Raw genomic sequence first — 72,089 nt, forward strand, 5'->3', positions numbered from 1 at the left:
CCTTATTTATCATACTAATAAGAGTTATGGTTTAGTTACTTAAACTTCAAGGGATACATATTTAGTTTATCTTTTGCTTGAGTAACTAATGGTTTTTACAAGATGATTCATTTATTGCATTCAGGGTGAATTTTGGGCTAAATGTTTAGTTTTCAAATTAAAATATTTTAGGCTTGCCTCTCAATAGATACATTTTCTTTTAGTTTCATATATGCTCTTTTTACACCACTAACAATTAAATTTTCACCAGTGTATTTTTGAATAAATTTGCATGGCATTATAGTTGACATCATCCAAGCTAGCTAGCTCAGTTTTCCATGCCATTTGTTCAACTAAAGTGAGATAGGGTTTGTTTTATAATATTATTAAGAAATTGATTTAATTTCTTGGTTTTCAAAGAATACATAGTCAGTGATATGAATTCAATGGTTTATCTTCATGCCAACTCACTAATGATATTTGTGATTAAATTTATTTATTTCATTCAAGGTGAAATTTGGGATAAGTGATTAGTTTCTAGGCCATTTACATTTGTATTATTTAGTCATTATTCAAGTCTATGTTATGTCACTAAATAACTTGTTAGAATCTAGGTGGGTAATTGTAAATGTGGAGTACACTAACAAATGAGGGGTCTATATTTTTTGGAAGGTAAACTTCAATGGTCATTTTTTTCTTGCCATGATTTTCATTTATCTATCATGAGGGATATTGAGGTAACTCTTTTCAAATAAATAATAGTAGCACTATCTCTCATTGTAACCAATTCAAATTCATAAACTTTGTTACACACTAGCACAAAGGAATTGAAATTTTGAATACTAACTTATAGGATCGAAAACTTTCGACCCAAACTTCCTTGCCTTAATTTCCAATTTTCTAAAAATAAACAGCTAATAGAAAAGTGAATACAAATATATTGCAATACTAAACATGAAGAATCTCTATAAATTGCTACTCTATTCACCCAAAATTTAATAGTGTGTCAATGAAGGGATTTCAAGCAAAAGAGTTGTAAGAAAATATTTTCTTTACAAGTTTCAAGAATTAATCCTTGATTCAAATTCACTTACACTTCTACTCATTTATAATTATAAATATTCAAGGTCTATAATCTTACTACAATCATTAATAAGGGGATCCAAGTCAGTGTTAGTTGGCTAAGGTCCAGATGTTTTAACTCACATCTACAATAAGTCAATGTTTATCACTAATTAGGATTAGAGTGTGTACCATTGAGACAAGGCACATTTCATATCACTAGATGCATTTCCATTTCTTGTATTTTTGCATAAGAAATAAATAATAACATTCATGTTATTATAATAAAGTGACATTAAGCTTCATTATAGCGTGTATAGACCAAATCTTTTATAATTAGAGGAAGCATTTCTCCAACTATTGTGACACCCCTTTCATTACCCCAATTTTTGTAATGTAATTAAGAACATATAATGTTAGGGTGTCAACATTGATGCTATGATGTCAAACTCTATTATATGACGTAATGTTTATTTTTACTAATAAAAATGCTAAAGTGGAAGAAAGGGCACAACCAACATATTTTGATGCCTTTGGGAGGGGGGGAACTTGACTTAAGATGAAAAATAGAACTTGGGTGAATATTTCCCTTTGATGTGATTGTTAGTCTTCCCAAGAAGCTGAAAGGTTGGGAAGATGAAGGGTCGATGTGTGATTATAAAAATTAGAGGGAGGACCATTCAAGGGTTCTTCTTCTTGGTTATTAAGCTTCTAGTTTCTGTCTTTTCTATTACTCTCTCATACATCTCTCTCTCACTTAGAAAATTTGAAGTGGAAAAAATATTAGTGACAGAACCCATAGAGGTTTAGACCTTATAACTGGTTAAGAGTTGTGAGTGATAACTTATGTGATAGGAAATGAATGTGTTGCAATGCTTTTTCTATGGATTAGATGGCTTTGAGGACTGGGAATGGTCTTGGTTGTGCATGGCACACAAAGCACTAAAGAGGGGAAGGCTAAAGGACTGCAGAGATTAGAGAAGGGATTCCTTGTGTTGTACAGACCTGCATGGTATTTTTTGCATGTGAATTTGGTGAAAGATGGAAATTTTGATCATCACATTTTCCTATGTGTGTGTGAAGGAGAATGGCCTTCACTTTTGGAGTTAAAATCTGGTCTAAATCCGAGTGTGTGAAATACCCTTGAGTTAAGCTCTCCTCAAGGCATCAAGGTCCGGCACAAGGGTGGCCAGCTGTGAGAAATTTTTTTAGCACAATTGAGTCTATGGTGGAGTAGAACACGACTCACCATACTTCAGTTTCCAATATTTTTTTGCCTGCAATAAATAAATATTTATTTTTTTGTTAATGATATTTCTAGCATAAATGGTTTAGTGGCATGCATGATTATTTAATTTCTCTTTTCAACAATTTAATATGTACATGCATTTACCCTTCAACAAATTTATCATGGTTGTAGCTATTATACTATTTGTCTGTAGCTTTTTGTCGGGTCAGGTATTGGAAACTCAACAAATAGTTTCTTTTCCATTAAGAAAAATCATTAATATATATAAGGAGAGAGAGACCCTTGGAATTCCTATTCCAATGTCTCTTCATCTTCTTATTTTCTTATTTACAATATTTTCTCAATCCTTAAGGATTAGGGTTCAACGTTCACCCCCTTAATCTGAAGGGATGTTAGTGAGTCCAAACATCATTTTAAATCTTTCAAACTTTTCTCTTCCAAGCGCTTTGGTGAAGATGTTTGCAATTTGTTCATTTGTGGAACAATGGCATAGGTGAATAGTCTTGGACTCAACATGATGTCGAATCAAATGATACTTTGTATTGATATGTTTAGTTCAATCATGGAACTTTTGATTCTTGGCCAATTTTATTGCAAAAGTATTGTCAATTAGAAGTGGAGTAAAATGCACTTGTTTCTCCTGCAAATCTTCAATAATTTTCCCAAGCCACAAAATTTCCTTTTTTGCTTCTGTAATTGCCACATATTATGCCTCTGTTGTGGAATATGTTGGAACTAATTGTTTGCATGACCTCCGGGATACTGCTCCTAATCCAAGACTCATAACATAACCTGAAGTAGATACTCCATTTTCTTCATCTCCATCAAAATATGAACCAAAGTATCCATTCAAGATGAAGTCATCCACATGTGAATACTTGAGTCCAAAGTCTTGAGTTCCCTTCAAGTACCTTAGAACTCTTTTTGCAGCAGACCAATGATCCTCACAAGGTTTTTGCATAAACCTGGAGAGGATTTCAACAACAATTGAAATGTTTGGTCTAGTAGTAATCAAGTAATTAAGACTTCCTATGAGTTTTTTGTACTTAGTTGCATCCTCAAATTCATTTCCTTCTTTCCATGTAAGATTTAAATTTTGTTCCATTGGAGTGGCTAGAGGATTGCATTAAACCATGCCAAATTTGTTCACCAAATCTCCAATGTACTTCTTTTGAGAGAGGAATATAAACTTCTGATGTTGGGTTACTTCAATACCCAGATAGTAGTGAACATATCCCAAATATGTCATCTCAAAACATTTCCTCAATTCTTTCTTTATGGATGCAATATAATTTTCATTATTCCTTGTCATCAGTAGATCATATACATACACCACAAGGTATACAACAATTTTTCCAACTTTCTTAACAAATAAAGTTGCATAATCAAGATCACAGTGTTTGAAACTTAGTTTCAAAATATACTCAATCAATTTTTCGTACCAGGCTCGTGGTGCTTGTTTGAGGCCATACAAGGATTTGATAAGCTTTCATATTTTATGCTTTTGTCCCTTCACAAAAAAATTCCTTTTGGTTGAGACATAAAAATAGTTTCTTTCATATCTCCATTCAAGAAAACAAATTTTACATCCATTTGATGGATTTTCCATCCATTCTGAGCTTCCAAGGCAAAAAGAGTCTGGAAGGTATCCCATTTTGTTGTGGGGGAAAAAGTGTCCTCATAATCAAACCCTTATTTTTGTTCATATCCTTTTTCCACAAGCCTAGATTTGTTCTTTTCAAGTGAGCCATTTTATTTATACTTATTCTTGAAGACCCACTTGCAGCTAATCGTTTTGGTTCCAAATCAAGGGTCCACCAACTTCCAAGTTCCATTCATTATCAGAGAATCATACTCTTTCTGCATTACTTCTTTCCATTCATCATGAGAAGCATCTTCTTTAAAGGAACTTGCTTTGAAATATGTAGACAAATTTAATTCATAATCATAAGAAATATCCATATCAACAGTTGAATCATAATCATCTACATCACCTCCATTCTGTCTAGTAGAACTTCTTGTTCCTGTCTTTCCAACCTTGTCGGGATGAACACTTTCAAGTGTCTTGGAGAGCCATTTTGGAGGACCTTTCTAAGATGGCCCAGGCTATTCATTTGACTGAGATGGGGTTGAATCAAGATTTATCCTTCCAATTATCTCAATCACATCACTCAAAATGTCATCTTAATCAATGGTTGGAGCTTCATGAAGGGGTGAGAGTGCTTCAGAAGGAGATTCCATAGATTGATCCAGGATAGGGATCTCCCCTTCAAGATTTGTAATCTCATTATCTGATTCCTGAAAATATTTTGCATGCCTGAATATGTCCAAGTGATCAAGTTGTCACTCACTAACATTGTCAGTCTTGGAAGATTCAAGAAAAAATACCTCTAGACAATATAAACTTCTTATTTACTTCATCATAGAGACGATATGCTTTGGAGGTATATGAGTACCCCAAGAAGATACACTTTGACTCCTTACGTCAAGTTTATTTCTTTGTTCCTTGGATATCAAGGCATAACATGTGAAACCAAAAAAACCTGAGATGCCTCACGAAAGAAATGTGGCCATACCACATTTCATAAGCAGTCTTGTTTTTTAGAGAATGAGATGGGAATATGTATTTAATATAAACTACACATAACTACATCAACCTAGAACATCAACTTAACATTTTTGGAAAACATCATTGAACGTACCATATTTAAGATTGTCTTGTTCATTCTTTCAGCTATACCATTCTGTTGAGGATTATAAGGTACAAATGTTTGATGTTGAATCCCATGTTGGCGAAGATAGTTTTCAAATTCATTTGAAGTGTATTCTTTTCCATTGTCAGTATGAATAAATCCAACACGAGACTATGTATTGTTTTCAATCCATGCATGAAAGTTTTTTAAAGTTTCAAAAGCTTCATATTTGTTTTTCAACAGATATACCCAACACATTTTGGTGTAGTCATCATAAAATTCATCATGCATGTATTTCCATTTTCAGAAGGAACATGTATAGGGCCACACAAGTCATAATGACTTAGTTCAAGTTTTCTCTGTGATTTGGAATGAGAATCATTAAATGATTGTTTGTTGTGTTTTCCTAAGATAAAAGCATCACATTTCTTAAGTTTCCTAGGAATGGTGGGCAAAATAGTAACACCATTTCTCTTCAATAAACGAAGATTTGTCATAGTTCGGATATAGCATGCCATAAGAGACTGAATGGTAGTGTACCTTCACCATATTAAGAATTGTATTCAAATTTTAGTGCACGAGCAGAGGTTCCTTGTAGCTTCAAGAGTATTTCTTCTTCTATCCTGGTCATGACAAGTGAGTTGTCTGATGCTTTTATCACCTCAACTTTTCCATCAAACATGTGAATGGAGTGCCCTTGCTGGCAGATGTGAACCAAGGACAACAAGTTTCTTTGCAACTCTAGGAGGTAGAGAACATCATGTAGAAGAAAGTCAGGGAGTCCAGGCAATTTGAGCTTGATGGTGCCAAGTCTGGATGGCTTGAGTTTTGATTTGTCTGCAAAGTAGACTACTCCATCTACATTTCCATTGAATTATTCAAAGAAGTCCTTCCAAACGGTCATGTAGCAGGTTGCTCCAGAATCAAGCAACCATGCATATTTCCACGAAACAAGGGAAGCATTAAACAAGTCTCTAGATACTCCAATATTGCAATGTGCCATAATATAATCAGCGGATTTGGGTATTTTACCCTTCCTTGGATTTAGTGATTTGCCTTTCTTTTCATTCCTTTCTTGTTTGATTGTGTCCCAAGAGAGCTTGAATGTGGAAGCATCATGTCCATTTTTGTTGTAGTGTATACAATGAAGATCAAGTCTTCCTCCTCGGTAATGTTTTCCCCCCTACCTCTATTATTCTTCTTTCCATGTCCTATTATGCCACCTATTCCTCTAGAAGAAGGTGGAAACCCATTAATCATGACCACGAAGTTTTTGGATTGAATACATGCCATGTTCCAAATGATGATTAACTGTGGCATACTTGATTTATTCAGTACCATGTTCCTAACACTTCCACTATGATTGGGTATATGTCAAGATGGAGGAGATCGCGTTGATCCTGCTGAGGAGGTCGGAAAAATGGTTATGCAACAACATGACCTTGCCTCCCGAATGCATACTGCTAGGGTTCCATTCTCTCGCGACTGCGGTTAGGTACTTTCCATCCACCCTTGGTGACAGCAGCTACCTGCTGGCCACCTTCCATTTTCTGGCACTTGGGGATACATCGATGCACTTTTCTCTGAAGTCTTGGCAACTATCGGCTAGCCCAAATATCTTGTGGATCTTCTATCGCTGTCTATCGGCTGAGATGGAGGTTGATTTGGTGGACTACTCCAAGGATCCCTACAACTCTGTTCCCATCTAGATGGTATATCCACCTCATCTTCCAGTCACTACCTCTTCGATCTCTCTGCAACTACCTACAACTCTGGCAGGTGACCCTAGGGTTTTCTCGACATCTGTTTTTTCTCACCCTTATGCTCTGGCTTAGAATTTTGTGCCACTGGTCGGACCTTCTTCTTCCTCCTTGCCAGTTTTTGGCTCACCTGACACATCATTCTTCTTGCCGAGCTCCGTCTATACTCCTCCCTCTCCGACGTCCCTTCAGTTTCTCGCCACCTGCTTGGACCCATCCATATCCACTTACCCGTTGGATCTCTTGGGTACCCCCTCCTCTGCAGTTCCTTACCCATCTAACCCTCTGGATCTGGGCCCTCTCTATGCTCACTCATTGTTACCATCTGCTCCCATCCCCCCACCTTAGGTTTCCATCCCTATCATATCTAGCTATTTCGAAGGTTCCTCCCTACCGCTTCCTGACTTGGGAGAAGGTTCTAGGGTTTTTAAAGAACATGGAACTGCCTTTGATGTCCCTGTCAATCCTCCCACTGGAAAAGTGCCCCGGTCTGTGAAGAAGTACAAGGGAATTAAGGTTGGGAACAAAAAGATTTTGTTAATCCTTGATGATAGCTTACAGATGGGAGATGTGCTCGACACCACAGACAAGGTTCTGGTTGGCCATGTTTGGGGACATTCCTATAGTGTTTTCCGTCTCAAGCAATGGATTTTGGAGATTTGGGGACAAGTGTTGGGAGATCTACCTTCGGTGGTCACCTTATCCCGCGGATGGTTTGCACTCCGCTTTCAACGCCCTAAATATGTATCTTGGGTATTATCTAAATTCTGGCACATAGAACTAGCTTCGACTTTACTTAAGAGATGGAGCCCTCTTTTTGACCCAGAACGTGAACATTTGGGGGCTGGCCCAATCTGGGTTCATCTGCCTGGTCTTCCGCTACACTTCTGGTCCGAGGACATATTCAAGTGCATCGGGAATGCACTGGGGACTTTTTTGGACTATGATAAATCCTATATTGTCACTGGAAACATGGCTATAGCACACATCTTGGTTCATCTGGATACTCATGAAGGTTTGGAGGAAAACCTAAATATATAGTGGAGGAACACTAGTCGCCTACAAATTCTTGATTATGAGGGGGTTCCCTATAGATGTCACCAATGCCATAAGATTGGACCCCTGTATAAGGATTGTCCATTGCTTGCCTCCAAATTTGCTTCTGATTCTCAACCTGATAACAATGCAGCGGATATACCATGAGGATCTCAGGATAAGAGGCCTACAAAGGCTGTTGGGCACCCCCCAAAGTCAAAAGTATAGATGCATGGCTCGAGCAAGGAACCTGTTCGCTCACCCTCTCCTCGCGTCACCAAATCACCTGTGGTCGTGACTGTCATCTCTTTGGGTAATCCTTCCTCTTCTCTCCCTCATTTTCCTCCCTCTATTTTTTATTCTCATCACACTGCATCTCAACACCTGCATTTGTTCACTCCCCCCTTATCTGCTCCCTTGTATCCTCTCCTCCCATATTCTCTGATACCCTCCCTGTCATCCCTGATGCCCCGATCACTGCACCCTCTTCTGAGACTTCAAATGATTCTCGACCGAGTCATCCATATCTCCTTCGATCCCTGGTTAAATCTTCATCAGATGATTGTTGCGGTCTTGGCATTGTTCCCCCTCCTAAAACCTCCAAACCTACCAGAGGCAAACATTCCCATATCTCAAAGGCTATTATCCAAGCTGGATTGGATGTAGCTCAAGGCAGACAACTTTCCATTGATAGGGTCCTTAGAGCTATGACCTCCCCTACCTCTGGTTCTCCATGAAGTGGTTATCCTTCAATTGTCGTGGGTTGGCTAGTCCTGCCAAAAAACTAGCCTTTAGGAGACTACTTGAACTCGAGAGGGTGGACATCATATTCCTTTAGGAAACCCTTGCTCTCATTGACCAGATCATCCCTACCCTTGAAGCCCTTGTATCTGGTTGGCACTTTCATGCTCTTGATGTCCGTGGCCGCTCTGGGGGCATTGCTTTTGGTTACAATCCTAGGGCAGTCAAGCTGCTTAATATTTGGGGGGGGGGGGGGGGGGGTGGTATTATTGGGGCAGACATCTTTTCTTCTGATCTTGGGAGGGATTTGAGACTGATCAATGTATATGGTCCCTGCATTAATCGGGTTGCTTATTGGGAAAATCTCCTCAATTCTACATATATGCAAGCAGATAACATCATCTTGGGGGGAGATCTTAATTTCTCCATTGGCCATGCAGAATCTTGGGGACACAATGCACAGGTTGATCCACTTTCTGATTCCATCAGTATCCGCTTAGAATATCATCACTTTATTGATATTCCTATGGCTTGGCCCCAACCTACCTGGCGTAATAGAAGGACTGGAGAGGTTATGCTTGCAAGAAGGCTAGACTGCTTCCTCATCAAATAAGCCCTTCTTAGATGATTATCCCTGTACAGGCAATGGGTGGGATCGGGAGGCTTATCTAACCACTCTCCAATATACCTTGAGTTTGAGAGTGTAGATTGCAAGCCAAAAGCTCCTTTTAAGTGTAGACTTGGTTCAAGGATGAGGAGTATACCAAAATGGTCACTGATTATTGGAAATCCCTCCCCCTTGTTCTCGGACAGTCACACACTGAATGTTTTGCTAAAAATATTCTCTGCCTTAAGCACAAAACAATTGATTGTGCCAAAGAAAAAAGAGTAAGGGACAATCGCCTTATTAATGATATTGAACTTGAACTTGCTAATCTGGTTGAAGTGGATGGTTGGGGATTTGAATTTGCTAAAGCAAAAGATCGCCTTATCAAACTTGAAGCAGAGAAGACCATAATTCTAAAGGACAAAGAAGAAACTTGGAGACTTAGGAGTCATGCCATTTGGTTACAATTTGGGGATGACAATACAAAGTTTTATCATAAATTTTCAAATGGTCGACGTGCCATCAATACGATCTGGAATTTGGAGGATGATACTAGACACCGAGTTCAATCATTCAATCATCTGGCCACTCTCAGTACCTATCATTTCATCTAGATCTATAAAGCTCCACAGGAAGCTACTCTCGCTGAGATTATCAAAGTGGTAGGGTTGTTTACTAGATTTGTTGATCAAGAAGCTGCAGAGGATCTCATCAAGCCAGTATCTATGGGAAAATTGGAAGGCACCCTTAAATGGTTCAAGAAATACAAGAGCCCAGGACCGGACGAATGACCGGTTGAATTTTATCTAGCTTTTTTTGAAGTGCTTGGCAATGATTTGCTTCAGGTTATTGAAGAATGTCGGGTAAGTGGCCGAATGTATGATGATTTTAACTCAACCTTCATTGCCCTTATTCCCAAATATGATTCCCCTTTGACCTTCAATGACTTTAGGCCCATCTCACTCTGCAACTGCATATATAATATCATAGCCAAAATAATTGCCAACCGCCTTAAACCTATTTTATCTGAACACATCTCTCTGGAACAATTTTCCTTCCTTAATCATCGTCAAATACATGAAGTTGTTGGCACCGCCCAGGAGGTCCTCTATTCCATCAAGATCAAGAGGCTAAAAGGTATGATCCTAAATATTGACTTAGAAAAGGCTTTTGATCATACTTGTTGGCTATACTTGAGAATGCTCTTGACTCATTTGGGCTTCCCCATAGCCTTCATCCAATGGATCATGTGTTGTATTTCCAATGTTTCTTATAGTGTTCTTATTAATGGTTCTGCCTCTTCCTTTTTTCATGCTGAACGAGGCCTTAGACAGGGTTGTCTTCTCTCCCCCCTACTTTTCTTACTGGTCATGGAAGGCTTGAGTTGGCTTATATCTGAGGATAAAAGACAGGGAAGACTACAGGGTATTAAAATCACCAACAATTGCATCCTTACCCATCTAATATTTGTTGATGATGTCCTAATCTTCCTCAATGGATCGATTGGTGACACAACTGCTTTTTCTTCTATTCTCAGAACTTTTTGCTTTGCTACTGGCATGGAATGCAATCAACATAAATCGACACTGACTGTTATTGGATGCTCCCACAATGAAACTCACACTGCTCATCAAATATTTCCCTTCACATTTCTCCCATTTGATGATGGTCTTAAATATCTTGGTTTTCGACTCAAGCCCATACAATACAAGATAGCTAACTAGATATGGCTTGTGGAAAAAATTGAAAGGCGACTGAATATCTGGCATCACAGATGGCTCTCTAGGGCTGGTCGACTCACTCTTATCAAATCTGTATTAGAAGCTACACCGGTGTACTGGATGTCCTTGGCTTGGATTCCAAGGGGAATTTTGAATAGAATACAACAACTATGTTGTAGATTCTTATGGAAAGGAAAACAAGAAGGTCATACTTATGCATGGGTTAGATGGGACCTCATTGCTCTACCAAAGAAATGGGGAGGATGGGGCATGAAAAATCTTGATGCCTTTGCAAAAGCATTAGCCGCAAAAATGGGATGGCAAGTTCTCACTACAAAGAATCTATGGACTGAGGTGGTCATTCAGAAGTATATTAGCCCTCTCCATCTCCTTGATTGGATCATGCGACCTTCATGGAACAGAACAAATATATCTATTATCTAGAGAGCGATTTTGAACTCTCTATCATATATCCGTGATGAATTAAGCTAGAGGATCAGATCTGGTAACCTGGTTCGTATTGGCATGGATCCTTGGTCTGGATGTGGGAATGCTTTCATCGCCCCCTGATCTCCCACACTTCTTGTCGAACACAGGTATCACTTGAATTTCTCAAATTGTTGATCCAGACAATTCTAATATTTTCTATCAAACTTAGAAATCTGTTGAACTATTGGGTATACCAAACATCTGGCACAACGATTAACAATCCTATGCCAGCGCACTCTCTGAATCACATCTTAGGATCACTGAGGGAGAGGATGAACTCATCTGGGCTCACTCACAGCATGGTTCCTATTCTCCTAAGGAGGGATATCCTCTCATCTACTCTACTCATAAACCCCTACTTCTGATTGGTGGTGGCACGCTCTTTGGAAGTTGAAGGCACCTCCCAGAGAAAAATTATTCATGTGGTGTATACTTCGCAATAAAGCCCCTACAAGGGACAATCTTCAGAAGCGATCATTTTTTGGACCAACCTGGTGTATCCTATGCAAACAGGCATCTAAATCCATTGAACACTTATTTCTTCTATGTCCTATTACCATCTCCTTATGGCATAATGTACTTGCAATTCTACACCTTCCCAATCGTTGGCATGGAGCTAATATTTTGGAAGCCTAGCAATCGTGGTGGTCCGCTGCACACCCAATCAAGATTAGGAACCTCCCTCTCCTGATATGTTGGTGCATTTGGCTACAAAGAAATAAACTTATATTTTTGAGCACCGCTTTGCTTTGGCCTCAAGCAACAACACATCTCATCTCTATATATAACAGTATTCCAAAGGATGATCGCCCTCACACTCCACACAATATCTTTGCTGAGATTATCGACAAGAACATCCCTTGGGCATACTTCGACGGTTCAGCACAGCAGCAAGGCTGTGGAGGGGGAGTATTCCTTCATATTGTTGAAAATCATTTTTATAAAATCCAGATGGGGTTGGGAGATGGAACTAATAACTTTGTTGAACTTATTACACTCAGACATTTTCTATATTTTGCACTTGAGAAGGGATGTCGTCGCATTCATATTTTTGGTGATTCCAAACTCATCATAAATTGGTTTAACCAACAATCTGCATGTCACGTGCACACACTCCGGAATATTTTGGATGAGACTTTGCTTCTGAAATCTCAATTTGACTATATCTCTTGTCATCACATATACAGGGAGCGCAACCAGGTTTCTAACAGATTATCCAAGGAGGCCACACACCAGCCTCGGGGGATCTGGATGATCTAGGAGTAGATAGATCATGAATTCTATAGATATTTCCATAGACCATATGATGATCAACAACATTTTGGGGCAGACATGCCCTGTTTTTTTGTTTTTTTTGTGTTTTTGTGTTTCGTTTGTTTGTTTGTTTTTTTGAGATATGATTGTGATTATAGTTTTCGCAGTTTATCCATTTATATATTTTTCATCAGACATATATCATATGTATTAACTTATTAGTCACCCAAACTAGGATAGATTTTTGACAGTATCACACAGTCAGTGGCAATAACCACCCTTACCGCATATGCTTCCAAGGAGGCTGTGCACCAGGTTTCTAATAGATTATCCAAGGAGGCCACGCACCGGCCTCGGGGGATCTGGATGATCTAGTAGTAGATAGATCAGTAATTCTATCGATATTTCTATAGACCATATGATGATCAACAACATTTTGGGGCAGACAGGCCCTTTTTTTTGTTTTTTTGTCTTTTTTTTTTTCCTTTTATTAGATATGGTTGTGATTATAATTTTCTCAGTTTATCCATGTATATATTTTTCATCAAACATATATCATATGTATTAACTTATTAGTCACCCAACCTAGGATAGATTTTTGACAGTATCACACCGTGAGTGGAAACAACCACCCTTACAACATATGCTTCCAAGCATCTACAACATGTAAAGTTTCAACATCTTAATGAAAATTGCGATTTTTCCTTGGAAAAAAAAAATAAGTACCATTTTCAGGAATTCCCTGTCGATAGAGTCATAGGCCTTAGTAAGGTCTACCTTCATCAGACAAACTCTCATTTTCCCGGACTTGATAAAATGCATTAGTTCTAAAGCAACACCAACAACGTCTTGAATATGCTTGCTCTCCAAAAACCCAAATTGTTCCTTCGAGATGAACCTCGACAAGATTGGTTTAATTCTACATGCAATCAGTTTAGAGATCAACTTATATATCGAATTACATAGTGAAATCAGTCTATAATCCATGATAGTTTTCAACTGCTCCTTTTTGGGGATCAAAACGATGAATGTCGCATTAACTGCCCCCGAAATATATCCCTAGATTCTAGATACTTCCACTGCCGCAAACAGTTCTGGCATTATCAATTCTTTGAAATGACAAAATACTTTGATCCCCCACCCATCCGGACCCAAACTTTTTACTTTTGCACATACCTATAATGTCTTTGATATCTCAGCACTTGTGTTCAGCTGACCCAAAAGATCATTGTTTGTTGCATTGAACATGTTTAGCACCAGATTGATGAATTCCATCTAAGTCGAGAAGTCATGCTCCTGTGCAGAATATTGACCTCTAAAGTGTGACACAGTTGCTTGTTCAATCAAAGATTGAGAATTATGGAGACCACCCGCTGAATCCCTAATCTTCCTTATCGTATTATGTTTCTTCTTGAGATTGAATTATGTATGGAAAAATCTAGAATTCCTGTCACCCACCTTGATCCAGATTGCTTGACTTTTCATTCTAATGTCTTCTTCCTGTGAATGCAAGATCTTATTCCTCTTTCCTTCTAATTCTATGATTAATTCCTTATACTGGACTAAAAATACATAGGATCCCCGGGGTCATTTAGAACCCCGAGTTTTTCCTTGATCTCTCTTATCTCTTTAATTTATGCCTCCTTCATCTCCTTAATCCATGTGCGTGCCTCTCTTTTCAACTTATTAAGTTTCTGACATAGAAGTGCCATCCCGTCTGGTGCATAGATATTCCCAGTCTCGTTCCAACAGATATGAACCAAATTCTAAAAAGTCTCCATCTGTAACCATTTCGGGTTGAACTTGAAAGGGTAGATCCTCCCCTTTTCCATTCCTTCCCATCGTAAAGCAATATGATGATGATCAAACATAAACGAATGAATTCAGATCTCACACCCACCAAATGGTTATGCAAAGAACATTTCATAAGAAATTGATCCAACCTCTTAGAAATGCCCTCTGCTCCTTCACGCTCATGTAGGGCCAATGGGAAATGGTACAATATGTATAAGGTCATGGGAAACCAACAAACCAAAGAAAAAATTAGTTAAGAAATCCACCCGAGATCTTTCCCCTGAAATCTCTCCTGAACCCAGAGAAAAATTGAGTTCTCCAACAATGATCAATAAGCTTAGTCCAAGAATCCTTGATCCTGAGATCCTTTCCCAGAATAATTTCTTGTCGAAATATGGTGCATAAGAATTAATTATGTGGATCCTCTAAATGGATCCCACTAGATGTCCACTGCAAATAATCCTTGCAACATATAGATAAGATTTCAGAGAAATCTTGTTGGGGTTTTGTTGTAGCGACTACAACCACCCTCCAAAATTGTGCTTTCACTTCATTTTGGAGCCTCCCTCCTTGAAATCTTAACAGCCATATTGTACTACTCAGGTACTTTTGTTTCATTTGATTTTATCTTTTTCTTAACAACTTTTTTTCACTTACTTGTTCTATCGACTAACCACAAGCTGACCCAACAACTTGGTTCACATCCGGTCTTTGTGACGTCTGGGAAAATTGCGCAATCTTAGAGGGAAGTTGCCTTACACTCAGGAATTGCGCAGAGCAGCCCGATAGCTACATTGCACTCAGAAAGTGCACAGAGCATGCAGCTGACCTTGCTCTGGAAAATTGCGCAGAGTAGGCCAACAACCTTGCTCCTAGAAATTACGCAGAGCAGGCATCCAAACCTTGCCCTGGAAAACAACGAAGACCATCCGGGTAGTGAGATGAGGCTAAAAAATTCACTGACCCAATAGGCATTCAACCTTTCTTTGGGAAATTGCACAGAACTTGAGAAGATAACCGGAGCCACTCAGCCCAGAAGCAGTGCAAAAGCTTGCCTTCAGTGGTTGTTCGTTACATGTGCCGGTAGGTTGCTCGGTTCCCTCCAGAACAACACAATTCTTCCTTGCATGCATGACAACCTTTCCTGAAAAATCAAAAAGCGAAAATAAAAAAAGCATCCCTAGATTTTATGGATATATTTTTAGCACTGGGAGTTACATGCAAATTTGATTTTAGAAACTTCCAGCCAAGTGTCACTTTTTCCTAGATTTGTGGCATGCGCGTCATAAACCCTCAATCCAACAAATCTATTTAATGGATGCCCCAGAGCCCATTCTTCACATTCTATCTCAGATCTTTGGAATTCCTGAGGCATCTAGGAACCTTCAGCACAGTCGGCATAACTTTTCCTAGTAAGTTTTTCTTTTCATGTCTTTTTGTCGCTTTTTCTGTCACTTTTGATTTCTTGGCTTGTGTGAGTGTTGTTTTCCTTTTTTTATTGAATGACCACTGGTGTTTCAATGTATTTTAACTTGTAGAAGTGTTGTTTCAAGTTTTGCATTGCATTTCCTTAGTGTCGCATGCATAACCCTGTTTATGCACTAACAGTTGTCGTTACGGCGACTCTCTTCATGAGCTTCATTGTTTTTCTATTTGACTAATTTTTGCACTTGATTGGATTGCATGTATGTCTATTCACTCAAATCTGCACCATCTTTGCAAAATCATTCAGTCCTTCTCGTTTTTAGGCTGCCCTTGGGTAGATCTGGGCTGCCTTGGCCCAAATATTGCTTCTCCCAGCATGCACTGCACATTCCCGGAAGTCAAAGCTATGCCTTGCCTCCAGGAATTACATATAGGCTTCCTGACACTGGCCCCCAGCTGTGCTCTGCGCAATTCTGGGAGACAGTGCCCAGTTCTACCCACTGGGACTGTGAAATGCGCAGTTCTAGCCAGCAACCTAACTAGACTGAACTGCACATTGTGCAGTTCTAGTCCATAGTCAGCCTCTCTGGACTACGCTCTATGTAGTTCCAATCAGTAGCAGGCCTCACTGGTAGCTGGGACTGCGCAACGTGATGTTCCAGCTGACAGTCTCCCAGCCTCTTAGAGTCAATGTTGCGCAATCTTGCCTAGCAGTCACCTAGTTTGCTGCATGATTGATTCCCGAGTTGCTTTATGTTTTTCGGCTGACATTGGCTTGCCGTGAGTGTCTTCTCTATCTCCAGGTACAACAAGTGTTGAGCAACTTCTCAGCAATACAAGTAACATGGCCTCCAAGAGAGTTGGATCAAAGGACATAGTTGAAAGAAGTACTGGAGATGTGGTTGAATAGGTGTCTATGAGCTTGCCCGTTTATGCAGACACACATCTGTTCATTGAGAAAGACATCAAGATCACATGGCAAGACATCAACACTATATTCACAAGCAATTTTGAGGAGAATCTGGAGGACCGTCATGTCTATGTCAACATTCATAAGTTAGGATTGTACAAGGTTGCATGCAGGTATCCCACATTCCCGTGCACAAACATGATCCACTGGATTGTCTCACGCACTGATCAAGAGACAATGACACTGAGCAGTGTCAGTGGAGTAGAGCTTGTTGCCTTTAGGGCGGAGGATTATTAGCAGATGTATCATTTGATGTAGCTAGTGAACAAGATGGATGCACTGTTCTACACTACCAACAACAACATGAACACAAGAGACATATTGAAGCATTGGGTAAGGGAGCCATCAAAGTTCAGGACGACACCCAACTAGATATATAAGAAAAAGACACTCAGGAAGGCTTACCAACTCTTGGTCATCTTCTCATGTCACCTGTATGGCCAAGAGAGTACAAAGACCTTCCCGCAGAGTTGGGTGGTTCTATTGGATCAGCTGGCAAGTGAAGGAAAGCCTTTCAATTGGTCCGACATGTTGGCTCTTCAGCTGAAAGTGCATGTATCGAATTCCCGAAGTCCGCCCAAGGATCAACAAGCAAGATTCTTCATGTCCGCCTACCTGCTTGATGCAATCTGTGCTCGTCAACAATTTCCTGGCATGGGTTGGGCATGGACACCTTCAGAGAATGCTGTGAACATATATTGCAAGTTTCTCTCAGAGTGTAGCTACCGAGGAGTCATGGCTAGACTATCTAACCACTTCATTTCCCCTCTGTACACGATGATCTTTGAACAAGATCCGCCTTGCATGTCCCAGGCAACAATGGAGGCATTACTGAACATTGTAGATTGGTACGCCTCACCTGATGACACCTTCATCAGGATGTGCATCGAGAAGAAGGCTCTGCATTTGTTGCTGAAGTTTGCCACGGACAAGTTGGTCATGTAGGAGGTTGCATACCACATCTCGATAGGGTTATTAGCTAGATTGCACAGGAAGAAGAAGGCATCATGGCTTATGCTTCCTTTGCGAATTGGGTTGTACGTGATCTAGAGTTTGAAAGAAGCGGATGTCGAGGTTGAGGAATTCAAGAAGTTTAAGTTCGACACCAAGAGTTTCAATCTGTACGATCCACATGGCTTATGCATGGATCATTGTACGAGAGTGTACTATCCTTAGATCCATAGGGTGTGTCATTGGCTAGAGGAAGACCCTTGGAGATATTGCTATAACTCCTCTAGGCTCAATGAACCGGTCAGCATTAGCAGCACTCAAGGCAACATCAACAACAATAGCAACAAGCAACAAACCTGTGTAAGACAAAGGCAAGAGGAATATTGCTGAAAGCGCAGAGGTAGAGCAAAGATACAAGTTTAAGGAAGATCCACTTGTTGAGAGAGTAGCTATGGAGATAGAATCAAAGAGGTGACAACGTGACAAGATAGGAGCGCAAAAAAGGAGAGATAAGCAAACAATGGAAGAGACGGAGAGGAAGTTGATTGAAGTAGAACAAAATCTCAAAGAAGAATAAGAACTATGTAGAAGAGAGAAGGAAGTGCAACAGGGATAGGAACAAGAACAATAACAAGAGGAAGTGCAAGGTGCTTAGACAACGCAAATTGTGTTGATACAGGCTAAAGACTCAGATCCACTAGCAATAGATGATGAACAAGGTGAGTAGTTGCAAGAACATGAACTTGCTCAGCAGGAAGAACCGATGGACACGAAGATGGTACAATTGGAACATGATCAGGACACTGACATCATGCCAAAAGCAGCCGAGGTCACCCCACGGGCTTCACCAGCTCCAACAATGGATCAAGTCCCAAGTGAACAAGGAGAGACCGTTCTCCTTGAGGATGATCTGGGAATAGATGTGTACAACATAGCCTTTGATGAGTCACAACACAGAGTTGTACAAGCATGTAGAGTGCACATCCCGGATGAGCATGCATCACCTGCGCACTTTGAAGAACAAGTGATTGTGTCAGATGTACAAAGACATCCAACTGCCTTGGCCGATGCTACGAAGGCTTATGCCGAAGCCATGAGCTCAAGTGTGAAGTTCTTGATAACAAAAAATGAGTGCATGGCTAAGGAATTGCAAGCAGTTAGGCAGAGAGAGGAACAATCAACAAGATCTGCTAGAGTAGAGATGAAGAAAGTGATACTTGTTGAAGTATTGACTCTTGAGATAGTCATGTGGAGATTGTATGACAGGTTCATCACCGTGCACAAGGAAGTTGTCCATATACATGGTCATCAACAACGTTGCATTAAGATAACACACATGCTCACATACATACATGCCACTATTGATCATGTACAGACATGGACAATGAGGTACAAGGGAGCCCCGCTTCACTTGCACAAGATGATGAAGCTGCATGTAGAGTTGGACAAAGCATGCATCCGAAGTCTGATTCGGAACTATGAGGAACTCTCGTCGCTCATCACCATTATTAAGGCTTCATACAGACAGTTGTTCAGGAGTTTGGATGTCATGGTGAGAAAGTACGACACCTCGTCAATTGGAACACTCACCGAAGCCAAAGAGAAGAACCAAGTCTGATTGGAGCTCGACACGTACTTTGATTAGTTGATGCACATGGCCACCAGCGAAAATTTGCAGATCAACGCAAATAACATGCAGAGATATGTCATTCATCTGGCCATGCTCAAGACTAAGCTACGCATGTTATAGGACGAGTTGGACAGAGGTTCCATATCAGTATACCCGGAAGTGACGGAGGCAAGAGTTCGTTTTCGGAAAGACATTGTCAAACAATACACTAACACCATTGTGCACTACCAAGCTTGGCATCAGTTCGTCACCAAAGATCACAGAGAGGATGTTGATGAATTGGTCTTTCCACAAACGTTTGATTCTTAGTGTTGTTTTATCTGGTTGGCTCAAGCCTATTTTTGTCCGACATGGGTATATGTGGAAAATGTATTACTATTGTAAACATGATGTAAAGTGAAATTCCAAGTGTCATTAGTGGAATGCAAACAGTCATATGTAATGTAAAGAGTTATATGTAATGAAGTTGAAGAGTCATGAGGGTAGTCCAAGAGTCAAAGAGGAATGTTAAGGGTCATTCCACCCTTTGCTATATATAGAACCTCATAACTCATAGAACAAGCTTTTGGGAGCCAAGATTTTGGCTAGGCATTGCTTAGAGAAGTCTTGGAGAGTATTGTGACGAGCCTTGGCTTCTCCACAGTGTAGAGTGAGTATATCTCTTTGGAGGAGTATACAATGTTGACTGTAACGTTTCACTATTGGGGCTAGTGGCTGTTAATGGTGTATGTATGGATGGAACTTTCACTTTATATAATATAACAATGTATATTTTTTAACTTACGCATTTGTGTATGAACTATTTTGTATACAATTGTATGGATCTGGTTGAAGTCGTGTTGTTGATTTAACCCTTCACTTTGGATTGTGGACTATTCTGCTTTCCAGCTTGTGATGTCATACAACGTGTGTGTTCCTTACAGGATGCGTACTATTACAAGCTTATAAGGGATACACTTCTTTTACCCCCTCCATGTGCTAGAACCCCCCATGCATATCACTTGACTCGCTACAAGGTCACACACTTGTTTCCGACAAAGATATCTTGCTTACCTCTGCGCACTATCGTAGTCAAGGCATAACTTTACTACCCACTGTTGGGACTGCTAATCTAAACGGTCTGAGGTCTAGTTGGGACTTCTTACTGAGGAGATCCCCTGACAAGTTGGCGGGTCCAACACTGTCAACATTTATGGCGCTAGAAGGAGGGCCAAATCAAGTTCAACGAGAGTCTATAGGGGCCTGATCAAGTTCAATGATAACCTGAAACTCAGATCGAGTTCTTAATAAACGTTAAAACATTTGCTTCTTTGCACCTCGACCTATCCACCACGTCCTACCATTCCATGCAGACACTGAGAGAATCAATAAAAAGCTTGCAAAAACCAACATTAGATGACAAATCATATCCTATGAGCGAGCTTTAGCCATATCCCACATTAGAAACTACAGGTTAAATTCTTTCGCGTGATATCATCACTAGAGAGGGATCGCAAAAAAAATCGTACTGGACCTTATTAGGCTTCATCACGCAGAAATATGTGTTTGTATTAGTTTCTTGAGTGTTGCTTTTTGTAGGTAAACAAAGTTAAATGAGGATGAAAAGCTAATGGATCTGATGTCACAATGCAGTTTATCGATCCCTATTTTATGAAAGATCCTACCTATGTAATTATTTAGTAGATGTTCCCAGAGTATGCTAAGAAACACTTCTATTGTTTCAATCCCAATAGATATTCATATCCCTAGGATAATGTCTGGTCAGCCTCATTTAATTATACTCATTTCACTTTGTGGCTGTGAGCTCTTTGCGACAACCAAATATAATTAGTGGGTGCACCAAACTATTGAAAACAAAGAAAAGTGCATGCAAATTTGAAAATGAGAAGCTACGCTCGAATCAACATGCCACGATGATCCTCCCACTCTCTCGCTCAATCATTCTCGTGGCTACCATTAATCAATGGATTGCAAGACAATAAAATTGTAGGCCTGAATAGTTATGTAGGAATTGCGTCGAGGAAAGTGCATTCCTTGTCTCAAATGCCTCTCAAAATCTCCACAGAGAGGATTTGGAGTTTCAAGGAGATGAGAAGTGCAAAAAACAATGTGTACAAACGAACAAAATTGTTGGAAAGATAAAGGAGGAAAGAGACAAATTTTACATACAAACAATAATAGGAGTTGCGACTCTTCTATTGATCAACCAAACTTGATTATTATTATGAACTCGATGAGGGGTATTTAAACCTTTTTTGACTAGCGATTTGCATAAAATAACTTCACATGCGCACAAACACACTATAAACTTGACTTTTTCCAAAATATGACTTATCTAAACTCACTTGACTTGACTCAGTTAACTGACTCTCCAAATTTAGCCAACTCTTGCATGTGGGAGTAATTACAATTTCCAACACTCCCCCTTAATTATGATTGTATGACTCAACATAACTCAAACATGACTTAACTTGAATTAACATGACTTAACTATTCTTGCTAGGCTTACAATAGAAATTGACTCAATTATCACTCAAACATGCCTACTGGTCTATGTCTTAGCTAGGCTTACAATGACTCAAAACTTTTACAATTTTGCATTTTATTTTTCTTTTCTTCCAACTTTTGTATTCTCGAAATTGCTTCATTCTCTGTTGCGTGTTATTACTGTAGGCTCCATATTTCTTTACTTGTTGTTGTTGCAATGTTTCTTTGACTTGTCTTGAATTTGTGCTGAAAAACAATATGATCATGTCTTCTACAACTTCCTCTTCAAAGATTCGTTCAACTATGGATTGTTGCCATAATATTGCATCTTCAAACTGTCTTCTTTGCTTTGCTTCTTGCACTTCATATTCCTGACTTTCTTTCTGCCATATTTCTTGATAGCAAAATCTTATCTCTTCTTGAATCCATTGTTGAACAAAGGCTTTAATGCATTCTTCCTTGTTTTTAGAAACTTCCATATCATTCTCTTCACTTTCATCATTAGGTACTGTTGCTTTTTTCCTGTAATCTACACACTCAAGATCATTATTCACCATTTCATTCAATTATTTTATTCAAGATGTCGCTTTAAGAATCACATCAATTTGTTTAATTGGTTTCTGAATCCATTGTTCAATGAGCTTCAAATCAACATCAAGCTGATTAACAACTTTGTTTTCAATTTTTTCGCCCATGCTATTCTGAACACCTGCATATTCAAAAACAATGTTAAAAACATCTTTATTATGCTCTTCAATGAGAGCTTCATGCTCTACCTCTTCCTTCTCTACCTTCTTTTCAACTTCACTGAAACTATCTTCCACTATTATGTGGTCAGTGGATATTCTCATAAAAAACTCTTCAATCACTTTATCATGTTCTTGATCATCAATAGTTGCTACAAGACATACTGCTTCATCAGTAGTTCCAAACTTTGCTTCATAACTTACTGTTACAGTGGCAGCTTCAATCTTCAATTCTCCATCAAACATGGCGCATACAATATTACCACAATCAATCCCTGTTTCAAAAAAGAAACTACACATAACATCAAAATAATGTTCATCCACACTATGGTGGGATATCCGAGCATGCATGTGCTCATTGACAATTTCAACTTCACCAAATCCATCAGCTGCGACTGGATTCACCAATGCACATCTCACTTTGTTGTCATCATCCACATGTGTTTCATCACAGTGGGATTCACCATCATCTACACCATCCATGTTACAGTGGATTCCTTGAGCATTTATATGCTCTTGCTCTACTTCACACACAAAGACTTCAACTTCTCTCTTTGCAATCTTTGTTGCATCTTCTTCATCCATATGCATGCTTGCATAATGGGTTTCAATTTTATGGTCTTGACAACCATCATCCACTTTTGAGTGGGATTCTCCAAGCTCTGTTGTCCTCTCAAAGTCTTGCTCATTTACTTTCAGATCTGCGACTGACTCAACAAATTGTGACACATCTTGCTGCTGCATGTCACTCCCCCTTGCACCAAATTCTTCTTCCAATATCTTCCATGCTTCCTTGGAAGTTGTAGTTTTTGCTACCTTGCACATAATTGTTTCATCCATTGCTTGTTGAATGAAACTCAAAGCTAGGGCATTAGTAAACATAGGAGGTGGTAGCAGATCCACACTACACCAATCAACCTCAATTTCTTCTTTGTCTTCTGCTAGACTTCTTAGTTCCTTAGCTGCGGCCTGAACCTCTCTAAACATGACAACAATCTCTGCCTCTTCTTTTCGTTTCCTTTTCTTAGTCTTCTTCAATCACGCTTTGTGACCCATGACTGTTGTCTTTCCTTTGTCTTATAGTTGCTTTCCTAATTGCATGAGGCTATCTTCCATATCACCTTCGAAAAAAATATAATTTTTAATATGCGCCCACGTAAATCACAATGTTCACCAAAAAAAATTGTCATACTTGACAAAACACCAAATAATTTTATAAATCAATAGACTTTACAAAACTATAACCTCTTTTTCCAATAAAAAAAACTTTCAACAAAACCACTTTTATAATGGATTTCAGAGATCTGTGGTTTGAGCTTTTTGAATTTTTGACCGGAGAACCCACAGTAATGGAATTTTTACACCAACGTTTCGAATCCCAAATGGGATCCATCATCAGGGTAAGAGAAAGATGATAGAAGATGATAAAAGAAGAGCCAGAAGGAAGAAATAAATACTAATGAGGGAATAATAAAGGAGCACCACAGGTCGGCTATAAAATGAAACCTAAAATTAATATTAATTTTAATAATTATAAATTAATATCAATTATTTTTATTTAATTAATTATTTAATTTTTATATTAATATCAATTATTTAATATCAATAAAACAAAAACTCTAAACTAAAACCAATATTAAAATTAATATCTAAAAGACTAAAATAAATATTAATATTAATATCAAAAATCTATATATGACCTCAACCCTATATTAATATTAAAATAAAAAAACTAAAAAACTAAAAAAGAAAAACTAGAAAATATGCTAAGGTCCAAAAAATATATATATAATATTAATATCAATAACATTTATATAACTAAAAACTAAATTAATATTACTATCTTAAAACTAATATATATTTTAATAAAAATATCATAAAACCTAATAATAATATAACAATAATATTTAAATAACCTAAGGCCTATGAAACTTTAAATTTTATAAAACTAGATCACTATAAAACCTTAATAATAGAATAACCTAGAATCTATCTAACTAACTTAATCAATAAATAAATAAATAAAAAAGAAAGTTATATCAATAAAGCCTAATCTAAATAAATTAGGAAAACTAAATAAATTAATATTTAAAATAACCTAAATTCTTTATTAAATTCTATATTTTAAAAAACCTTTTAATAAAAAATATTTATAACAAAACCTTTTAAAAAACCCTTATTTCAAGACTTTCAAGAACTTTCAAAATCCTTTAGAAATCTTTATTACTTTTGCATGTAATATGAATTCTCCCTTTAATAAAAAGGATGGTCACGTATTAAAAAAACTTCATATAAGTGAAAAAAACACACACAACCCACGTGACCTTTGAATTTTTTTTTTTATAAATTTCGTACTTAGGGGAGGGACGCCATTACCTGTGTGCCCTCCCCTCCACCTCGCCTACAGCCACGTGAACCGCATGGGGAGTCGTACGACAGGTGTCCGCCGTGGACTGCCACGTGTTGGGCACCGTGTCAAGCTTTCAAAACACGCTTCCGCACCGTCTCAAGGGTTGTTTCTGCCTCATTTCTGTGATGTGTTGTTTCCCTCTTGTTTTTCTGTTTGGGTCCGGTTGTTGGGCGAAGCCCTCCGTCGACGATGGCATGGGACGGCTCCAGTACCTGCGCGCTTCGTCCGCCATGGTTGAGCTGATGTCCGCCATTGTTTGCCGATACACGTCCATGGTTGGAACAGGGTTTCTGTCTTTCTTGTGGTTTTCCGCCTGCAATTGTTGGTCATTCTGGACCGCCGGTGGTTTAGGGTTTCCTTGGTGGTGGTTTAATTTGTGCTATTTGTTGTTTGGGGAGGAGCCAGTAGCAGTTTCAGCCAGTTCGAGGTTGAAGGTTGCATTTACAGGTAATTGCAGGTTTTTGTGTTTTTTGTTTGGTTTTTTTGTTGTCCAATTGCTAATTTCCAACTTGTTGCAGGTGTGGCGAGCTCTGGAGAAGGTGTGGCGAGCTCTGGACTTGGACATGGCTTCTATCTAGTAGGATTTCAATCCTACCAACCATTTTTGATGTGTTTTTCAACACAAAACACCTTATTGGAATTTTTGTTAACTTTGCATGGCAGGTTTTGAGGGTTTAGGGTTTTGCAAGTTAGGGGTCTAGGGTTTTGCAGGTTTCCCATCACGTTTCCCATCAGGGTTTTTGCAGGGTTTAGGGTTTTGGGCAAAATTCTAATTTTTTTAAGGGTTTAGGGTTTCTGCTGCTCCTCTTTTCAGCGGCTTACCTCCTCTTCTCTGCTGCCTGTAGCAGCCTCCCTTCCCCTAGTCCCCTACGGTACGCTTCTGTCGTGACGAGTGAATTCTACTGCGCAACAGAAGAAGGCAAGTGGGTTTCCTCCGTTCATATCTGGTTCGTAATTTGTTTATTCCAGCTAGAAAGGCGGCCTATATTATATCAGGGTATTGATTTAATGCGAATCAAACTGTATTTGTCTGCAACTAGGTTTTTTTTGGGTTGATCTTCAATTATATTCAGTCTGTTGCCTGTGCCTTGTGCATGCATTATTTTTTCATATTCTCTACAAACTTAAATTTTTCAATATTACTGGATGATGTGGTGAAAAGGAAAATCAACTTTTGTTTAATCTTGCTCTGTATAGTACTCAGATTAGATGAATTTTATTTATTTTTCCTCAGACATGGCTCATACCCAAATCCATGCATATCATGCACCAACGTTTTCACCGGGGCATAGGAGGTTTCCACCGAAAAGAGGGTCTACTACAACTTAGGGATTGTACAATTATTGTGTTACCTTGATTACTTTTTCACATCGAGGAAATCCTGGTAGCGCTATGATTTTCCAGTTTGTGATTTGATATTGGTCTCTGTCCTAGATTTTGCTGGGCAAATGGTCTGAAAAGGACAAATGGGAGAAAAACTAATTCTAGGTTAAGTGTATAGGCTAATCATCTCGAGAATTTGTGCAATTCTCAACTTAGATTCAGGACGTTTAAATCAATGGCACCATGGGTTTGTTTTGGTTGTCTGAGCGACATTGATATGGATTCAGATAATGAGTATTCCGTGGACTGTTAAATTTCAGGTGCCCATTTTGGCTTCAATAGTAGAAATTGGTATTCTGCTCAGGATTATGGCCCTGCTACTTCTACAGAAGCCAATAATTTGTTCATATCCTACTTTAGATGGTAGGTTCAGGCCTTTGTAATTGATAGTCTCATAGGCTTGCGTCAGCCGCGTATGCTCACTATTGATGGGATTTTGGATGATGGGCAACAAGGACTGTTACATTCCAGTGGACCATGTTGTCTTTAATAACCCAGAATTCAAGGGATATGATCTTGCTACTCGCTGGGCATGTGTGAAAAATAAAGTAATTGCGTTGCCCTTCCCTTCCCTCTGCTTCAGTGCCTACCTTTCTTCTTCCTCCATCTCCTTGCCACTGTCCCTTCCTCCTTCTGCCTGTTGCTGCCTTCAACCCTGTCGTCTCCTCATTTCATTAAAAATTCCCTGTGGGAATGAAACAAAAGATAAAACTGAGGCTTGTGAAAAGCCTAATTCCCAGGGTTTCCTCCATGAGTTTCTTGTGAAAAGCCTAATTCCCTCACTGTATTTACGTGACAATGGGGGCTATCTTGAGTCTTGACACAAGGGGTTATATCTCAACTGGTTGTCACTAGTTTCCTAAGTTGGCCTCTTATGTAGTATAGTTAATATTGTCTTCTTCTCTTGACAGGTAAGCCTTGAATGTGTAAGTTCATAACTACTCCATGTTGCCTTAAAGTTAACACGGTCACTTTTTCCTTCACAATGAATACTTCCCAATTTCCAAACCTATAAGGCCCTAAACATCTGATTTCCGTCAGTTCCACTTACCTTCTGCACATAGTAAATGAAATTACCCTATTCAGTGACCATTTAGACCGAACCTGATCCGATTTTGGGAGGAATTTGGTGGGGACACTGTAAATTGCAGAACATATGAATAACAGAGAAATAAAGCAAAGGTGATCTGCAGAATTGAACACAAACAATATTGCAGCGAAAATGAATCTAGATTGATAGAGAAATTGAGTACAAAAGGTATCAATCTTTGAGAAGAGATATACAACTAACCTTATTGATTCGTCAACCTTATCACAAGAGGGGAAAATTTCCATTTAGCACTATGAACAAGATAAAATGAATAGATGACGAGTTTGGATTTGGTGTGCCATTTATGTCGATGCAACACTCCTGGGAGGTTGTAGTTTAACTGTAATATGTTTTGGGAGGTTGTTTTTCAAACTTTTTAGTCAAATATTGAACAGAAAACTATTATATGTTTTGGGAGGTTGTAGTTTAACTGTTATATGTTTTGGGAGGTTGTAATTTAACTGTTATATGTTTTGGAAGCTTGTTTTTTAGACATGTTTAGTCAAATATTGAACACAGAACTTGTATATGTTTTGGGAGGTTGTAGTTTAACTGTAATATGTTTTGGGAGGTTGTAGTTTAACTGTTATATGTTTTGGGAGGTTGTAATTTAACTGTTATATGTTTTGGAAGCTTGTTTTTTAGACATGTTTAGTCAAATATTGAACACAGAACTTGTATATGTTTTGGGAGGTTGTAGTTTAACTGTAATATGTTTTGGGAGGTTGTTTTTCAGACTTGTTTAGTCAAATATTAAACAGAAGTTTGGAATGGTATCATACTTATTTGTCCAGAAGAAACTTGTTACTAGCAATCGTAATTTTTATTTATTTGTAAACTCTACACAATTTTTGAATATCTTAAGTTTCAGATGCATTAAAAATAAATTTCAAACAACATAAACTCCTCATGAATGGATTTCGAGATCCCTTGGGGGTTTTTTGATGGGGCCAGTCAAGGCCATCCTCCTCGGTGTGGAGTAAGAATTGTTCTTCACTTAAACTCCTCTCATTTCTTTTATCTCCATTATGCTCCAGGCTTTGGTTCACATATATGATATGAAGGCAGAATTTGCTTCTCATATTTTCAGGGGAATCAACACAAAGACAGATAAGTTGTCTAAGGAAGTTTTGTCCCTCCAAGGTAGAGCTTTTCTCTCATGAATTCCTGGATGGTCATTTGATTCAGGACATGTCCCTCTTTTTAGGTTTTAAATTCCTTTGTCCCTTTTGGTTTTTTAGTTTTTTGCTGTCAAAGTCATTTTACAAAGTGGTATTTAGGATATACAAGCTAGACCTCTCCTTTTTGGCTTTTTGCTGTAATTGGCCATGAATGGACCGGTATAGTAAACATATCAGCAGGATTGGTGTATGATTCAAGTTTACAGAAAAGCACTGTGAGCCACTTCCAGTTCCCTGCAGAGGATGTAACATGTATATTTCTCTTTCTGAAATATAAAGATTTTTTCTTTCCAGATTATATATATATATATATAGAAATCCAAGGAGAGAAGTTTGCAAGTTTCAAATTTATTGCACGTCTCAAATTGTGCAAGAATATTAAATGAAGATTGAGAGCAATGGTTGCAATTTGATTTCTATGTACTTTAGATGACGCGTGGATAGAACCATAATGTTGTTAGCGTTTCAAAGCAATAAAACAACCTAGGTTGTAAGCCAAAATGTTTCTGTCACAAGAAAAAGACACAATCCATCCAAAATCCACATCATAATGTGGTTACAACCAAAAACATATGACACCCCTATTCTTTATGACCCTGAGAATCTTGTAAGATTTTTACATTATAATAGACTATAGATGTTCCTTCTAAAATGGATTTTGGCTACAATGTGGCACACATTATGAAATAAAACAACCTAGGTTGTAAGCCAAAATGTTTCTGTGACAAGAAAAAGATAGAATCCATCCAAAATCCACATCATAATGTGGTTACAACCAAAAAAATATGACACCCCTATTCTTTATAGCCCTGAGAATCTTGAGTGCCAAAACTCCCCGAGTTACCTTCTTGAACCAGGTAGGTTGGCCTACCTGTCAAGGGTTGATTAGGAAATGGTTGATTGTTGCCATATGATTGACTCCAATTTGCAGCTTCCAACCATGGAGGTATTGAGTACCCATACCTCACATTTGCACTACTAACCCCTGCATTAAGTGGATGTGTGTAATGAGCATACATAGAATTGACACCAACTCTAGTAGGAAAAAGGCAAGTGGGTAAACCCTTAGTTTGATAGTGAGGCACTTGAATGTTTATGAGATCTTGGAATAATGGTGTATTATCTGCAATGGAGTCCAATGAGTTTGAAATAATCCTGGTTTCATCAACTATTCTTGTATCATTGTCAACCATATTGATCATCCCTTGTTCCTTTTCAAGCATTTGTTGTGCCTTTCTTTTTTCCTTTTCTTGTCTTGCAATTTGTTTTTGTTGGTCCTTAACTTGCCTTGCTTTATCTCTTTCAATCCTTTCATCTGCTCGACGTTGCGTTGCAACAATCCTTGCTGCCTTCTTCTCCTTGACTAGATCCTTCTTTTTCTGTTTTAATTCTTGCATTTCAAATTTCTTTTTTTTCATACTCAACTAACAGGTTTATATAGTCCTCTGAGGTGAGTAACTGTGAACTTCAGCCCAGACGAAGACTACTTGGTGCACCTTGCTTTTTTTTCATTGATACTCTCTCTACTGGTAGCTTTAGGAACCGGCCAAGTGTCTTCTCCACCCCTCCCACCTGCATGTCATTACTTGGTACTTCCCTTTCAGTATCTGATGGAACTGATTGAACTATATCATTATCTTCATTTGATGCCTCATTATGTGCTTCATCTTCTTCCATTGATCTATTGTCCACAAAAAAATGAACAATTTCACTGTTCAATTCTGCTGGTTGTGAGGGCATGTTCATGCTTTCTTCATTGGTTGCTGAGACACTATGTGCATTCATATTAATCATTGCTTCTGCTAGCCATGAAGGTGGGGTTACTTGGCTTGGCAATGTCAATTGGTCATTGTCAACTACATGTTCAACAATGTCATTAACAATATCAGCAACAGGAGTTTCATGTTCTTGAGTTGGTGGAATGATCTCCATGTTACTGCGAATTTGTTCATGGTTATATTGTGTTTCACATACAGTTTCATCATCTTCAGCATATAAGTGTCCTTAAGATAGGGAAATCATATTACCAGCTGCAACAACATCATCTTGGTCATCTACTTCTTGCACTTCAACACCTGTTTGGGCATTCCCTTCTTCCTGACCATCCACATGAAATGCTTGGCTACAACTAGTATCATGCATAAGAGCATCATAGTTCAGTGGCCAGATTCCTGTCCTCCTAAAGCCAACCTTGATATTTGATGGTGTCAAAGCCCTTTTAAAAGCTTTACTTGCTAGCTCTACTAGCTCGAACCTTTTCACCTCAACCCTAGGATTCTTTGCCATCCATGCAGCGTGCTCCGACCTGAAATAGTTCTTGAAAGGGCCAAACACACTAACATCAAGGGGTTGCAGTGTGTGAGTGGTATGAGTGGGCAATGTCAACATGTCGATGCCTAAATTGTTTTCTTCCTCAATTGTTTGTACAACCATGTGGCTCCCATGGCCATCTAATATCAATAGGTGTCTATTATTAGCCGAGATGCCACCTAGTACCGATGCAGCAAAGTGAAAAGGCCAACTTAGAAATAGTTCTTTAGTCATCCATGCATGCACCTGGTTCACAGTTCTGTATATAGTTTTTCAGTTGATTTTTACCTTTGAATAGATAAAATCCTGGGATTGAAGTACCAATTGCATTGACACAACATAAAATAGTTATCCACTCCCTACTCTTAGGAAAAATCTTTGGCACATTTCGGCTCCCTCTCTTGGCAATTACCCACATGCCACAATTCCTCCCTGCCTGTAAACCTGTTTCATCACAGTTCCATATATGGTCTGCTCCATAAGAATGTTTATCGTAAGCACTAGAAAGTGTGTCATAGAACTTTTGCACAACTGCAGGGCGCAAATTTAATGCTCTGTCTTTGTCAAGGCCCTCAGCAGTACGCAATACAAGTTCTGGATACCTTTTTTTAAACCCAAACCACCATGATTTACTAGGAAACCCATCTTTGAATGGGTTTGGCCTCCCTTGACAGATTTGAGCAACTGTGGATTTGAGTTGTATCAACTCTAGCCCATGTCCCAATTGGGCCATCTCTTTACACCACTCAACCACCTCGGCCTCCTCCTCCTCAGTCATAACTGTAAGAGGCCCTCTACGTTTTGTATGAGTCAGTCCATTTATCCAATAATGTATTGATGAGGGAGGAATATCATGTTTTTTTGCAGATGCCCGAACTGAGTATCCATTAAACTCTATGTCGTCAATTGCAACTAACATTTGTTCTTTTGTCCATCCTCTTATAGCACTGATCTTTTTAGTTGAACTTGCCCCTTGGACTGTTGTTGACGGTGGTTCTGTGGCTGATGGTGTGTTAACATCAGCTGCCGTCACATGGTCATCCTCAACAATGTTCCCTGGTGCATTGTTGACATTGACATCAGCTGTCCTGTCCTCATCAGACGATGTGCATCGCAGCTGCGCACCCCTTGTCACTCTCCTACCACTTCTCCTTGTACGAGCAGCATAACTTCCTTTTGCCATAGATGCAACAACCTGTAAAATTATTGCATGCATTTAGACATTAGAATATTTGTAAATTATGCTTTCATACAAGGCAAAAATACTTCTGCTTTATTACAAGAAATTATCAACATGTATGTTAGTATCCTTGAAAAATCAAATATACAGAATCATTTTGTTGTATGTCTTCAAAATTATCAGTGATTGTTGTTTTGATAACTTGTCTTTACACTTAAAATACCATGACTGTATTGATTGGTTTTGTTATGCATTTCCCAACAGAGCTCTTGTTCGGTTTGACTACTTAAAATATTGTTTTGTTGTTTGTTGTTTTTTTGTTGTTTTCTGTAAGTGATTGGCTGACATTGGAATATGTATTATTACAGAAGTTGAAGATTACAAATAGAGTTCATGCCTCAGCATCCCTTTCTCCAAACCTGTCCTTTGACCACATCCCTATGTTTCCACTACAGTGATGTAACTGGATGGAAATGGAAGAAAACTTAGATTTTTAGTAACAACCAAATAGGCAACCAAAAGCCAAATTATCTTGAGTTTCTAGCTTAGTCGATTTTGATTTAGATTCTGAGTCTCTCCATTAACCTTTGTTCACCTATTTACACAGTGTTTTAGCTAAGGCATAAACAAGAGAAATGTGCACATATATTTTGTTTCACTCTGTCTCATATCATTTGCTAGTGATATTGCACATGCTAGCATCATTAGAACCATGGCTATGGCCAAGGAAGAAGTTCCTTCACATTCAGTTACTCTATTGATCACAACTTGTGATGTTTTGGTTATCGGTAGTTATGTGCATAAAAAGCATTGAATCCATGCTTTCATCATGTAGAGAAAGAAATGCTCGATAATGGGGTAACTGAAATAAAGGAAAAGTTGGATCATGTTTCCAAGAAATCTTCTCAATTATACTATTTCATAGATTTGACTTCCAAAAAATCGAATTGCATTACTTCGTAGTCTCTCATTGCAAATTACAACTTTCTTTTGCCTCAGAAGATGGGCAGAAAGCTAGGAATAAGCAGGACAAAAAGCCAAGGAAAAGAGGAAGGAGTGTGACCAAAAAGCGAAAATATCCAAAGCCAGACAAACTTGATCCATGTAGCACAAAAACAAAACGATAGTCAGCACCCATAATTTGCATGACACACATAACATTGGTTTCCAGGTGATAGATCAAGATTAAAATAAAATCTTGTCCCAGGTCATTTGGAGGATAGGCAACCAAAACCCAAATTATCTTGAGTTTCTAGCTTAGTCGATTTTGATTATTACATTATGAGTCTCTCCATTGATCTTTGTTCACCAATTTACATAGTGTTTTAGCTAAGGCATAAGCAAGAGAAATGTGCACATATATTTTGTTTCACTCTGTCTCATATCATTTGCTAGTGATATTGCACATGCTAGCATCATTAGAACCATGGCTATGGCCAAGGAAGAAGTTCCTTCACATTCAGTTACTCTATTGATCACAACTTGTGATGTTTTGGTTATCGATAGTTATGTGCATAAAAAGCCTTGAATCCATGCTTTCATCATGTAGAGAAAGAAATGCTCGATAATGGGGTAACTGAAATAAAGGAAAAGTTGGATCATGTTTCCAAGAAATCTTCTCAATTATAATATTTCATAGATTTGACTTCCAAAAAATCGAATTGCATTACTTCGTAGTCTCTCATTGCAAATTACAACTTTCTTTTGCCTCATGAAGATGGGTAGAAAGCTAGGAATAAGTAGGACAAAAAGCCAAGGAAAAGAGGAAGGCCTGTGACCAAAAAGCGAAAATATCCAAAGCTAGACAAACTTGATCCATGTAGCACAAAAACAAAACGATAGTCAGCACCCATAATTTGCATGACACACATAACATTGGTTTCCAGGTGATAGATCAAGATTAAAGTAAAATCTTGTCCTATAAGAATGTTTTTGACATCCTTGGATTAAGCAAATAACGCCTTCAATTATATAAATCACAAAAAAATTTCCATATCTGAGAAAACGAATATATAGAACGTGTTCAAGAAATATACATTGGATGGGTTGGGGAACTTTTAAGATAACCTACAACAGTAACTATTTTCAAGAGCTTTATGATCTGGTGGTGGAGTTAATAAAATGTGGTCATGCATATGTTGATCATCAAACCAAGAGAAGTAAAGGAGTATAGAGAGGAAAAGATAAATTCTCCATGGAGAAATTGACCTATTGCAAAGTCTTTAATGTTGTTTTATGAAATCTAAGTACTCTATTTTCCTTACTGTATGTTTTCATCTAAATGGACAACAATATTTTCCTTACTGTATGTTTTCATCTTATAACTCGGTTCCCCTTAACAGTCTTTTCGTTACTGTCTATTTTTGTCATATCCTTGTGGTTATATCTCGGTGCTCCTTAACAGTATTTCCCTTACAGTCTGTTTTCGTTTGATCCTCCTGGTTATATATCGGCTCTTCTTAAGTAGTAGTCATTTGATTATGCTTTTCAATAAAATCTTGCGAGGCACATCAATACGTCTATAAGTATGAACATAGAAATAGAAATAGGTGAATTGTGAAATAGAACTGTAGGTTGTGTGTTTATTTTCATGAAAGTGAAACTGAATTTGTAAGAAGGTGAATTGTGAAATAGAATTGTAGGCTGTGTGTTGATTTTCATGAAAGTGAAACTGAATCTGTAAGAACTGAAACTGTAAGAACTCTGATAAATGAAAACAAAACTGTAAGAAGAATGTGTTGTAATTGATATAACTAACCTGGATATACTGGCAACTGTTTTGTGATGTTGTCTTCAAGTTTGCTGAATAGTTTGAAAGCATAAGATGCAACTTCAACAGTGGTTGAACTTCTTTTATAGTTTTTGGCACTTGAATTTAATTGGTGGACATGGATGGACATGGATTGCAATGGCTTCATTTTGAATGTGTGGTCTGGATTTAATTTGATGTGATCTAATGGTTGGGAATTTGTTATTTGTTGATCCATGTGCTTTGATCTATTTTAATGAGAAATAGAGTGAGTTGGGTGTCATTTATTGCAGTTATTGGGTTTGGGTGTCATTTATTGAACAAAGTGGGTTTAAATGTTATTGGGTTGGGTGTCATTTATTGAACATAGGGGGTTTAGTTGTTGAACAACACAGCAGTTATGGCTGACATACATTCCCTTTTATTATGTGTAGGTATGGATATTTATTTGGGATGCAAAGCTTCAGTTCTGATGAGTGGGGGTTGAAGTGACTGCTACTTTGTACTTCTGGAATAGACCATTTTGGAAGCATTTATGGTTTATCTGTTTTCTAGTTGGGTCAATATGGTTTGCATTCTTAAGTATCAAGATACTATTTATGATAGTTGTGGGCCCAGTCAATGTATGGGGAAATTTTGGACATAAATTAATACTTATTTATACTTAATGTTATTTATCTTTGTTTAAATATTGGTTGCAAAAGTCTCAATTTCTGGTGGTTTGGTGGGACCAGTACTATATCAATTACTGTCTCTGCACAACATTAAGAATCTCTCCCCTAGTCACTAAATTTTTAACTTTATGCTTCCTCACAATATTTGCACATCACCGCGGACAGGGTAGACCTGCACAGATTTCCGCCCAACGGTAAGTTTGGGACAAATTGGGCAGTTTTTGCACTAACAAAGTGCAGATTTCACACCTAACTTGGGCACGTTTAACTTTTTAATAGTATTAGGATTTTGTTTTTTTTTTACTAGGATTATTTTTTACTTTGTTTTTTCTGCTTTGATATTAATTTGTTGGAAAAATATAGAAGAAAGGACACAAATTTCAGATACAAACAATAACAAGAGCTGCACTCTTTTCTTGATCAACCAAACTTAATTATTACAATACTCTTTTATTGATCAACTAAACTTTATTATTACAATGAATCCAGTAATAGATATTTAAACTTTTCTTAAAATAACTTCACATGCACAAGCTCTAAATTCAACTTTTCCCAAAATATAATTTAACTCAAACTTACTTGACTTATTCATAAATTCTCTAAATTTAACCAATTATTACATCTAAGAGCAATTACAATTTCCAACCAATTAAAGCTAGGCTTGGATCAACACGCCACAATGATCCTCCCACTCTCGCGCTCAATCATTCTCGTGGCTACCATTAATCAAGGCATGGATTTCATTGAGGCAAGTGCATTCCCTATCTCAAATGCCTCTCAAAATCTCCACAGAGAAGATATGGAGTTTCAAGGAGATGGGAAGTGCCAAAAACGATGTGTATATGACAACGTGCTCTATGGTGCGCAACACCAAGAACTCAAAGCGCACTGTATATTTATTTTTTCATGCAAAGAGAATATGGAGGAGCAGCTTCCAAATTCTACTAGCAGCAACAACGATTATTGGATTACACCAGATCTCTAGGTCAAAGGTTCCAGAATACTCTATATATGATGTTCGCAAATTTTGTGCACTGAAATGGCGTAAAAATCCAAAGAAAAAGCTTCAATGTCTCTTAACAACTGAAGTGAAAATGCTTTTAATTTCCAGCTCAGATGCCACTGCCATTAACAACCCTGTGGTTTGCATTGTGCAGAGTTGATTCTCTGTATTCCCTTGCCTCCGCATCTCCGCTGAGGGCCGTTGAGTGTTCTAAAGAGTAACACAAATTCAATCTAATTTTCCAAAAAAGCATCATCCGTTCATCAAAAAAACAGGATTGGGCACGAATTCAATCTAATTTTCCAAAAAAAATTCTGCAGACTTTGAAAATCAGATTAGAAAAAACGATCAACTATTAAATAATCATCACACCAGCGTTGGACAATGCCTTGGTAATTTAGGTTAGGCTAAACTCGATTACGTCTATAGAAAAACCAAACCCAACAATTACGAACAAAAAATTCTAATAAAAATAACTAAGGATAGAAATTGGTCTTTTTAACTCTAAGCTCAGACAACATCACAAAAAGTGCATGGCATACAAAAACAAATCCTGCAAACGTTTTTTATTTTAACCAATCTCGAGTAAAAGGATGCTGTCGTAATTTTCTAATATATAGAACACTAAAACTTCTTCATATGGAATTTCTAAATATCTAAATACAAATATCTCATTTTCCAGCTGTAATTCTCTAAATCTATCTAAGAATATATAACACAACAAAGAATGCATTACAACAATAAACAATTTCTTAGAACAGTATTATTTTATACAATCTCGATAAGAAAGAAGCGTTCATATTTAGCTCATATATGAACACCATTGTTCAGTAGAAGCGTTCATATTTAGCTAATATATGAACACCATTGTTCATTAGAATTGCTATCGCTGACATTTTCAATAAATCGTCTTTTTCATTATTATCAAATTTCATAAACACAATATTAAATAAAGTTATATTAATATAGATTTATTTTAAATACGGATTTAATCACTAGCATACATTCATCTTAAATATAGATCTAACCACCAACATAGATCTATTTTAAATACGGATCTAACATGACTCTAAAGAGATCCAATTTCATAATTTTTATTTTGACGATGAACAGAATTACATATCATACTATGTTGTAGAATGACACTCTTGACTCAACAAAAAACAACAACTTCATTTTTACAAACCATCAAGAAAATAACATAGCTGTATATTATTCATATGGCATAGAATGACAATGAGACTCCCACTTGCACCAAACTCCAGTTAAGACCGAGTTGAGCATGAATGCACGAAAGTACACCAACATTCCACATGACTTTGGATTTCTCCCCTGATATTCTCTGTAAATCTCTCCATTGATAATAAAATTACCCAATGCCCACTTCCACCAAACCAATATTTGAAGAGCACCCCATACTCATCTTCTAAAACCCTTTCAACCAAACCAATATTTGAAGAGCACCCGGTACCCATCTTCTAAAACCCTTTATACCAAGGGTTTTGGCCACTGCACTAGCTGATACAATACGGTTATTTTTATCTCGATTACCAATTCTCCGAATATTCGGCAATCCGATATACATAGGTGCGGTCAAATTTCTGATTGCGCACATATCCATCTGATTATCAAATATTAAAAAAAAATCGACCATTAAAATAAGCTCAAGATACAATACACCCAGTCTCTACATCTATATACCAAGGGTTTTGGCTACTGCTCTACCTGATACAATACACCCCGTCTCCACATCTATAGCTTCGTTAACGCTATAGCCCCACAGTTGAAGAGCGGCTATTATGATGGAGTGTGAGGGAGATGGATTAGGTGCGAATGATATGGGAAATAGCAATCATTAGACAAGCATTGATATAAGCTTATGGTGATTGTGTGAACATAAAAGAAAGTTGAAGTTTATGTGAATCTAAATGTAAATAAAGCAATATGAGAGAATGAACAGAACTTAAGAAAACCAAAAGAGATTTTTATGGAAATTTTATAAATAAATAATAAAAAAACGAAAAGTGTATGCGAATCTAAATGTTAAAAAGCAACTCGAGAAAATGAACAAAATTGATGGGAAATAAGCTTAACGCTATGCTGGTGATGGTAAGGATACCGATGTTGTGTTGGGTTGCGGGTAACTTGGGGGAGGAATATTAACATTCTCACTAATCAAAGCCTACTAAAATTAACATTCTCATTAATCAAAGCTTACTAAAATGTAGATTCTGCTGCTTCACAAAACCCACCTTACTGGTTGTGGCGTGTAATGGTTTTTTCATCCACAAAGAGTGGAAAGTATCATTATATGTCTTTGCTTTTGATTGTAGGAAACAGGGGTTGAATGTCTGTCAACTTGAGACTAAAGAGGCTTTCACCAAAAAATGTTCCAATGCTATGGCGAACAAAAGTTAAAGCATTAAAATTAAAATTAAATTAAAATGCCAACAGTGGTCGTGATGGTTGCGACAATCAATGTGACATATCTCAGGGATCTTCAGTCTCAATTACCTTCGGATCTTAACAGATCGAATAGAGTTCATTTGGATAAGGGAAGCTCCACAACATTCGATGCGAGTTTCTTCAGCAACGTGAGAGATGGAAACATTGCTGTTGAATCAGGTCATTGGCTTCAACAATCACGCAGAATCCAAGTTGCAACTTCTAATAATCTACTCATAATTTCTCTGTTATTATGTTATAAGATTGCAGTTGTGACTGATCTCTCAAAATGCAAAGCTGCAATCTCTAACAATGTATGCATAATTTCAAGTGCAAAGAGCTTTCATTATGTAAAGGTTTCCCCCTACTTTGCATAATGACAAAGCTTTCACATAATTTATACATGTTATGTGTTCGTGATGTTATGAGGTTTGTTATTTAGCTTATTGTTCCAATAGAATAAACGCCGGTCTTGTGCAGGATTGCCGAGGAAAATTTCGAGTTTTCACTTTGCCGGCTTTCTTAGTCTGCACAATTTATTAATAATAAAAAATCAAGCGAGCCTAATTACACATAGATAATTAAATGAGGTGTGTTAAATTGCACCTGTATTAACTTCAAAAGAATTAAAATGCCTTACAATTAAAGCGTAAAAAAAAAAATACATTATTACAAATTACCACATTCAAATTACATTAATTTTGAAAGTATTAAAATTTAAATTAACTTATCAAAATTAAATCTAATTATCTTAAATATTAATTTGATATATATTTAAAATTTAAACTAATCTATATATTAATTTTTCAATTAAAATTCATATTGCATCAAAATTAAAAATCATTATTACATAGTGTGTATTATTTCAAAGCATTAAAATATCAAAACTAAAAGCATGATTTTCAAAGTATTAAAATATTAATATTAATGTATATTTTCAAAATTAACACAAATGCACATGTGTGGGATTGCAAAGGAAGTTCACTCTGTGGAGGAAGCATTCAGGCTTTCATTGTGTGGACCACCCCGCATAATCTATTAATAATAAAATAGCCATTGGTCTTGTGCGGGACTCCGGAAGAGAAATTTATTATGCGGAGGAAACTTTCAAGTTTTCATTGCGTAAACCTTCGGGGCACAATCTATGAATAATAAAAAATGACACAAGCCTAAGGTAACTATAATAATAAATGGGGTAGGTCAAATTGCAGGTGTACTAAATCCAAAAGAGTTAAAATGCATTACAATTAAAAACATTCAAAGAAAAACACATTATTACAAACTACCATATTCATTATTTGAAAGCATTTAAATTTAAATTAACATATCAAAATTAAATATAATTATCTTATCTTATATATTGATTTCGATATTTAATTTTTAAAATAACCTATTTGTTAAAACTAAAGCATGATTTTCAAAGCACTAAAATATTAATATTAACGTGTATTTTATGCAACTGTGGAATTATTCAAAATGCCCTATTATCCACATCATCACTAGCACCGCTCCTTTGTTTCCTTAACAAAAATCATTATTGTGAATTATATGAGTTGACAACCAATCATTCACATCCACAATCTAAAACAAGAAACACATCACGCACTTAAATGGTTGGCATCTAGAGTTGAGGTTACACGAAATATCTAAATTAGATTGTTATTTTTTATCAGTTAACTCATCGTTATATTCGGAGTGTGGAGAGCTTTCATTGTACATAGGTTTCTCTGCACTCAACACAATGACAAAGCTTCCACACAATTCATACATGCTTTGTTTGTTTGTGCTGCAACATTTGTTGAAAATAGTAGCGAGTAAGGTCTTCTTTGACTTGTGCCTTAGTCAAAGAGATCATAAGCAATCCTATCTTTAGCATGCATAATTTCCTATAAGTTAGGACGAGTTCCTAAAAATTAGGATGAGTTCATGAAGCAATTTAACTCATGTGAATAGTTGGAGGCTCAGTGGTTTGTCTCCTAGTGCGAGTTAGAAGTCTCAATGGTTATTTGTGGCTAGGGCGAGTTACATGAGTCATCTAGACAGTTAATTAGTCAATCACAAAGCCGAGTTCCAAAAATAAACTTGCCATATTTCGCTGATGTGAATTTCTTTTAAGGAGAGCAAAGGCACATAATTGATTAATTGTTTTGTGAGCACAAGGTTGTGAGACAAGACAATAGAGAGCATGAGTTTTGTGTGTGAGCTAGTAGAGCTAGAAAATGTGTGAAGGAGAGGCCTATACACAGAGCTTTTGCAGAGAAAATCCTTGCTAGTGTGTGCTAGGAATTAGGAGTAATTCCTAGAAGATAGGGCCACTATTACGCTCGGAAATAGGAGGCTTCCAATGAAAGGAAATAGGGGCATACCAATGCAAGGATTTAGGAGATAAGGACAGGGTTGTTGCAAGCAGGTTTAAGCTAAGTGTTAGCAGAGAGAACAACCTTATTCCCTAGTGAAACAATTTTCCTTGTAATTAATTATAGTTGCTCAACTTTGTGAATAAAAATTCTACAACTAGCATAGGGTTTTCCTAGTTGGATTCCCTAGAAAAATCCCATGTTATTGTATTGTGTGAATGTGTTTTTAATTATGTTCTATTCTACTGCAAATGAGTAGGGTGTTACAAATTTGTTAACTACAACAGTCACAGATTTCAAGGATTTTCTACATGGTATCAGAGCAAGGAACAAAATAAACACCAACACAAGTTGATTGGCACATCCTGGTGCAACATCATAAGGAGAATCTCTTTGAAATAGTCACATCCTAAAGGAACCTAGTGAAGCGGAGAAGAGCACTGGTTTTGGTTCGTTTTTCTCGTGACTGATTAGGCCGAGTTAGGCAAGAGTAGGACACGTGGAAGAGGGGCATGTTGGGCAGTGTTTCTATGCACTGGTTGTGGTGTAAATACCTTGCAAAACATGCCAAGTTTTTTTGTTTTTTTATAGGAGGGGTTGAGCCCTACTTTAGGGCTGGTTTGTGGTCTTAAAGGAGTTAGAACAACAACATATAAGAGGATAAATGATAGCACAAAAAGGAGGAATCTTTGGAGAAGGGTTTGCAAAGTTTTGAGGTAGCATATTATGGGATGACGTGGGTGTAGGATGCCTTGTTCAAAGGGATGAAAAGCTTCAGGTAATTGCACAAGGCCATGACCTAGATAAGCATAAGAAGTCTATTGGTTAAGGTATGTTGAATTCTATTCTCAAGTTGATGTTTTCCTGAGTGGATGAGATCCTATTGGACAATTGTGTGGGAAACTTAAGTACAGATTGGAGGGTTGTTAGAATTTTCCTATTGTGCCCTAAGTACAACCTCTTGTGAAGGACTACTAGGCTATTAGTGGGAAGATCTTGGAGAGCTCTCTGGGGAAGAAGGATGGCGTACCAAGGTTTAAGAGAAGATCACTGTTTAGAAGGAGCATCGAACTTCATTCCTTGGAAAGAGAGGATCATAGTTTTGGAGGATAATGTGGTGGAAGAATTTGTGAAGCATGCTATACCATCACCACAAGATCCCCAAAATTGACCCAACATACTAAGAATGATATCAAGGCAAGGAGGATTATTATAGAAGGGGTCAGAGATCATATAGTTCCTCATATCCATCAGAAGAATACAACTTATGAGGTGTTCAAAACAATTTTATATCTATATCAGAGTACCAGTGATACTAGGAAGCTTTCTCTTAAGGAGAAGCTAAGAAGTATTTAGATAAGCAAGGATGAACCCATCATCACGTATTTGTTAAAGTTCACTAAGGTATGAGATGAACTAGGTGGCGTGGGTGTGACATTACCAGAGCATTAACTTATGACTTTTGCTCTTATAAGACTTCACAAGTCTTGGTATGGGTTCTAGGATGCTGTTAGTGGCAAAGAAAATTTTCCCAGTTTGGAAAGGTTATGGATTGACTACATTCAGGAAGAGATCCAGATAGGGACCAAATATGGTAGATTGATGAAGACATACAACAAGGAGAAATTTTCCTTGGCAGGAAAGAGTAGCAAGGCTAAGGGAAAGGAGGTCCAAGGAGTGGTCGAGTCTAGCGAGAAGGGGAAGAAGAAGGATCTAAGCAAGATCAAGTGTTTCCATTGTCATGAGTTTGGACACTATGCCACTAAGTGTCCTAAGAGAAAGAAGTCCAATAAGGATCATGTAGCTGCATCAATGGAGGTAGATGCATTTTTTGCCCAATTTGAGAAATATTTCTCATTGATAGCTTGCATGGCAAGCTCAATAGAAAACAATGTTTGGTATATTGATTTAGGATCATCCTTCCACATGACCGGGAAGAAGAAGAGTTTCAACCACCTAAAGGAGAAGGGCATGCAGTTTCATATTGAGCTATGAGATGGTGTCATGTATGCAACTAGAGGAATTGGTACTATCAATTTTCAGAGGGAGTCAGGTGATCCTTTTCATCTCAAAGATGTCCTCTATGTTCGAAGATTAAAGAATAATATAGTTTCGGTAGCTACCCTTAAGGACAGGGGTTATGATGTCATCTTCAACAGAGGTAAGGCTTACCTCCAAGACTTAACTTCTAGATGTAAGAAGCAAATAACTGTAAGGAAGAATAATTTATACTTACTACAGGTTGAGATAGGTGCCTCCTTGAGAAACAAGGTAAGCAGTTCACAGAGCATAGGAGTGATGATTGAGTCAAAGGGAGTCCTTATAGCAAGAGCAGATTAGCGTACCTGAGAAGAAGCTACTCAATAGAGATCCTCAACCAATATCTTAGTTTGAGTCTAAGCTAGTTGGAAGTTGGGTTGACCAATAGGTTGATGATGAGCAGAGCCCAAGGTGAGTGGAGGAAACCACTCATTCAATGGATTCTAGTATAGGAAGAGTTCGAGCCAATTGGGCAGAGGATTTTTTTAAGAGAGATAATGAGAGAGTTGGATCTTCCAGTATCACCTTCAACTAAAGGGAGAAACAGAAGAGGTGCATAGGGTGCATGGAACTTATGACTAAAGTGATAGACTCATGGAGCATGGTGGGAAAGAATAAGTCTTTAGATCATATTTTACATAATAAAGCAAGAAAGTCTTCTAGTACAGAGGGAGCAGCTGCAACAACAAAGAACATGGTAGTGTTGGAGACAAATCCAGGTGGATGATGATCTTCCAGGATCACCTTCCTCACAAAGAGGGAGTGTTGAAAATAATAGCGAGTAAGGTCTTCTTTGACTTGATCCTTAAACAAAGAGACCACAAGAAGTCATGTCTTTAGCATGCACAAGTTCTTATAAGTTAGGATAAGTTCATAAAATTTAGGACAAGTTCCTAAAAATTAGGATGATTTCATGAATTAGTTTAACTCAAGTGAATAGTTAGAGGCTCAGTTGTTTGTCTCCTAGTGTGAGTTAGAAGTCTCAATGGTTATTTGTGGCTAGGATGAGTTACATGAGCCAGTTAGACTCAGTTAACTAGTCAATCACAATAAAGAGCTCTAAAAAAAACTTTCCAGATTTAGCTAATGTGAATTGCTTAGAAGGGGGACAAATGCACATAATTGATTCATTGTTTTGTGAGCACAAGGTTGTGAGAGAAGACAATAGAGAGCATGAGTTTTGTGTGTGAGCTAGCAAAGCTGGGAAGAGCATGAAGGAGAGGCCTATACATAGAGTTTTTGCAGAGAAAATCATTGATGGTGTGTGCTAAGAATTAGGAGTAATTCCTAGAAGATAAAGCCATTATTGCACTAGGAAATAGGAGGCTTCTAGTACAAGGAAATAGGTGCAGATCAATGCAAGGATTTAGGAGCTAAGGATAGGGTTGTTGCAAGAAAGTTTTAGCTAAGTGTTAGTAGATAGAACAACATGGTTATCTAGTGAAACAATTTCCTTGTAATTAATTCTATTTTCTCAACTTTGTCAATAAAATTCTACAACTAACAGAGGGTTTTCCCAGTTGGGTTCCCTAAAAAAATCCCATTTTATTGTATTGTGTGAATGTGTTTTTAATTATGTTCTATTCCATTGAAAATGGTAAAGAATTCTGTGTCTTGGTGTTACATATTAGTTTGAAATTTGTTCATTACAACATTTACAAAATTTCAAGGATTTTCTACATCATTAACTGGTGGTTGCTATTATTTTTATTTGTAATTGGAACATGAATATTTGAAGACTTTATAACTTTGAAATATTGAACTCACATAATTGGAAACAAATTGTTGACTCAACAATAATTTTATGACCAATTAAAAAACGATTGATATCCTCCACAAACACTCCAAACAATCTTTCCATCAATCAAATTACTCTTGATAACTACAACATTGAGAAATTATTAGTAGTAGCCGACAGGTCAATATTGCAACAAGAACAAACAAAGCGTGTATGAATTGTGTGGAAGCTTTATCATTGTGTGGAGTGTGGAGAAAACTCTACACAATGAAAGCTCTCTGCACTTCACATACAACAATGAGTTAATTTTGGTGTGTTGTGTCCAATATAAACATTACATACTAATTGTGTTAATTTTAATACATTACATACCTTAGACAATCGATTATTGCATGAAAAATAAAAAATAAACAATTTGTTCCGCATGAAAATGGAAAGATAAACAATAACGAGGGCGAACAATGAATACCTCACTACGACTGTTGTTGAGAAAAGGTCGACATTTCATAATTTGGATGAGTGACAATGAGAAAGAGATGATATATATTATAAACACTTGTAGCATCGCTAAATAAATAATTTAGTGATCCTGGAGGACTAAGCAACAAAAAATGGCATGTAAATGTTGTCCTTACCTCTGTAAAAAGGGGAATGTACCCTGCAATGCCATCATATGCCATATGTGTTTGAGGAGTATGAAATGGAAGAATTGTGTGTGGAACAATGTACTCTACAATGCCATGGCATGCCATTTGCGTTTGAGCAATATGAAATGGAAAAATTGTGTGGGTAACATGCGTATGTACATATTTCACATTGTATCGATTTGTAGCTCTATCATCACATAGCATCGTCATTTTCATTTTCATTTTCATTTTTGACTACCATTAATGTGTTAAGGCGAGAATAACGAATGTTGTGTGGAGGTGGCTTTCATTGTGCGGAGGAAACATGTGCAGAGGCAAGAGCTATGCAAAGGTGGATTTCATTGTGTAGAGTGCGGATGTGCGGAGGAAGCGTGTGCAGAGGTGGGAATAATGACAAACTATGGAGAGGATTGCAAAAACATAACATTCTTGAAAAATGACAAAAATGCGGACCCCGCATTGCCTTAATTAATTAATTAGCAGTGGAGGTAGGGACTATGCTACATTACAACTATTAATCTTGTTTTTATTTTTTCATGCCATTTTATTTTCTTATTATTCTGTTTTTTTCCCTTACACCCCATAACAACCCAAATCAAAACTACAAATTTCTTTTAAATAAAAATAAAAAATCAACTATTTTTTTATTATCTACTACTTTTTCTCGTCTACTTTCCCAATTTAAAAATAAAGGGATCACCAACAACATATGTCTAAATTTTTAAAAGGGCATAAGAATAACATTGGACAATCCCTTACTTCGTATCTGGGAAATATAAATCCCGTTTAACATATGTCAAATAATTTAAAATCCACCCATCAATGTAAACGCCACATATTCAAAATCCAACTTTCATGGAAGCTCATCTAGGGTTCCTGCAACGTTTTTCATGGAAGTCATGATTCTATTGTCTTGTTAGATAGATCCTGGATTTGGATAACACTACCTTAGAACCATATTAAATACAGATCTAACATGATCTGAGAGGGATCCAATTTCTTCAGGCGCAAACTTCTTTAGAGTGCAAATACAACGTGTAACTTTTCATTGATTAAATTGTATTTTTGACTGCTATATAGAGTATATATAGGACCAAATAAACATTTTAGTCATATTTTTTTTTCATGATATATACATACCTTTTTATTATTATAGCTGACATTATTTTTCTATTTAGAGAATAACTTATTTTTATTTTAAAGAGGCACATGTCAACTCGATGGACGAACGAAAACACTTACACATCCCCTCATATTGGGTTGTAGAATGAGCATATCGTCTCAACTAGCATAGATCCATCTTAAATACATATTTAACATAAACCCAGAGGGATCAAATTTCTTCACTCGCAAACTTCTTTAGAGTGCAAATACAATGTGTCATTTTCATTGTTTAAATTGTATTTTCAGTGCTATTTAGAGTATATATAGGACCAAATAAACATTTTAACCATATAATTTTAATTTAATTTTTATGATATATACATAATTTTTTTATTATAGTGGATATTAGTTTTCTATTTAGAGCATAATTTATTTTTGTTTTAAAGAGGCGCGTGTCAACTCAATGGAAGGACGGACAAACTTACACATCCCCTCATACTGGGCTATAGAATTAGCCTCTCAGCTCAAACAGAGTGATGATTCAAGAGGATTACATTTCTTTCTCGATGACTAGAAACCTCTATAAGTGTTTCCCAGGCCACAAACCTACTCTCACTTTTTTGTTTTATCTCTCCTTCATTTTGGTGCTTCCGCCTCTTAATGACACATTTATCTAGGGTCTGAAAAAAATCTTCGGAGCACATATTTTTAGTTGATTCTCTCAATTTAGTGGCATGTGCCTCAAGGTTTCTGAGTTTAAGTGATGGTTATTCAGGAGCACTTCTGGCGGATGCCTCCCGGTCATTAAAGGACCCTGTAAGGAAACTATGCTCTTCTGGTCTGCTTGTTAGTGGGTGCCAGACTCTGATGGATACTTCAGAGGTACCCTTAATGACAGGGAACATTTTACAGGGCCAAAGGTCAATTAGGGCCAATCAAAAGTGTGATTTGGAGGAGAAGGGACTCGCAAAAGATGTTCGGGGGAGAAAGCAAACACAAGCATGCCTAGAAAGACTATAAGGCACTCTAAGCCATGAAGGCATTAACTCTTGGGCTATATGTGAACATGGACAGAGTGGAATCTTTGTGAAAGTGAGCCTTGGTGGGAAAATTCAGTTACATTTCACTGACATGTGAGGAGATCCTATCATGGGTAAAAGAAAGTTGGAAACCCCTAGTGGGCCACACCCCGCTCATAATTATTATAGTAAATAAATGGATTCATTTCCATTTTTTTATAGGAATTTGACATGGAACTGATCCTTAGCATGCCCGAGGTCATCGGTAGAGGAACCTTGTGGCTTCATAGACGGCACCCTTTTTGGCCCATAAATGAAAAGAAAACCTGAAAAAAAAACTTGTGGGTTATGTTGCCTGGATTTCCACGGGTACTATGGTCAAAGGAGGTCTTCATAATCATTGTAGATGCCCTAGGAAAATTTGTATTTCTGGAGGAGTTCTCCTTGAGATTATTGGACAATAGGATTGTGTGGGTCCTTGTAGAGATAGATATCTATGAGGGACTTCTGGGAACACAAAAAATCATGTGGGGGGAGAAGACTATCTTGCACCACTCAACTTCTAGAAGGCATTGTTCAAGTGCTTGAACTCCGGAGGGGTGGGATACATGGTGAGAACTTGTGAGGCGCCTCTCGCTAGACTTTCAGACCACATCTTTGTAGAAAGGATGGATAATAACCATACATTATACCGCATATATCTTATATGTCTCCATCTCAGCCTCCAAAGTACCCAAGGACGCGACATTAAATTGACTTCCGAGCTGAGGCAAGAAAATTTATTGGGTCAGATTCAACTGATTCACATTCTTTGTCTCCCGAATTTTCGGATGTGAAGGAAGAATAGAAAAAAGGATCAAAATCTCAGGCAATAGATTCTGGTCTGAAACTAAGCAAGGCACTATCCACCGGGGTTTCATTAAAAAAGGAACACATGTCTACGACTACGAATGGAGACGTAATATAGAACCCTTGAAAAAATACTCCTATGGATACAATGATCAGACTTGTAAGTCTCTTCTCCCTATTGATTCCCTCATCCAATTTATTTGAATTGAAGATACTATGCTCATTGAAAATCTAGAAAGAAATGTTCTCCAAAATTCTAAACCCTCCAATTATGCTCTTCAAAAATTTCACGGTTCCACAAACTTGGATCCAAAGTTTGAAACCTTTCATTTGATCTCCACTACCTGGAGGACAAATCCCACTTAACTCTAGAAAAATAATGTTAGGAGTTCAAATGGTAATCCTTTCTCTGCTTTACTCAAAACAAACCTAGTAGATTTGTTAATTTTAGATAATAATTGTATGTCCTATGCTTAGCACAATTCACTTCAATGTTCCTTTAGCAACCCAACGACAATTTAAAATTATTTCCAGTAGCAATCACATTAAACATTAATCATATTGACAACAAATGCAGATAGAACATAGGAAAACATATGCGGAAGACAAGTGAAGACAAGAGGACACCAGATTTGGCAGATTCCAGGGAAAAACCACAATGTGGGGAAAACCCTTTGATTAAATCTTCTTATTAATATTCAATAGTTCAGCAGAGAGAGAGAGAGTACAAAAATCAAATTCACTTACCCAATAGACAGTCAAATAAAAACCCTCTCAAATTCTGCAGTCAACTGCAGTCAAACTTCAACACTAATTAGAAAGTCAATGTTGGTCAAAACAAAAACAACCCTTCTCCACTGCAACTCAGTCTTCCTTGCTCAAACTCGCCCTGAAGTCAATGCAGGTCAACATTCCCAGAAAATCTTAGTTTTAGTGCCAGTCATTGTGGCCTCTCAAAATCAGAATTTTGACATCAAAATGCAGTCAAACAAATTCAAGAACCCCTCAGTCAACACTGGTCAATGCTAGTCTAAAGTCTGAAATTTTCAGCCAGCAATCTATCCTAGAAACTCATCCTTCATCCACATTATGTATGGGAAAGAGATGATCCTTAAGCTATATGAACCAATCTGATTATGAGAGAGAATAATTGATGAGTGAGGGATGTCCAAATGAGGTGATAGGTCACTCCTATTTATACAATTTGTTGAGGGTGAAAGGACACATCTATTGGGCTTCTTGAGCCTACATTAGGCTGAGGCCAACATAAACAATTTTCACATGTGAGTGAATAAATTCAAAATTTCACTTCTGCTTGTCTGAATGAGATGATCTTTATATCAGACTTGGACCTCTCGAAAAGAGGAATCCAATGCAATAATCATCTCCATCATATGAGTTGTTCCAAGGTGGAATTTGGTCCTAGTTTCCAATTTTAACAAGCTTCCACTCCCTATAATATTACTCCTTTGACTTCCTATACATTCCCTCCTTTAACTGACTCTATCCCCATGGCGGGAAATGACTTTTTTCAAACTCTATACCCAGTTCTCTGCTACTTGCTAGACCTCCTCTCTCTCAACATACTACGAATCAATCTTCAACTCTCTCTTATAATTATACCTTAAATATGACACCCATACCAACCTTTGATGGGACCTCACATATTAATCCCTTACCATTAGATAAATTCTCCATTTTAAAATGTCACCATTAGAAAGAAGAATACTAATAAGAAATCATTGGCTTGAGAGGGAATTCCTATTATGTTATTCATGGTGGATTAAGGTTGACTCCCCCTTCGAATAAGGAAATTATTTAGAGGACTCTTAGAGTACAGTCACCCTCTAAGGCTATTCCCAAGTGATTATTTTGTAAGGGGGTTGGGGGTTCCTCCAAATTTATTTCCATCAAAGGATTGTTCAAAATTTATAAACCCTATGTTATTTTTCTTCCGGAAACTATACTTATGGGGATGAAGGATAGAGAGGCGCTCTGTCATTTATGTCCTGGGTAGTATTCTGCTGCTATGGACTATCTAGAGGTCTCCTCTCTTTATGGAATCCAAAGTATGCCTCTTTGCAGGCCTCCTCTTCTTCGATTGGAATTATTTTAAAGGGATATGTAAGGGGATTTCCTTTTCCAATCAAGTTAGTAAATTGTTACGGTCCCTATGGGGAGAGGCGGTACTTTTGGGAAAAGTTTCAGTCCAATGGACTGCTAGGAGATCCCTCTCTCCTTTTAGCAGGAGACTTAAATTTCACTGTATTCTCAGGGGAGACTTTGGGGTCTCATGCTCGTGCGGATCCTCTGACCACCTATTTTTCAGAGATGTTGTTGAAAGATAACTTCAAAGATATAACTCCATTTCCATTAGCTCCCATGTGGAGAAGTAACAGGTTGGGAATGGAAGGTATTTCCAAGCGACTTGATAGGTTTTTAATGGCAAGGAAGCTGAAAGAAAATATGGGGAGACACAATCTTGAATTGGACAAGAAAACATTTCTGGTCATCTACCACTTCTCTTAAAATTGGATTTTGAAAATCACAGGATCTTTTATCCCTTTAAATTCAACGAGACTTGGTTGCAAGATGATTCCTTTAGATCTCTAGTTATAATATGTTGGAAAAACAATGTGGTTTTAAACTTCTCCTCTTCCATGGACTCCCTTGTCAAAAAATTGAGGAAAATAAAAAAGAAGGTTGAGACTTGGGGAAAAAAGGAAGATGGAGCTTAAAGGGGATTTGCTAGATGTATAATTTCAATATAATCGCTTCTCCCAAACTTTCTCAAATTCTCTTTTTTCCAACAGATATAGTGATCTGAAATTAAAAACTTGAAGGTTTCTTGAAAAATTTTGCAAGCTAGTTTATGTCTTGTGGGAAATGGATCAATTTGCAAAAGCACATAAACTTATTGATTTTAGTTCAGTTTTTGCAGATTAAAACAAAGAAAAATAGACCATAAGCAACATCACACAAATAAAAATTTGATGATGGAGTTCACCCCTCCTGGGATACGTCTCTAGGTATAGCTTCCAATGTTGGCCCTTTATAATATATGTTCAAATCTAAAATTACATCAGTTTACATTGCTCAAATCACAAAAATAATGTTGTCATTATGTCCATAACACCCAAAAACCCCTATGTAGGCTCTTCTTGGGCTAAAAAATATTGAAAATTTTCCAAGTTAGGTCTCCTAGTTCATTTCTTTGCTATCTGTCCTGCAAAATGACAAAAATTGGCTAACCAGGAAATGAACTCATCCCTTGGCAGGTTCATCGAGCGATATTTTCACGTGTTTTTAGCGTAATTCTTACTGCAATAGGTGCAAATTGTTGGACTATTAAAACATGCCATTAAGCCTTAGAACCGATTCTTTATTCCTTTGTTTTGATCGTATGGGTTCAACGTGGCCAGGGGCACAGGAAAGAGGCCACATTCCCGCCAACACTCCACCCCTGGTTGCATTATGTGCCATGTGGACTGGGGCTAGGCCATTCACCCGCCCCGACCTCTAAGCCCTCCACCTGTGGTTATGGGTGGTTAAATGTGCCCAGGGCCAGGGATTAATGCCCTGCCCCTCCCGCTACGCCGATGTTTACACCATGATCCACACGAGCTGGGGCTGGGGAAATGTGCCTCATCCCCTCCGCCACGCCAACACAACATTAATTTAAATAAAAAGCCACCATATATTTATAACGAGCAATACATTTAGTCAAATGGTTTGGCAGTCATTTGTTAGATGTGAGGTCATGGGTTCGATTCCCCACCGAGTTGGTCAGAACCCAAACAAAATTTTCCACGAAAACCAAGGGCCATGTGGCACCTCATGATTGGCCCACCACAAAACCAAACAACCAATAAAATTGTGCCAAATATCCTCATACGACTAGGCCATGTGTCAGAGCGTGATTAGCCCACCAGTCTGCCATACATGCATAGTCACCTGTTGACATCAATGCCATGTCACCTGTATGACCTGCCCAGTCAACATCCCAGTCTACCCTACAAGTTGACTTTTTAATTGTTTGCCAAAAAAATTCAGAACATGATAGCTTTCATATACGATGTCGGATTGAGGCGATTCAAGCATCGTTGGAATCATAATAACAAGATCTACGATTATGCACTAATTTCAAGTGATTTCGAGCACTTTTATTTTTGAGCATATTTTTGATTCCCTAGATCATATAGCCCAAAAATTAAGTTACTAGGAAACCAGAAAATTGCAGATCTTAAATATGGAAGAATAGATCTAGAGACTTAAGAGTAGAGCGTCTTGGATAAAATGGTGATGCATAAATACCTTTTTTTTCACAACTATGCAAACCATATAAGGAACATAAAATCTAGCTAGGAGCTTAAGACAAAGGATGTTAAGACTGTCTATAGTCAACAAGATTTAAAGGTTGTTGTCATATCACACTTTTCCTTCCTATTTAAAGACATAGGTGCTTCGAACGTTGTCTCTCAATTTTAGATAGTCCAAAATTATCCAAAATTTTCCATTCAGGAGGATTATGATATGATTGGTAGTCTTGTCTCCTCCGAGGAGATGAAAGAGGTTTTGAATCTCTTTTCCAAAGAAAAAAATATAGGTCTGGATGGTTGGATGGTTGAACTCTTCCTTTCCTTTTTTGACATTCTGGGGCCTGATTTATGTAAAGTTATGGATGAATCTAGAAGGACTGGAAGAGTTTCCAAAGCCATAAATGCAACTCGCATACACCTCACATAGTTCTGGCTCGAAAAAGCTCCAAACCTAAGGTTGTACTTGACTTCAGGCCTATATCTTTGTGTAATTTAGTTCACAAAATCATATCCAAAGTGATATCAAACAAGATTAAGAGAATCCTTGTAGAAAAAAATGTCACTTAATCAATTCGGATTTTTGGGTGACAGACAAATTCATGATGATATTGGCATCACCCAAGAAGTAATGCATTCCATAAAAGCTAAAAATATGAAAGCCCTGATTCTTAAAATGGACCTCAACAAAGCTTTTGATAGAGTAAACTGGTCCTTCCTTAGACTAGTCTTATTACAGATCGGTTTGGGCTTGGAGGTCACCAATTGGATTATGGGTTGCGTCTCCTCTGCATATTTTTCCATCTTAATAAATGGATCTCCTTCCATATCCTTTTCCAGCTCCAGAGGTCTTAGGAAGGGGTGTCCATTGTCCCCCCTGTTTTTTTTTTCTTTTGATGGAAGGCTTGAGTCTCATTATGCTTAAAGAAAAACAGGAGGGAAACATTAAAGGTGTAAAAATCACATTCAACCAATACATCACCCACTTGCTCTTTGTGGATGATGTCCTGTTGATAGGGTTTGGTTCTGTCAAAGAATGGAAGACATTCCATAGATTTATAACTATTTTAGTTAAGCTACAAAGATGGAGATTAGTGCCACTAAAGCGCTTCTAAATCAACTTTTCATCATAATGGGATCAGTTCAGAGACTTGCTCACTCATTAATTATTTCTTGCCTTTCCAGATGGAACCCATTGAAAAAGGTTTTAAATACTTGGGATTCTTCCTAAAACCAAATGGTTACCACAGAGAGGACTGGATGTGGCTTCTCAAAAAAGTAGAAAACAAAATAACTTTATGGTGCTACAACTGATTGAGTCTTGGAGGAAGAAAGCTCCTAGTCAAATCTATTATGGAAAACATTCTAGTCTTCTGGCTATCCATTTCAAAGATTCCAAAGTCTATTCTAAACCATATTAGGCAAAATATGTTTATTTTCTTGTGGACTGGGAAAAAAATAAAGGAGGGTATTCACCTAGCCAACATGGAATCTCTATCAAGGCTAAAAAAATGGGAGGCTAGGGATTCAAGAACTTGACTTGGTTTGGAAAATCCCTAGCCCTCCAAAATTCGTGAAGGGGATGATTTGGTAAGGGGCTATGGAGCCAAGTGATAAAGGAGAAATATATTCAAGAATGTCAGTGGTGGAATGGCTCAGAGAAGCTTCAAAAAATCTTGTTCAGAGGGGTTCCATCATTTGGAAATCTCTCATCAAATCGTTTCCCATCCTATACAACTGTCTTGCCTGGAAAGTGGGTGATGATAAGGAAGTGATGTTTGGAAAAGACCCTTTAATCAACGGAGCCCGAGTGTACAAAATTCAACATATCTGATTATGTTTTTAAACTCTAAAGGTTACAAATATCTAAATCAAGTAAAATCAGTAGAATACAATCATCGGTTGACATCAACAAAGATGGGACTGTTTGGTACTTTGGATGAAGAATGGGACTCTTATATAAAGGAACCGAATAGAAATGGATTATGCATAAAAAATACAAATGACTTGCCAGTATGGAGTTGGGATATCTCTACTGGAGGAGTGAAAGAAAGACTACCCTATGAAGCTATTGCCTCCTCTATTGAAAATCTAGATTCTAGTTGGTAGAAAAACTATGTTTGGAAATGGATTGTCCCAAATAAGTAAAATGCTTCTCCTGGTTATCCATTCATAACAAAATTTTAACTTAGGAAAACCTTCAGTCAAGAGGTTTCGTAGGGTTAAATCAATGTGATATTTGCAGGCTGTAGGAAGAAACAATGGACTACGTGTTTATTAGTTGTTGCATCTCTAAGGAAATCTAGAAATCTTTGCTCCAAACCTTGGGAATTAGAGAGTGAAATCCCTAGTCCTCCTGAGAGGTTGCCCTCCTTTTCTCGGTGGAAAATCATAAATATCTCTGCACCTTACCTCTATTTCAGTTATGGGGAATTTGGAGTATCAAAAATTATGTCATTTTCAAGAATTCAAATATCAATGTGCTCCTTCATTCCTCCAATATTGTATCACAATTAAGGGAACATCCTCCAAATCAAAGCAGGAAAAAATAGAGAAGGTTTCCTTTCCCTTCCATATCTCAGGATATTTCGGTGGGCTTCTTTAACAGATCTTCACAAAATTACAAATGTGGAGGAGGAGGTCTTATTAAATTTATGGGAAACAAATCGATCCACTTCAAAATTGACTTGGGATTTGGAACCAATACAAAAGCAGAGCTTATTGTTGTTTGGGATTTGTTGTTCCTAGCCTCTCAAAAAAATATAAATGGAATTCAAATATGGGGGATTCAAAATGTATCATAGATTGGATCGCTGTCAAAGCCCACATGGAAGTTTTGAATATGGCTGATTGGAAAATTAAAATTGAGGAAATAAGGAATTTTTTTCTTGAGATTAGTTCATTCCACATTTAAAGGGAGCTAAACTTAATTGCAAACCTACAATCAAAACAAGCCCTCAATCTGGAGCTGGGCTACATCTATTTCAAAGAGAGGTTTTGAAACTCTATTTAAAGCACTCACTCGCTGCCCATAAGCTAGAAAATCTCTCAGTTTGATCTCCATTTTTTTGGACGACAAATGGTTCTCAGTCTTTAGCTCTAAATTTTGCTCAGGAAGGTTGGATTTCTTCAATCTAAAGAGTATTATTTCATACTGTTGTAGAGGCTACAACCACCCTCCAAAATTTTGGCCTGCACCAATTTCGAAGCCTCCCTTGGAGAGTTTCACTTGATGACTGCACACACTCGGGTTCACTCCGTAAACTTGAGTGAGTCTTTACATTCTCCTTGCTTGTTTATTGCACTCAAGTCTCTGAATTTTGATGTATAAGTCATGCTTGCGACCATTTTCTGAATAGGCTCAAAGTCTTTGCTTCATATGTGTTTGTTGCGTTCGCCATGAAGGCATCTATCGCACTCACACACAGAGTCATATTCACTGTCACGCAAGCATTGTCTCGATCATGATCGATCAATCATGAGTATTGTGCTTGTCGCTTGCACTGTCGGTTAATCATGTTGAACATGTGTGTCTCGATGGTTTGGTTATTTCGTTGTCAAGTCATGCGAGTGTGTGTCCGTATGATCACCTATGCATATTTTTATTGTTCACACACTTAGTCATTTTTGTTGAAGTTCTGATGACCAGACTCCTCACTGACAGCCATACCATCACCCTACTTTCAACTCGATCGACTGTCAACCAGAATAGTGTAGAAGCACCAAGATATCTCTTTCAAGCTATGCTACCTACAAGCAATTCAATTATCACTCATGCTGGCCACCCGGATAGTCGACCGACTATTCATCTCTGAAATTGTGCAGAGATGATCAGCAAGTCGGCCTCCCGGCCTTAATGCAATTTTCCTAGCCAATAGCTTTCAGCAGCAGACTGCATGTTCCCTCGAGGAATTGCAAAGTTTCTACTACAAGTGACTAAGCAACCAACTGGAATTTCCCTCTGGGAATTTTGCAAGTATGGTTGCCAGTGACTGAGCAGCCAATTGGCAGTTCCCTCTGTGAATTGTGCAGATTTGGCTGCCAACAACCAACTGGAAATTTCCTCTGATAGATGCACAGATCTGGTTACCAATGACCCCAACAACCAACTAGAAGTTCCCTCTGGGAATTGCACAGATCTGGCTACCAGTGACCCCAGCAGGAAATTGGCAATTCCCTCTGGGAATTGCGGAGTACTGCTTTCCAGCCTCCCGGGCAGTTCCCTAGAAAAATTGCGCAATCCTTGCTAGCTGGCCCTTCATGCAAGCCCAACCCATTCCTCTGGAGAATTGCACAAATTTGACTGTCCAGCCCCTGCTGACTATTCATTCCAGAAAATGCCCAGAGCATGCCTGTCCTGCCCTCCTGCATTCCAGACTGTCCCTCCCAAAATTTGTGCAATTTTGCCTCCCAGCCAAGCTAGACCTTGCAAACAGTCACTGTCGACTCAGATGGTTCGTCTCCATCCTTCAGTGACTCTTGCGTAGTTTTCATCAGCAATTGCCTAGAGCCATCATCCCACATCATAGCCCTGCTGCCTCTCCTTGTCACCTGCATCCAAATGATCATATGTCATGGTAGACTAGGGGGTTTGGGATTTGATGTCATCTCATCATGAGTGACTGTAGGTACAGGTACACCAACAAACATGTCAAGACGACGAACGAGATGAATGGAGTGCGTGCATATGGATAGCTTCACCAACGGATGAACAAATGAAGCATGTGAAGCGGACGAACGTGATGAACATGCACCTTCGCGAACAAGTGAACCTGTCAAGGCTTCCAACATGAAAGCAAGGAACAACATGCTAGAGCTTCATCAAGCGAACCAAGGACCATCAAAGACTCTGCGCACTTCGCCATGCGGAGGTGATGCTATGATACACCATGAAGACATCCATCACTCAGCAGCACTGTAGCTTGACATTCACTCCAGCAGTAGCACGAATGTACCAGCATTGTCTTTTTAAGTCATGTTGAGTCAAGTCATGAGTCATGTTGCCCACATCTCCACTAAGGGCTTGTTTGTCAATTAATGTGATGTAACGTGGAAGTCCAAGAGACCCACTTGTGAACAAGAGTCATGTAAGTTGAAAAGTCATGGAAGTCAAACAATCACGAGGGTAGTTGAACAGCCACAAGGGTCAGTTTCACCCTTGGCTATAAATACCCCCTCATTTGTACATAGAAGGACTTTTCATCTCAACTCCTCCCACATAGCCAAGAGAGTCTGTAGTATTTTCATTGAGGAGTAAGTAGTGCCTCCAACGCCCCACTGACGGGGTTAGTGATGTATGGTGTAATGATGTTTCTTGGAACTTTCACTTAATTCAGAAGCTTGTTAACAGGCCAGTACGTTTTCATACATGTATTGTATTTGTTGTAAGACTGATCTTTAACACTTGTAATGCATGTTGCTTTAACCACGTGTTCTACATATGAACTGATTCATTTGTTGTAATGCATCATCTATTAATGGAAATGTGTTGTATATGTTGCTAATGTTGTCTCGTCTGTGTTGACTGCTCTACCGGACATCAGACAGACGTTTCACATGAACCTTGTTGTAACAACCATCGCAATCGTCTCATACTGATCCATGAGTGTTGTACGTGTTATGTTACCTTGTATGTTGTGACAGCCGCATCCGAGTGGACTCCTCCGCCGGAACCTATGCATGCCCTTTGTGTTGTGTGTTTCTAGTCGAGTTGGCACTGATCCCTTTTAACTTGGAACTCACCTTCACTCTCTTCCCCTCACATTGAAAGAACCATTGACACAAGTACACTTACACTCACCAGGCACACAAACCTCACTTCCTAAAGACAAAGCAAACCACTCTCTTGTGCTGACAAGCAAGAGTTGAGGCAAATCCTTAAGACAATGGCAACCGGGCCATCATACCGGATGGGACTCCCACACCAAATAGTGTGAGGTCTAGTTGGGACTTCATACCAGGGTGATCCCCTAAATGTTGGCGGGTCCAGCACCATCAACACATACAGATATTCTTTCAAAATTAGTAGCAGAATTCATGTATCCTCTGCCATAAAAAATCTTCAAGAAATTTTGCATTTTTACTTTTTTGTTCTAAATGAGAAACTAGATAGATTGTAATTTGGTTTTTTAGTTAAAATATGTTCTCTCACAATAGCACCAATCCTCTATAGGTTCTTATTCTCTTGATAGTCGGTAAAAGGAGAAAAATATCAAATCGACATGTATTTTTTTATTCGATAGAATAAAAAAAAGTTACTTTTTTTCTCTAGAAAAAAAATACACCCAAAAAACTTATGGAGAGTAATATCTTTAGAATCCTAATTATTGTTGCATATGCTAATTTTAGTTTACATATATATAAATAATTGTTCCTTAATTTAAAGTCTACTAAAAATTATCAACCAACCAAGAGTAACTATGTCTAACAACATCATAAATGGTTGGACTGATTTTATCTTCTCCATACAAGTTTACAAGAATTGAACGGAGATATCAGAAACCTTAAAAAGCTGGAAGTATTTAGGGTGGAAGTCCCTTTCTTGAATAGTTTTCCATGTTATATAGGTTTTTTTTCAAGGAAAGAAATCATCTTCCCTCTCAATCTAAGAGCTAGAGATAGGAGTGGGGCTCATACTAGGCCAAACCACATGTATACTCACTGAAGAGTTCACAAGGTTTGAAGCCATTACAACAATATGTATTGGACGATGAGTTATCCAACCTAGTATGGAAGATGTTGTAATGTCCTATCCTAATCTTGTTATGCAAACATTTTGGCTTAGTCAAATTACATAAAATTTAAAATTAAAATAAATAAATAAATAAATAAAATTAATAATTAAAATAAAATTGAGGTAAAATAGTCAAATTTTCATGTACTTCTCCCATTCTATTCTCTTTCAACTCTTCCTTGATTTTCTCCACTCTTAACTCCCAAGATAATGGGGTGATTCAAATTTTCAACTAAGCCTAATTTACAAAATATACAAAACATAACAACACCTCAAGTTGGTCATCCAAGCCTAACAACCAAATTATTGTTAAGATATTACAAAACATATCAAATTATCATCCATTCCTAATAGAGATAATCATGATTATTCAGAGGAAGAGATAGGTGCAGGATCTCTGGCACTCGAACCAAGAGGAGCATCATTGTGTAAGTGGCATTGTAAGTGTGTTTCCACACGACCTAGACTTGAATCAACCCTATCTATAGTGAAGCACTAGTTCCATAACATCCTCTTGATTTCCTTCGATGATGCAAATACATTATAGATTTCTACTTGTTTGTCCTTCAAAACTAGGCCAAGTAGAGTCGTCATCTCTCGATGAAGGGCCACTGAGTTTAGATATTGTTTCTTTCATCCCTTGGTGTGCCCAGGGTTGGGCACCCAACAAGAAACCTCACCCATGATCTCAAAATAAGAAAAATATTCTCTTTGCTCTTGTATTTAGTTAACCTTTAATGTCAAACTTTATTTTATTGTTGCCCCCATACCATCTCTTTGTTCTTGTCTTTGGTTAAACTTTAAGTGACATTGTAAGTGTCTTTCCATGTGAGCCAGTCTTAAATCAAGCCTATCTATAGTGAAGCTCTGGTTCCATAACATCCTCTTGATGTCCTGTAGTGATGCAATTACATTATAGATTTCTACTTGTTTATCCTTCAAAACCAGGCCAACTAGAGTCTTCGTCTGCCGGTGAAGGGCCACCAAGTTTAGATATTATTTCTTCCGTCCCTTGGTATGCCCAAGATTGGGCACCCAACAAGAAACCTCATCCATGATCTCAGAATCATAGAAATATTGTCTCTTTGCATTTGACTTTGGTTAAGCTTTAACGTTAAACTTTATTTTATTGTTGTCCCCAAACCATCTCTTTGTTCTTGTCTTTGGTTAAACTTTACGTGGCACTGTAAGTGTCTTTCCACATGAGCCAATGTTAAATCAAGCCTTTCTATTGTGAAGCACTGGTTCCATAACATCCTCTTGATGTCATTTAGTGTTGCAAATACATTATAGATTTCTACTTGTTTATCCTTCAAAACAAGGCCAAGCAGAGTCTTCATATGCCAGTGAAGGGCCACCGAGTTTAGATATTGTTTCTTCCATCCCCTGGTATGCCTAGGGCAGGGCACCCAGCAAGAAGCCTCATCCATGATCTAGAAATCAGAGAAAGATTGTCTCTTCGCTCTTGTCTTTGGTTCACCTTTAACATTAAACTTTATTTTATTGTTGCTCCCACATTGTCTCTATGTTCTTGTCTTTGGTTAAATTTTAACTAAAAAATTTATTTTGTTGCCCACCTCACTCCTCCTCCTCCTCTTCCTTTTTTATTCTATTACATTGCATTAATATCCTTTCATGTCCTCTTTCATTCAATTAATTTTGATTTTTATACATTAATTTATTATAATACATTAAATATTAATGTACTATAATAGTAATTAATGTATTTTAATAATCATTCAATGCACCTTCATTTATTATAATGATTATTAATTAATCCTAACCTTATTTAGAATCTCATAATTTATTTAGTTCTATCATCATTTTTATATTTCCTTCTGCTCTTTATATCATATTCACTTTTTATACATTATTAGTCTTCATAATATATTAATCTTATTATTCATTAAGATACAATAATTAAATAATTATTAACAATTAATCTTTAATTATTACATTAGCTTATAGTATTATAAGCCTCCCCTTCTCTTCCAACTTTGAGGGTTTCTTTTTAATTTTTTGCTCCCTTGTTTTGTAAGTGTGTCCAATGACCATCAATTATAATTCTAATTGACACTATGTTAAAGGGTCTATCTAAATGACATTGTTTATCGAGGTCACAATTTTGTTTGGAAAATTATTTTTCGCTGGAATCCAAATACTTTTTTTTCAAAAAATCTGACCAAAAAAGTGTTTTGATCATTTTTTGATGGTGGAAATGGATTCAACACCATCAGAAACCCCCCTAAAACACCTAAAATCCTGAAACTTGATGACTATAACCAAATTTCTCAAATTTTCTATCAATTTTTTGCCAAAATCACGTCAAAATTTCCACAATCCTCTTTATACTGCTCTTATATAAAAAGCTTAGATAAAAGTTTAAAAATTTGTTGTTCATTAATAACTAGAAAAAATGTACTCAAACATGGATGGATGTAATGAAACAACTATGCATTTCACCATAGAAATCAATGAGTTGTCTAGCCTATTGAGGTTACCATGCATAAGGAGCCGATGATGCATAGCTCTAAATGGAGCAACATAAAGGAAGGGATGCAGTGGAGTGCGTTCCCAAACAACCTCATCGGAGATGTGAGGTCTTGAAAGGCTGATAAGTGTTGAGACTTTGAGTCCATTGAAGGAAACATTTGTGGTAGGTTACACATATGGCACCATGATAGAGTACTACAACACAAATACGGTAGAGGACAACTGCACGCTTAGATGTGGATGTATGATGTCAATTCAACATGAATTCACGTATACCAACAACAACAAATAACCAACCTACCATAGGGCATTTAATGCCCCTATAGTGGTTGGTTCACATACATTCTCCATACCCTAATTTGAAAGACCATGCGGATTCAACGATATGACCCATACAACTACATCATGCTATGACGAGCCACCTCCGGTGTCACCGCCAGCAAGAGACAATAGGAATGCAAGGTTATATCACCAGACCATAGGAATTCAAAGATATACGATACAAACATGATACCGTGTACATGCTCCTTTTGAATTTTAAGTTTGAGTTTGACAACCCCACTCGAAATTTGAAATTTGAATTTATATTTACTGCTCAGCCAATGTTTTATTGCAGTTGTTGCATTCGAATAACTATGTGATGCCATTTTGGTGGGGAATGAATTCGTCATGGATATCCTCAAACGTCACAGAAATGCGCTGAGCGACGATGTTTAATTCACAGCCGAACATATGCATTCAATTTAGGGTTGCAACAATAGGGTTCGTCGGCGGATTCAACATTTAAGATCTGCAAGGATCCCAACAACAAATTAGGGCGCGGTGTAGAAATTCCCACCTGTAGATCACCTGATAATGCAATATACTAAAGCAAAATACTTGATCTACTTCTACAAACAATTATGCGGAAGCTTAATCGAATTGAGCAAGATCAATTGAACACATATAACTGATAAGAAGAAATCAATCACACATAACACAGAAGATATAACCAGGGGAAAGCCTAAGCATAAAACCCCAACTCTGTATTATCATACAAGTGGAAATCTTGTCCAAGTTACAAAAAGAATCAGCTCAAAAGCTATCCTGCTCTCTCTGTAATCAAACAATGAAGCTCATAGACTGAATAGACAAGTATATATCCTCCTCATGTCCTCCAAGCCCCAATTTCTTTGCGCAATTTTTCTTAGGGTCCAGTGAATCCACATGTATGAATTGGCCTCATCACACTCACTGAACAAGAAGAAGTAACAATGCAATTCTCTTGGAAAGAAATCCTTCTGCATGCAAGGAATATTCACCAAGGAATATCCTAGAAACTGATAGTACATTGTCCCTCCATCTGATCTCAACTGGGTCTCTGTCTGAATTGACATGCATGAGTTATTCATGAGAGAATATTCAATTATCTGAAGTGCAGCAGTTATATGCAAGCATGCATTAACTAACTGAACTCACATTAATTTAAACAAACTGTTTAAATCAATCTAACTGGACTTGACTCAGTTAACTGAGCCAACTAATTACAACTCAAATTAGAACTCATCCTTATCTCTTTAACTAATAGATAAATTCCTCAATTAATAGAGAAACTGTTGCATGTCCTCACATAGACTTCATGTTTTACTTTTCACAACTAATTAACTCATGGTGAATTAATTAATTAATTTTCAAACAACTGTTAAGTTCAAATTCGAATTTTACTTCCTATTTTAGTACAGGGACTGAATAAAATTGGAATCCTGAACTGCTAAAAATAGCATTCCATTTTTCATTCCATGTTGCTCAATCTAGCACTCGTACTCAAACTGCTATTTATAGCAGTGCTATTTTTAGCACTTCTATTTTTAGCATTTCTTGTTGCTATTTTCAACACTCCCTCTCAACAAGAAAGGCATTCAACTCGAACCTGATCCTATACCTTTGGAATGTTCTGCATGCAACACTTCTCCCAAGTGTGGTTGCTCCAGCAACTCTAGAACAAAAAACTCCCCACTGACCTCTCTGTTGGGCTAGAAACATACTCTGACGCTGAAGCTCTACTTACTGCTGACCAGTGCTCCCTCTCTGACCTCTAAGCTGCTGCAACTCTCCATGCATCTCGTACCGTTGCACACCTCTCTGTGCCATCCTGCATTGGTGCAACACTCCTGTGCCTCCCGCATTGTCGCAGCCTGCTAGCTCTACATAGTCCTGGGACTCTTGCACTGTAGCTCTCTCTACCACTCCATCCGCATCTGTCTCTACCCACTCAGTTAGTCTTGCTACTCCTCATTGGGGCTCCTGTAGCAAAGTCGAATCAAAGAGGTTGGGTACCTCAAGGATCCTGCCCCTATTCCAGCCTTCTTGGGACGATCTCTCCACATCGCCCCACCTCCTACCTGGAGGTATGCATGCATGTGATCCCTCTACCCACCTGGCTCGAAATTTCCCCCTACTAGGGGTCTCTGCATGAGTAGATGTCTCTACTCAATCTCCTCTCAGCTTCTATAGTTGTGGCTGCTCCAAAACCTCCTAAAGCTGCTTCACTAATCGTGGCTCCTCCACAATCATCTGAGACTTCTTCTGGCGCTGCATGTTGAGAGGTAATGTACTCTCCCTATCAACCACCAAGTCTCCATCAGTTTCCTTGCTCCTCAAGGCTTTGCATGCATCTTAAACCTCAAGAGCATACAAGTTCTTGACCCATGAACTGATCTGCTTCACCTGTCTAGTGATGATGTGTCTAAGGAAAACCTTTCCCTCACTGAAGACTACATCATAGCCTCTGTCTTCCAGCATCGCGTTCAACACCAAATTTCTCTTAAGTCATGGTACATACTTCACATCGGTCAAGGTAATGCGAGCTCCATGCTCCCTCTGAAAAACAACCATGCCTACACCTGAGACACTATACTTTTCATCATTACCCATTGCTATGAGTATCTGGAGATCTTTCTATTCAGCCATGTTATTAGTGCATCTAAAATTCAATCTGTATGCATATCCTTCAGCATGATCATTTTCCATATTATGTATCCAAATCCCTGCCCCCGCTCCTAGTTTATTGACTGATCCATCAAACTCCAAGTACCAAAGGATTTCTTGATTATAGCTAGTATCAGGGGTCTTAGAAATTTGCTTACTAAGGAGATTTGGATTTTCAGTTTCATGTGGTTTCCCTTGTGTGTCTGTTATATCATTGGTCACAGAAATTTCTTGAATCTGAATAGTGGATTATTTATTTATGAAATTTTTATGTTCTAAAGCTAAAACCTTGTCATCAATTGGAGGGTAAATTTTAGCATTGTATAGGATGAAGGAGTCCATATCAGAATGCATGGAATAGATGGGAAAATTCTGGGGTTTCTCCTGACTGCTGACCACATATTTCATCAAAGTTTCTCGGTACAATCTCTTTGGCTGGCCAAATACTGAAATGGTAGCATAGGACATGTCCAACTGTAAAGATCCCTGGAGCTTTGCACCCCAAGATCTAGACAACAACATGCCATATTTTGGTGGAATATCAGCTACCACTACATCCATTAAAATTGTCTTGGCAGGGTATTGAACTAGTGATACACACAAATCTTTGATCAATCCTAGACATCTGACCTGGCTTGAATCAAAAGAGAACAAGTCTTTGTATGGCCTGGTGATATCTAGGTCCAACTTTTCCATTACAGATTTGGGCATTAAATTATGGGAAGCTCTAGAATCAAACATTGCATTGTGCAGTATTTTGTCATGAATATTCAGACTTACATAGAAAGGAGGAACCCCTCCATCTACTGATTTGTCGTTTACTTCAGGGCCAAAAATTAATTCTGGTTGGTCATCAAGGACATTTACTGCATCTCTGTTTTCTGAAATTTGAAGTGATCTACTGATTTGTTCTCTATAGACATTGTGTTTAGCCAATTCTGCCAATGGAATTGCTATCTTTAATTTGCCTATTTCGGTCTCAGGGTTGAAAGGTTTTTCTGCTTGAATTTTTTTCATTTCAGGCAGTGAGATTTTCTTTTTTTCTGCTGTTTTTTCAATGCTTTTTCCTTTATCAGGAGTAGTGTTATGGGCTGAAGTTGCTTCTGTGTCAATTTCTGGGGGTTCTCCCACAATTTCTTTGGAAGGAACGGAAGCTGAAGAAGGTTTATTAGGTTGTTGATCATCTGAAACATCTTCAACTGTTGGACTGTTTGAGTTGGGAATTGCTTTAGGATGAGTTTTTATAAGAGGGTTCTTGATTTTGGCTTTGGTAGGTTGCTTAGTTTCTCTCTGTTTATTGTCATCGGGGACATCTATTCTCCTACTTCTTAGATTGTATTGTTTGTGAACTTCATAGATGGCAGTGTCATATCCTTCCCTAAAATCAAATGATTCACCTAATTGGATTTGAAACTGATTAAGAGTGTGAGCGTCTTGGTCTTCTTGGGTTAAGAAAATTTGTTGTTCACTATTAAGCCCCATTAAGTTAATTTGAGTGTCTTCTGTTGGTTCAATAGAAGTTGAAGCTTCAACATAGTTTTCTTGGAATGGAGGTATAATTTTTTGGTCAGGGCTAGCCTTTGCAGTATTGGGATTCTGATTTTTTTATGAAATTTGGGTTTCTTCCAGTGTTGCTCGGTTGACCATCCCAAGGGGATTTTCTCTCAATTGTTTCTACTCTATCACCAAGTCTTTCCATTCCTTTAATGATAGCATCTAATTTCTGCTTGAATGCAGAAGGTTCTTCTTTAATGGGTATCCTCCTTTCAGCTCTAGCTCGAGCTCGTTTGGAAATCAGGTTGGCCTCCACACTGACAGTTATACTTTGCATGTCTTCTAGGCTTTGAGGAGCTCTTTTCTTAAGCTGGTATGCCATGTCAGAGTCAAATGCATCAGGGAATTTGATCAAGGCCAAGTCGGGTGGAGGCCTAAGATTCTGAGGAATAGCACTGTATACATTGTTAAATCTGGTGCAGTAATCTTGAACAGTTTCTTACGGACCTCTTTTTAGGTTTTCATATTCTGATAAAATGTGGAGAGGATTTTTTTTCTTTTCCCGTCTGTTTAGGAAAGTCTGATAAAGAGCTTCAGGATCATTGATAGTGTTTGCAGGGAGTGCTCTAAACCAGGTTCTAACATCTCCAGTTAAGCTTTGGACAAAAACTTTCATTCTTACATCATCATCATCAACCTCATAGTTCTCAAAATAATCCATCATTTTCTTAGTGTGTTGTTGAGCTGTGTAAGTACCAGTACCATCAAAATAGGTGATTTTGCTTTGATAATCTCGAGGCATAGCCCCTGGATTAGCAAGTAATTGCAGGGGAGCATATCGGTTTGCCATATTTGCAGAGATAAGGGTAACAGCTGAAAGAACATGGATACTAGTTGAAATATGTGCTATGGATGGGGGAGTGGAAAAGATGGGTTGAAGTGTTGATGGTGAACTAGGAGAAGAAACAGTAGTGGCAGAAAGGACTGGTACTTTTCCAAGAGTAAGCTCAGATTGGATGAGGTTCTACTGGCTTCTAAGGTTCTTAGGAATCAGATTAGGATTCTGAAATACAGGTGGGGGATTTGGATCTGGATTTGATCTAGTGTAACAGATCTTCTTCTTTGGAGCCAGCTTCTAAATATATTTTGGTTTTTCTTGGAATATTTGAAGGATACAACTTTAACAGTGTCTTGTAGGAAGTGTTTAAATATGGGAGATTTAAATTTTCCTAAAGATCTAATGAAATAGGTAACTAATCAAGTATTTGAGACAACTGTTCAAAGCCTAAAACTAGACTGGAGATAGACTGAAGCAGCTTTTATTTACTCCTGCAATTGCATAGCAAAAGAAGTTTCAAAGGCTACCTGGCTAACTTTAGGCTCCAACTGTAGTTTTTAAAAGAAATTAAACAGCAGCAACAAACAATTATTCAGATCCCCAGCGGAGTCGCCAATGATGTTATCACTCAGGTTGTTCCCAAAAGTTGTAAGAAAGGAAATACGGCCGAGATAACCATAGACCAAGCTTTTAGATACAGATTCTAGCCAATCTGCATCCAGAGAGGGCTCTCTCTTTATGATTTAGCTTTTTTTTTTATGTATATTAGGCTAATTATGAAGTGCAAAGGTTTGTTTTGAGTTTTGGTTGGAAGGATGGGGACTCAATAGAACAGTGAGGCAAAACTGAAACATTTCAGTCCATTGGGCATGATGGAGTCAAAGAAGGATGACTTCCTGGGTTAGGTTTCTTATCAGGGGATTTATTACAGAGCAAGGTACTCAAATATGGAACAATTTATAGGCTGAAATCTGATGGAATGGAGTCAATGGGTGAAGGGCAATTAAGAATCCTTCATCATGTTGACAGAGGGAAAATGGATGATTACTGCCAAGGAGCAATTAAGAATTCCTTAGATAATATTCAAGATGAAAGAACCAGGGGAAACAGAAGCAATTAAGAATTCACTGTTTATGCTAATTCTGAAAAAAAAAAAAGAAGAAGAAGAAGAAGAAGAAAAAGAAGAAAGAAAGAAAGAAAGAAAAAAAGACATTAATAATAATAAAGATTGAACACAGAGTGTAAATAACCAAATTCTGAGTTATTATTTTTCTCTATTATTTAGATCATGAAACATAGATGATATAATAAGCACAGAAACTGTAAAACACAAGTTAGAAGGGACTTACTGATCCATAAAACGATTCAAGAATTCTGCAACATGGTCCTTAGCATCAAATCTTCATCTAGTGAGCAAGACAAAATGGTTCCAACAGCCTTTTATTCCAAAAAACTGTTCAGTATTACAGTCAAAACTATGAACATCCACCACCAACCAACCCCAAATACTTCGTCTAGGGGGGTATTTATACAAAATGTCAAGATATTATGCAAAATATCTGATAGAAATAAATATCTCCTGACAATTAATGTTTCTTTTACACAGATAGAGACAGACAGTCTCGAAAACAGGGAGATAATAAATAGATGCAATGAATTCATGCTGCGCTGGTTGATCCGTCTTTATGAAGCATACTGGAGGTAGGTGCTGTAAGTCGGTTTCCCAACTATCTTCCACTGATCCTCTGTGCTGATTTTCTACTTTGGCTGGACTTTCTTTAATGCTGATATGATACACTTTGATTTGCAGGTTCGTGATTTATTTATGTTCTGCGCATTATAATAGATGGTGCACAATTTTGATTTGATCAAAGATAAATTTATAGGATCTCTAGCATGCTCTGCCACCACTCTGGTCCTGGTATTTTATGTCTCTGTAGCTTCCTTAAAGTCTCGTCAGTCTATGTGTACCCGAAGAAGTTAGGAGGGATGGTGAACAGATGCTTCACCTCATGCTCTATGTAAAATAGATTTTCCAGGCTGTCATAAAGGGACTGGCCAGATGGAAGTGCTTTTTCTCCTGAAGTACTTGAAGATGCATTAGCTTGATTGACAACAAATGTATTTAATTCATGTATATAGTCCTTGTGCTTCATCAAACGATCATTATCTCCCAAAGGACTTGGCAAACCCTTTTGATTTAGGACTGTAAATTTGTCTGTAAAAGAACCAATTTCTACCTACATGTCCTGGCATCTTCTGTCCAAGTTTTGCATTAGAGTTCTCATGGTTAGAACTCTATTGATTTCCAAAATGGTACCTGTTCTATCTCTAATATCCAGTGCTTCTGATTCTTCACTAGTTTTGGTATTCAAAAAATGTATTAGCCTGTTAGCTTGCTCAGGCATTTGTCCCAATAAGGCTTTGGTTTTCTGAATCTCCACTTGGGCTACTTTTATCAACTCAATCTGTTCATAAATGGTCTGAATAGACCTCCATACACCACTAAGTGATTGAATGATGTTGGTCCACAAAATTCCTCTGATTTCCGCCAGAGGTTTATGCAGAGAGAGATCCTTTTTTAAGGCTCTTACCTTGTTTTCCAATGCTTTGACTTCCCTTGTTTTCTCTGCCACATTCATATTGGACTTATCATAGCTTTGCTCAATCTTTGCCAATTTTTCTTTGACTTGCTTCAATTCAAATACTTGGAGTTTCAACTCCTCCATGGCTTTTATTAATTGCTCTGTGGTCATCATTGTGCTGCTGCCTGGTGCTGTTGCTGTTGCTGAGGTACCTGTGATGATTTCTGCAGTTGATGCTGGGACAGTGGAAGGTACTGCTGTTATGACTGTGGAAGGGGCAGTTGTGACCGTTGGAGCTACTTCAGGTGGCTGGGAGGTCGACACTCCCTGCTTTTCTTGTAATGCTTTCTCCAATGCCTGCTCTGTCTCACTTAATCTCTCATTTAACCTCATGAGCAGGTCCATCATGTCCTCTTCAGATTTTTGTTGCACTACGTCTGCTGTTTGTGGATGCATAGAAGGAGGCATTTTGAGCTGTTTTCTTAGGGCAACAATGTCCTCTTCCTTTTTCCTTATTAGTGCTTTTATGCCCTTGGCATCTTTGGGATCATGTCCCAGCTCAATGATAATATCTTCCAAGGACTTAATCCTGTTGTCCTTTGCCAGAGAAGAAGCTTTCTCTAAATCTAGCTGAGCAGAGGTGTTCTCCAATGAGTTTTGCAATTTATGAGCCAACATTGCTTTGTCAGCTAGTGTAGAATACACCATATCTCCTGTCTGTTTGTGCAACTCAATCTGGTCTATTAGATGAATATCTTTGGCCAAGACCTCCAGATTTGTCTTGATATAATCAACTGCCGATTGGGGTTGCTGCACCTTGGGCTTGAAATAGCTCATGATAATTTTGCCCTCCTTTATGTCATAGGCTGACATCAATCTTTGCTATTTTTTGTGGGCCATCTTAAGATATTGGTCATAAATTTGCAGCCTTAGTGGATCATTTCTAGCCTTTATTTCTGTGAATGTTCTTTTAACATTAGAGGTCTGCTTGCTTGGTGGCCTTGTGGATGAAACTTCTACACTGTGCTGCATTTCCAGCTCTTGCCTATGTGAGCTAGTTGATGTGTCTATCACTGGGGAGGTCTGTGGGCTGGTTGCCCTCTCACCTCTTAGGCTTTCTATTGTTTCTTCAATGATTTCCTCTTCAGATAGAGGATTCAGTCTTTGCCTTTTAGCACCTAGCTGTTCTGCTGGTCCACTGATGGGTGTGGCCTCTTCTCTGTCCCTTTTCTTGCCTTTTTCCTCATTTAGAGGAGTCTGTAATGCTGGTATCTCTAGTGCTTTGGTCTGTACTGGAGGAATTTGCTCCTGCTGATCAGTCATTTCTTGCTGCTCTATGCCTGCCACTTCCTTGCCCTTTGAAGAACCTGAAACTGGTGTGCTGGCCTCTTGTATAGGTTGCTGTGAAGTCCCAGCAGAAGATGTACCTACTCTGGTTTGTTGAGGCAGTTTGAAAGATACCTGTCCAAAAGAGTCCAGGTCAAGGGTATTTTCTAAATCTTTCATAGCTTGTTCCATCTTTTCTTGCCGAGTAAGTTCTTCTATTAATGTACCCTCTATCCACTCATCCTGATTAGCATATTGTTCTACTTGAGGGATCCTATGATGTAGGTAAGTTGACAACTGGTTTTTTACTTTTCTGTCACTTATAAAGCTATTTGGGTCATATGGCACCAACCAGAAGCTTTTCTTCAATTTAAGGTCTTCCCCTAATATTTTATCAAAATCTTCCCATGCTTCCCTTTTGTTAATGATAAAGGGGCCTAATTGGTTTCTTATTCTCAGCTAAGCCTTTTTCTTCACATTGAAAAAGTGAGTTAAATATGCATTGATAAGTTCCTTGAAATACTCCAATGTAAACAATCTCATAGGCACATATTTGGGCAGCTTA

This window comes from Pinus tabuliformis, chromosome 9 (genome assembly GCF_031772625.1).
Source record: "Pinus tabuliformis cultivar Carrire ecotype Pingquan chromosome 9, CPIR1, whole genome shotgun sequence".
Taxonomy (NCBI): domain Eukaryota; kingdom Viridiplantae; phylum Streptophyta; class Pinopsida; order Pinales; family Pinaceae; genus Pinus; species Pinus tabuliformis.